Source organism: Amblyomma maculatum, chromosome 3, assembly GCF_055883805.1.
Source record: "Amblyomma maculatum isolate TAMU_Amacu chromosome 3, ASM5588380v1, whole genome shotgun sequence".
NCBI classification, from domain to species: Eukaryota; Metazoa; Arthropoda; class Arachnida; order Ixodida; family Ixodidae; genus Amblyomma; species Amblyomma maculatum.
The window spans coordinates 69,031,112-69,103,200 of NC_139346.1; the positions used below are offsets into that span (position 1 = coordinate 69,031,112).

A 72,089-nucleotide genomic window follows, 5' to 3' on the forward strand; every position below is an offset into this window, starting at 1 on the left:
TAAGAAAATAGAGGAAGGTAACAGTGAAAGGGGAAAGTTAAAAAGAAGAGCTGGAATGGAGGCTGCGGGGTAATTTTAACCGCCTAGGAATTTTTAATCTGCAATGATATCGCACAGAGCACCGACGGCTCTCAGTTTAGCCTCCATTGAAACACAGCCGCAGGCGGTCGAGATCGAACCCGGGTACTACGGCACAGCAGTCGGGCACCTTAACAACTGGGCCCTCACAACGGGCATCTCCTAGTACAGGTTTTGCAGTGGACTCCATTTTGCTGTCTCGACAAGCATGCAATTGTGAGCACAATGAGCAAGAAGTGTTTCGTTCCACGTTGCAAGACTGAATAGAAAGGCTCTACTGAGAAACTGTCTTTCTTTTTCGCACTGTAAGATGGAGAACGCTTGAACCTCTGGCGTCGAGCTATTTCAAAAAAAGAACGCGTCCTTCAAGCGAACGCCGCTCTTATTGACAAATAACTGGGAAAAAGAATTGATATCAGGAAAAGTATCTCGAGCAGGTTACTTCTCCGGTTGAACTGCTGAAGGTCTTTGCGCGACTATTTTGTTCGCATTGGAACTATCAAGGTAGCTGCTGAAAGAGTGCGATTTCAAATACGTCTTGACTGGAAAATTTAACAATGACGTGCTAGAGCACTTCTACGGGGCTATTCGATACTCCGGAGGTCAAAATGACAATCCGTCTATGGCCACATTTCTTCAACTATACTGTAATAGAAGAGACAACTGGGCTTTTTTATCAAAAGGGGGTTTTTCATCATGTCTTTCAATGTGCTATCACTCTATACTCTGATTAAGCCCCTTAAATTCGGAAATTGTCAAGTTAACAAGGTGGAATCTGCGCACAGTGTACCTGGGTTAACGTTGAACCACTAGAAATTGACTTTTGATGACAATGATAAGTCTGAAGAACACGTTCAGCTGCTGAAAAAGAAGCTAGATGGCCTGGTTGCTGTTGAGCCTGAGATTGACCATGTGTTCGACAAATTGTATGTAGTACCGGCAGCTGTCGCCTGCATAATTTATTTTTAGTTGGCTTGATATGGGGGGGGGGGGGGGGGCGCAGGTACTTGAACAGTACAATGTATACGAAGTGCTGTGGAGGGTTATTGGAAGAAAGTTCCCTTTATCAACAGTCTGAAAGCAGCCTTGTTCTTTGTAAAACTAGAGGAGGCCTCATGCACCCAAAGCGAAGAATGCTTGACTTGTTCCATGCAACTGAGATGGAATTTCAAAACCATGTAGCTCTGAGAAATGCCTATGCATTGAAGCTGCACAAAATGCTTGACAACTACAAGTTTCAGTTCCCCTGTTCCGGCTATAAAGAGGAAGCTATGGCAGCCGTTCTACACAATTATGTAGCCATGAGAATTATGCAATTTTGACATCGCCAAAAAGGTAATGTGAAAAAAAAAAGATGCATGAGCTGAGTAAGCTATCCAAGGTTGAGTAGGTAAAACCTTGGCTACTCTTTTGTTCAATAAATGGCGGGAGTCATGAATACCTTGTGCGTGAAATTCGTGCTGGTTTTCCTTTTTGTTTATGCATCAAAAATGTTTGTTCTAAACTTTATGTTCACTGCCAGTTCTGTGTACATGTCAAATAAATGGTAAGTCGCACAACACCTTCGTAGTTTAGCTGCCTATGTTTTTAGGTGACCTCAATTTATGCTATTAAATGCGTAGCTTTTTAAAAACCAGGCGAGATAATTTTTTTTCCACCGGCTTATCGTATACCTGCCAGCCTGGGCAGCTCGTCTGCAAACGGAATGCTTTTTCTTGCGTTGTGCATGGTTTTGCTTTCCCGTCTGGCTAAGGCAGGTTCGTCATTATCATTTTTTGTTTTCGCGTGGGTATCTGCTTTCACTCAGCATAAGAGTTTGAAACCTGAGCCCTTTGCGTGTAACGCCATCTGTCGAGGACAGCGCGATGTATGCACACTTTTTTTACGCCTGTGCAGCCTTCGCCCAGTCGCCTAGCTTGTTCTTCCACCGTGCTGTACACTAACATCTTGCGCACCTTACAGAAAAGGAAACGTGCAACTATAAAATTAACCGACGGTTTAGGAGAGATAACGTGCAATATCTGCCTGTAGCGCTACTCACTAAGACTAGCCTAAATATTCTAGTTGCATAACATTTTTGGACAAATACAGGAACTGAGGCAGTGCGTCGATCCTTTAAGCATTTCCATTTTAATGAGCTAACCGCACAGAAAACGAAAATGTTTCAAAGCTTTCAAAGATTCAAGGTCCCAAGCAGGGTGCTCACAGATTCCAGTTTAGAGCATGCAGTTAGAAAGCACCTGATAGCTATTAAAATGGTGGCCTGGAAAAACTTCGCATAAATAAAGGTTATTTCTACGCTACGCTAACAGAGCAGCGGTAATTTTTATAGTGTCGGTCACCTCAACCTATTAACGGGCCTGAGTGTACAAAGTATCCTTAGTGGGTCCATCAAGGCATCAAAAGTAAGGATTTATGCACCATCAGCATGTCTCTTCATTTTCCTGCCCTGCTTAACGCGTCCGAGCATGTCTTCTTAGCGGTATTCTAGTGTCCCGTAAATTAGACAATTGACCCCACTGACATATTAGGCATCGCGTCGGTAGGCTTTAAACACTGTCTGTCAGGTGACAAAAAGCCGTACTCTATGGGGACACTAAACCAGAATGAAGAAGGCGAATGCCACTTTGCTCCTCTTGACTCATTTCTCCCACAAATAATTTTGAACCTTCCCCGTGTTCATTCATTTTTTTTTATTTTACATGCCCACGGCCTCCGTCATAAATTCTGTGGAACTTGCAGCTTTGGATGTGTTATTCTTGGCCACAGCCGTGGTGAAAACGTGTTGAGAAATAGGATCTCAAGATGTACATATATTCTCGAGTCCACATGTTTCTTTTCATGGACAACGACAAGCAACGTGCCAAAATAAAAATTCAGTGTTGTCGATGCTCGATGTTGTTGTTTCTTTTTTTTTTTAATCCTTGACCATAGGGAAGCTGAAACCTTGAATTAACTCATTTTTTTTTTATAAAACGTAAAAGGGCATCCTTTCCTACTTCCAATGCTATATTCTGTGGGTGATTCCTCTACCCGAGGAAGACGCAAGACACACATGCAGCGGGCCATGAAACAAACATCTTTATCTCACTGAGGTAGGACTGAAGGCAGGCAGGTCCGTCACGGCAGATCCGAGGGGTCAGGGGGTCATGCCGTTGTCCGGTCGGGAGAACCGCCAGAGAGTGGATAGCAAGCGGGCCCAAAGAGAAAGCGAGACACCCACGCGCCTCATTTTATGGGGTCCGAGCGGGGACCGATGGGGGACTGGTTACTTATCGGCAGTTGAGGGAAGGGGATGCCGGGAAGCGGCGCGCCCTTGAAGTGTGGCTGGCGGGCTGCGCTGCCTCGTACGTGGAACAGGGCTTCACAATCCTAATGGCCTTAAGCCAGAAAACATACCGCCACTGCAAATGATTGAAAAGGGGTCACATCGTTCATAAGCGCCCTAGAGGTTTCACCGCGCTAACACATAGAACGAAAATACACACAGCACCACGAAGCGCGCTCCGTGGTGTTGTCTGTATTTTTGTTCTATGCGTTAGCGCTGTGAAACCACAATAAATAACCAACTAGGCCCGATTCTCACTATTTTAGCGCCATAGAGTTTAACGTTAAATATCGTACAGTATTCTTCGCGGTAGTCCGCTGAAGCCAATGTTTAATGTTCGACAAAGGCATTAGCGGTAGTCTGTAGAATATTACCTTGCGTCACTATTCTATTTCCTTCAGACAGACTAAACAAAGCGGCATAGTACAAGCTGTTTAAAACGACCCCCCCCCCCCCCCAAAAAAAAAAAAAAAAAAAAAAAAAAAAAAAAAAAAAAACTTGAGGCTTCATCAAGAACTACTTCTTCGAAGTCAGGTCTGTTAAAGGGAAAATATGCTGTTTAATGCACTTTCGGCTTACATATTCATGGCGTTCATTGAAACCACTTCGGCATAAATCTAAATGTAACGAAGTATTGTAGCAGGGATATAAGTTTCAGAATGCATTTGGTTAGTACTTTGAATATGTAATATACTTTTAGTAAATTCCTTTCTTCTTTATTCGTTCCAGTGTGGTTTCGTCGACAAAAGAAATTTCCCGAACCTTTCCGTCTACTACGAGCGCATAAAAAGTGAGCTTCATTATTTCGAAGATATATATGACCATATACTTAGTACCTTGAAATAAAGGCCACAGATCTTTCTTATATCGACCATTTAGCAACCTTGTTTGGATAAACAATTGACTCAATGAAGGCGCTTGCTTCTACTGAAAGTGACGATGTTCCCTATTTATGGGCCTCGGCCAGCCTAATTTTCAGCAGTCTGAGTAAAAGATACTGGAGAAACTGGGCTAGGATGGTAGACATTACGTGTCACTTTAGTAAACAATGCCAAAAGTTCGAAATAGATGAAATACCGTGACTGCACCAAAATTGGGACCGCCATTTAATTTAGCTGGCCACATGCGAAGTGTTCGACAGCACGCCGAGTTTCACTCGCTATCCGTTCAAAGATAGGGGTTGCGGCCGACGCTTCAACGATCGGTGAACATTATGTTGGGTACCGTAGTGGCAGCGCACAGTATAATTGGGCACTCTTTAACGCATATGGAGAGTGCATGTGCAAGAGTGATCTATGCTGGGTCCACTGCTCAAGGATGCAAGCTGAGAAGGGAACGTCATGCAATGCCCAAGGCAGACATTGGCAGTTAAACGCACGTGATGACTGGCTACGGCGATTCGCCAAGCTAGAGAGCTGAAGGGACGCCAAATGTGATTGGTATAACTTGTGTAAACTGTTTCTGAAGTAATAGTGCAACCTAATGTTCATTTACAGCTTTTCAAGCTGTTAATTCGAAAGCATTTCTTGCATCATGAATGGCGTCACTAGGAAGAGAGAGAAGGCTCTTTAATAAAAGCAAAGATTTTACCCAGCGTTAATGTTCGTTGGCATGCTACTTCGCATGGGTTGTCCTCATTAATAACAAAATGTATCGAACCCAGTTTCCTAAGCATTGGCTATCGAACGCAGCCTCAGTCGCTGCTATCGCTTTGATCTTGACTTGTATACGTGCTTTGTAAGCTTCTCGGCAACGAAATAGTCTTATCTTGTCGTTGATCGATGGTCTCGGCAGCCTGGCTATGACACCGCTGGGGTCTCTGTCTTTAGCTGGATGGCGTATGTGTACGGCCTTATTGCCTAGGTTAAATGAAGGAGCGGCGAAGATACTGGGCATGATGTGCTCTAGTGCCTGAGCATGACAATGAAGACGACAATGATGATGACGGTGTTTCCTACCCAGTGCGAGAAATGTTTGCTGCAGAACATCAGATTACGGGGTCCAGAATGTACTGCCACATTTCTTACTATTCCTGTAGCGCCGCCATGCGGTTAGACTGCATTGCTTCAAATTTAGCTTCGCCTTATTTACGCTGGTGGGCAATCTTCTTCTCTTGGGCTCGTTATAGGTTTCCCTTATAGGTGTCCGTGGAAGTCTGAGGCTACCTGGGCTGCTGCGACTCTGGTATTGCCCCATGTACGCTGATTTCGTATGCAGCTTTAGAGCCAGGTCTCCGAGCGTTGACACACTAGCCCACAAGACAAGCTCCCGCCTGTGATGCCTACACTCCGCGTTATCCGAGTTAAGCGGCCTGATAACCACTGCAATGACATGACATCTTCCAAGAGCAGGTAGACTACTTTGCATTCCTGAACTGTCCCGCCGTTTGTTCACACACTTCATTCACCACCTTCCTTCCACGGTGATAGGTTCGAAGAGGCTGTGATGGGTTGGCCAACTTCGGCCACGTGGCGAGCTTCAACTAGCGGGACGGTGAGCGCAAACTGGGGAACGTATACTCCGCATTGCAGGCTTCGACAAAAACCTATTACGGGAATAAAACCCTCGTTTACCACATGGGTAGCATTTCTTCTGGTGTTGTTAACGATATTTGGTACCAGCAAGAGAAAACAGAAGTACGAACTCTCTCTTCACTACAGGTATTAGCAGCCGGATGTTCATCACACACATTATACGACTTTTTAATCGAGCCGACCCAAGCATGCTCGAGGCCAAGAAGACACGCCACCTAATGCGGGGTGTAAGAGCAACTATTTGCCAACCTTGTCCTAGACCCTCCAAAAACTCGCTGAATGTACGAAACAGGAAGCATTCATGGAGCACTCCTTGCAAGAGCGAGGCGAGCAGTGCGACCGACTGTTCTCTCTAAAAGCCGCTCATCACTACACGCCTGCACCGCTTCCCGCTAAGTGGCTTCTAGAGATTGTGAGGTGCGTAGTGTAGGAAGAGTCCAGAAGCTCAACTTCGAACCTCCACATGCAAGCGTCTCTGCAGTAGCGGATGGGGTACGGGCGAAAATTCGGTGAGTGGTGCAGAGAGCACCAGTTGCCCCGAATCCAGAACCCTACGTATTGACTTACAGCGACGTGCTATGAAGGCCTACAGAGTTGCACAAGCCTTCACCTCGTAGCTACTATACCTCCTCTGCCGTACGCAGTCTCACTTGTGCCCACCGGGCCGCAAGAATTCAGGCTCGCCAGGCATAAAGTTCACGTGCGGCGAACGCGAAACAACCGGCCACTCAACTACCATTGTGTGGAGCCCGGCCACCTCCTGCCCCTACGGCCAAAAGTGCCTGAAAGGGTTTTCTTGCAAAGCACCTCTTTCGCTCTCTACAGTGACGACCTCAGGCTATCAAGCACTACCTGGCCGGTAACTAGCAGCGTCCTACCACAAAGCGACACCAGTATACCGATCTCCGTCACCTCCGAGATTCCCTCTTCCAGCAAGAGAAAAAAAATCGGAGTATAGCAATTTCCCGGGAGAAATTGGAGCCCATAAAATAACGGTGAGAAATGCGACCATAAAAAGATGAAATAACAAATTTATAAGCGTGTCTACCACAAAAGCAGCTGTAATCATATATTCGCCTCACTTGCTGCCGAATGAGAAGATGGTACTTTCTCGTAATTGTTAGGTTTAACAACCATGCTCAAAGAAATGCGGTACTGAGTCAGTCCATTGTCACCAGATAAACCAAGCGTCCTTCGCCACTCAGTCCTCTTGGGAAAGCAGCCGAGGCCTTTTCAGCGACACAGCTGCTCCTGCGAGGTTTGTATCCCGGCAAAAGGCGGTTCTGCAGGTGAATCTACAAAAGGCAGCTACACCGAAAATAAAAACGCGGAGTAACTTAAGCTCCACGAGCACGCTTCACAGAGCTAGAAGCGCAGATATCGCTTGTTTGTAGTGCAGTTTTGCTTTGCATGAATAGATAGCCGATTTTCAACCAAATTTGCATTGCAAGATATTCGATTTTGAATGTACATTTCTATGTCGTAATTAAATTGGTATTTGTTGATTAACTAACCATGATATAACCTGCATATTTGTTCTCGCTGTGAAAGTTCGGTAAGTCCAATTACCCAAGAAGTTAGGTTACTGACTTTGTTGATTTGTATTTTATAGTATGAACTGTGTTGCACGTCTTAACTTATTCCATTTTATCTGTGTTAAGTTTTAAAGGATCCCATGCAAGAATTGCGTATTCAAGCCGGGACACAGTCGTATGGGCACTAAGATTAACATTTCCAAGTACATGCCAACGTTTGCGTTTCAAATACAAAATCTTACGTGCAAATGATTTTTACATCCAAATTCCAAATCTGTTCATCTCATATTTTTTTTTCGCAAACTTTCCTGGAAAATCACGCAAAGCGTTTCTTCCAGAAACCGGAGAAGCTCTTGCTTTTAGTATTGTCTGTTTGCCCCTTGAAAAATCCTTCTCCCTCGTCGCCAACTGTCCTACTTCCTGGAGAGTCCTCGTGTTCTTGACGCCCTTGTCCCTGCATAAATTCACAACAAATGGCGAACAACTACCTATGCAGCCGCTGTAGATCACATCGGGCAGGTGGCCGTCCCTATATCTTAACAGCCCCAACAGCACGTGCCCAACGGGGTAAGGGCCGCCCCAGCCCTTATTCTTTTCAAGGATACCTCCTCCAGGCTAGTCAATTAAAAGTGCTAGTCAATTAAAAAGGGGCGGGGTAAGTGCACGATGTAATGTGTGGCACGTATACTTTTTCACAGAGAGGATTCCAGGATGGGGACAACGGAGTGAGCATCAAAAGGTAGCTCGGGGGGTGGGGGAATAATTAGTGTTTAGAATTTGGTGTGTGGGATTGTCAACATTTCTCTGCTCAGCATTCTCAGCATTATCTTGAATCCATGTATCTGAATGCGTCTCTACTTTTATTATGAGCATGGATCTCCTGGGTTACATGTAGTGTCTCTGCCACTCTTTTCATTTGCTTTACTGCGGCTAAGGAGTCTGTATAGATGTGGGCTTCTGTACTGGTCTCTATTTTATTATGGCTTTCACAGAATCGCGGATTGCATCAAGTTCATCACGTATGGGCACGCTTAAATATTTGCAATGTCTGACGCGTGCTATAGGCTAACTTTCTTACTCGTAAAAAAAGGCAAATATTTTTGTGTTCCAACTAATCACTACAAAACATGTTTTCATGATTTGTTATCATTTTCGATTTTGAAGACCATTCTTGTATAGTGTTTACACTAATTCAAAAAACCTAACATTCATAATTTGAAACGACTGAATAAATTAGATAATCATATGGAAATGAATTAAATGCATTTTATGGTTGAGATTTTCCCCAATGTCATTTAAGTAACATAACATGGGAGTGTACCGTATGGGCTGTATGTATCGCTGGGGAATTCCAGAAATTAGTGGCAACATTTCAGGTTCTGCGCCATGCATGTACTTCAATGAACTCATTTGGTCTGTCTGATAGGACTATATTCACAAAGTAATTTTCTTAGTAAGCTCAAAGCACAACCCGGTCAAATGCCTTTAACAAGTATAAGCATATAGTGCCGTACTAGATTTTATGGTCAATAGCATATACAAAATTATGAACTGTTGCAGTCAGCCGTGCTACTGGTGAAAAGCGTTGTCTGATGCCATGATTTAGAGTGAAGATATGAGATTTCCTGAATTAGAAACACATGCTTTTTGAAGAGATGTGCTCAGTGTTTTACAGGATGTGAAAGTTCAATGAAACTGGTCTGTAGCTTTTAAAGTCATCTTTTCATCCAGATGTATGGAGACCACTCTTGCACGTAACCAGTCTCCAGGCAGATAATAAGAAGATACTTGGCAATCCAGTCAGCATATCTATTTACAAATTTGTTAGGAATGCCATCTGAACCAGCCACTCTCTTTGACTTTAAATTTAGGAAAATTGAAATAATTTTCTCTGCGGACAGAAGACGAAATCCTTTTATCTTGAGGTCTTCCATACCTGAACGCTTTTCAACAATGAGTTAATTCAAGAGATAAGTCGGCGCGTGAGGTTGATCGACCACAGGATAAAAAATATATTACGCTAATTACATATTTTCCTGGCATAAGTAAACTCATATCCATTGTCAATAACATAATTATTTCTTCCGACGCTGGAAAGTGGCGCTAGAACAGCTGCGGATTGCTTTGTAAAAATTCTTAGTTTCTTACAGAAGTAATTTTTTTGCAACTCTTCTTCTAAGCATCATAGAAAAGAAAAATGTATCGGCCTGAATTTTTAGAAATTTGGGTCGCCTTCGATTTCTTAATCTTCACATCAGCTGAATACTTTCTCTATTTGCAAGAGGTTTTCTTTTCCTCTCAATTTTCTTTAAGACAAAGGTTTCCTCGCAATATATCATTAGGGTCTTAAATGCCCCCGACATGAATTCACGATTCACGCTCGTGTCTCCAACGAAACGGTAAATTGGCTTTTCTGAATAGTGAAGAATGCTGAAATATGCGCTCTCAAGAAAGATCTGCACACAAAATGTCTCTCTTCGCCTTATTCCCTGACGAAGAGTTTTATACAATGTTATACGAGCTTAGGATCACAGAGTACTTCGGACACACAAACATCATAATTAGGAACCCGGCTATTTAAGGATGCATGTTCAGCAATGACCCTGTGTTTAATCTGATGTGGGTGACTTCATAACTACTTACTTTTGATCACAATTAATGCAATATACAACAATACCTCGGCATGGTTATCTGCACATTTCATGTTATAATCATCGCAATGTATATTTGGGAGACATTTTTGCAGCTTTAATGACGTTTTGACTGTAGGAACTACAGTGGGAAACAGGGAAGCCTTTTACACTGCTCCAAGAATACAAGACACATTATAAAATACAAATTTGCATCAAGTTCATTCAGTAGCTTGGCTTCCCTGTATGACTAAAATTCCCAATTTCATCCCTGAAAATAACAGCGACGTCTCATACAATCGAGTCGCGATCTTTTCCCAAAGCTTTGTAAGTGTGTGGGAATACCTCGTTCTCTTGAATTTTCATGTGCAACCAGGTTTCTGTCAAGACTGCTGCATATATATGAATGGTATTGGATCAGCGTACTGTACTGATGGGTTACTTGACTCCCAAGGTAGGCAAAAAGCAGGCTGGAGACCAAGCAGTGGGTGACCATGGGATTTGCTTCAGGAATACCAGGGGGCCGTTATCAGTCGAGTTGGCAGAGCACAATAACTTAACAATCTTTAATACCTTGTTTAGCAAACAAGAACAGCAACAGAGCATGGAAAAGCCTAAAGGGGAGACTAAAAATAAAAGTGACTTCCTACTGTGGTCTAAACGTGGCTTCGTGCAGGACGTAGAGGTGGTCGGAAAGGTGAGATGCACTGACCCTAGGATAATAACGTTTCGAATTAGTCTAGATTTGAAAACCAAAGAAAAGAGAATTGTAAGCAAGAATCCATAAAAAAATTAGCGGTGAGAGGGAATGTAGAATGATTCACGATTCCGCTAAAAAATAGATACTATGCTTAAACGAAGGAAGACGGTCTTAGTGTAGACGTGACAAGCGATACCTTCATAGTTGTCATTACAGTGTACGCGGTAGAATTAAGCGGTAGGATAGGTAAAGAAGATACCCGTAAATTAGTAAAGCGGACGAAAAATTTGCTTATGAGAGCCAAAGTATAAAAACCTCTATCCGAACAAGAATTATAGAACTGGCAGAGATATTAGAGGCAATGAATAGGTGCAAAGTGTCCGACATAAGGGAATATACAATGGAGAAAATCGAGCATGCTCTGAATAAAGGTTATAGTTTTAAAACGGTGAAGAGGAAATTAGGCATAGGAACAAATGACATGTATGTGATCACTAATATTGACACGATAGTTAATGTAGCCGAGAAGTACTATGCTGACCTATACAGTAGACAAAGTATTTAGGACAGTAATGAGATTGGCAAGAGTGAAGGGCAATCACACGTTCCACCATTAACGAAATAACAGGCTGAGAAAGGTTTGGAAGCTATAAAAATACAAACTCAGGTAATCGGGTAACTACAGATTTCTTCAAGAACGGAAGGGGGAGGCGAGATATCGTGCTAGAAAATCTTTCCGCCCCGTATACGCCGTGCATGGTTTCGGAGGGGCACCGAAATCATGGAATAACACAGAAATTGCCCTAATTCAGCCATAGAGGGGAGATAAGGATTTAAAAAATTAGATCAGTCAGCTTACTACCCGTTACGTACAAAGAATTTACCATGTCAATCACAAATATAATCAGGACAACCTTACACTTCAATCAACCAAGAGATCAAGTAGGTTTTCGCTAAGGATACACTGCTATCGTTCATATCCCTACCATCAACCAGGTGATAGAAAAAAAGGTTGGAACATAGCCAGTCCTTATGCATATTATACATTGATTACAAAATAATTGTCAATGGCTTACTCATGCATACCAGGATATGCAAAGCGAAAGCAGTAGTAGCCATGGATGAGACCGAATCGTTTCTCTTTTCTGCTCTTGTGGCACTTCCTTCTCGACTGCCTTGCGTCGTTGCTTTGCAAGTCTCTCTTCTCGCTGTTCGGTAGTTCACATTGCCCGTTTAGCTCTCTTAGCTTCATCCTTCCTACGTGCCGCTTCTTCAAGGCGAGTGATGTCGGCAGGATGAATAGATTCAGGGTCTAGGCAAGCTCAGTGAGCGCTCGAAATAAGCATTGTTGCCTCATTCGTGGCTTAGCAAAACAGACTCGCCGCAATTCTCAACGTATATATACGCATTTACAAGCAAGGGCGGCCGCTCCACGGCTTACATAACCCATGCTCCGTAGCATCTGAAGACCGCCGCGCATGCGCAGTAGGCGCGCAGCTAAGTGGCGACGCCGGGGGCGGCACTCCATGCAGACTGGCGATATGTACCGGTACAAATGAAGTTTGCTCGACGTATGAAGAAGAAACTCTGCAGTGTAAAAGAAGAAGCAAAGCAGCAGCACAGGAATGGAGCTTTGACACTGTGCTTTGACCAGTCGTTGCCATCTAATGCAAAACACTTGGCTACCACGGTAATAAAGGGACACCTTGAAGATTATCTATTACAGTATCCACGACACGTAGCTATTTTCACAGATGCCTCACAACGAATGAAAAAGTAGCATTAGGGATTTACTCCGAAGCACTTGATTGGGGCTTTTCTGTACGGATCCCTGATTACACACCAATATTTACTGCTGAATTGCTTGCAATTGGTTTGGCCCTTCAAAACGTTCCCGGTAATGTTACTCACGTAATCCTACTCTCTGACTGCCTGTCAGTCTTAGCAGCATTAGAAAGTCCGAAAATGCGTCTTTTGAAACAAACCCTGATGTTTTTCCTTCCGATACATTCACAGGAAGTACGTTTTCAGTGGGTTCCGCGACACTGCGGCATCGCTTCTGATACAATGGCGGATTATTTAGCAAATTCATCTCTCAATGGGCCTGTTGCCGATATTGTACCCAATATTGTCTTGCTAAATATATGCCGTTTTGAACGGTTTCAAACATTAAACTCCTTGAGCCATGAGCCACTCCTTGCGACTACGGATTTTAACCATTTAAGTTCCATTGGAATGTCCGATGTTGTACCTCGAGGCAATATGAGGTTTCCATGACGCTCGTGCGTTGTAGAATTCCTTCCCTCAATCTTTATTTATGTCGCTCTGGATTCACGCCGTCGAATCTTTGTGCGTCATGTAATGACGTGGAAACAATTGAACACAACATCCTCTCCTGTCACAGGTATGCTACTCAGAGAAGAAATTATCTAGAAATACCTCTTACTCGCCTAGGATTGCCATTTACAGTTCCTGTCCTCCTCTCCTTTGGTGCAACCGTCAAAGGGTATGCCCTAAAACCGGTGTGTGACTTACTTCATAATTATATTATTGCTACTGGAAGATTTGTGTGTTAGTGCTGATCTGTCTGAATTGTATTTTTTCTTCTTATTATTATTTTTTCAAACTTAAAAAATTTCAAATTATTTCAGCAACACTAGCTCCTAATTATTAGGTTATCTATATCATACAGTCAAATCGACATTATCAAAAATATTATGTCACCTACAACGAATTCTGGCCAATCCCCCATTGTGGGTATGTGCCATTACAACGAGGGAGAAGAAGAAGAAGAATAAGAATGGAGCGCCGCCCGCTGCGTGCACCACGCGTGCGAAGAATCTGGCGGCGAGCCGTGCGCGCGCCGCTAGGCACACGGCTAAAGGTTCCGGTGTACGCGAAGCTCACTGCAGCTAACTTAGTTCAAAAGCATTTGATTGAGTCGAAAGCTCAGACGTGATGCCGGCATTGCAAAATCAGTGTGCACGAGCCGTATGCGAAAGTACTGGATGATATATATAGTGGCTGCACAGTTACCATAGTCATGCATAAAGAAAGTAACAAAATTCCCATTGAGAGGTGCTAGGCAAGAAGAAGCGATTTTTCCAGTACTATTCTCAGCTTAGTTAAAGTATTCAGACCTGAAATGGGAGCAGTTATGGATAAGGTTTGATGGAGAATACCTCAGTAATCTGCGATGCGCTGATGACATTGCCTTGCATAAGTGACTCAGGGGATGAACTGCAAATAATGATGGACGACCTAGACAGGAAAAGCAGAAAGGTAGGCCTGAAATCAATATGCAGGAGATTAAGGTAATGTCTAAAGCCTCGGGAAGCAACAGCAGTTGACAATAGATAGCGAAGCACTGGAAGTGGTAGACGAATATGCTTGTTTAAGACAGGCATAATAACCGAGGATCCGGACCATGCAAGGAAAATACTTATGAGAATAAGGTTTGCGACGAGGCGCATTTGCAAGTACTTGCAGATTATTACTAACCGGTGCCGGTATCGGTCAAGAGGAAACTATTTAACAGTTGCTCGTACCTCTACTCACCTAAGGGATAAAAAACAAAAACAAAACGAAGAGGCTAAAGAAAAGGGTTCTACTTAAGTTGAGGAGAAGACAGAGAACTATGGAACGGAAACGTTTAGGTGTAAGGTTTAACGGATAGGAAGTGTTTAGAGAGGGTCACAGTAATAACTTGAGTTAATTAAAGTCTATTGGAAGTAACGAAAAAAAATAGGAATGGGCAGGGCGTGTAGTGCGAAGAGAGAATATATCCGATGGTCGAAAAGGGTAACAAATTGGATCCCAAGGGAAGGAAAGCGTAGCAGGGGGCGGCAGCGAGTCATGTGTGCGTACGATGTTCAGTTCGCAAGGGTGAAATGTATGCGACTAGCCCAGGCCTTCGCCCTGAAGCGGGTGTAGATGATGATGATGGCTGGATCAGCAAATGCATTTCAATGTAACTTTTCAAGCTGTTACGCCATTCCAGTAAACTGTTTTATCACCAATCCTGATCTTATCGTACTCAAGCCCCACTTTCGATCCCCATCGTTTTCTTTCTTAGCTTTATCCCACATATATTTCGTTTTCGAAGTGTACTTGCAGAAAAATTATTTTAAACTGGCCTACGCATATCCTTCAGGTTTTGCAGTTCTTGAATATCCCAAAGTTTTCCTCCTAATCGAAAGACCTTCCGGTTAGGAGTATTTTTTTATTATCTTTCCTTGTTCCAGTCTGTGAATTATTTCCACGGGGCTCACTATGAAATCAAGGCGTTCATCCGAAACTTCAACCAGTACCTTGTTCTTACCATAGTCAGATTCGTATCATTAATCTGTTCTTCAAGGCCGAGCACAATTAGATTATTAAGTTGGTAGCAATTTTCTAGCTGTGTTATCTTTTCTTGCTGGCATTGTTCGTTACCCCGTCTACCTTCCAGCAATGCTTCATGTTTTCTTATTCTTTGTTCATGAATTTGTACTTTGTAGAGTGTAACTTCTAAAACTATAAATTTTATTATTTAGTCTAACTAGTAAGAAAACGAAATCTGCTTGGCTTGAATTCTATGCCTTCGATTGCCTTCTCTCCTAATAAATTTTCCATAGCATGGAAACGCTGCGAGCTTCAGAATTACGTTCAACATCGCCAGCCAAAATCAGTCGCCAAGATATCTATTGTAAAGTTTCCTTTATGCACTGGCAGGGGCATGGAAGAAGGGCGAGAAACCCGTTATCACCATTAAAGAATGTGTAAAATTCATTAACCTAAAAAAATTCAACCTAAGGCTTACATATTTTATTTCCCAGGCTTTCGCCGTGCCCACTGCACATGTCTTTATAAGTAACCAGCGTGCCGGATACTCATCCAGACAGCGGTAGTCGTAATCGTTCCGTACACATCGAATGTTTTCAGAAATGTACTTCAGAAGACAATGACGAGTGCATGTTCCAGATCAGTGTGGTATTAACTCTGCGTCTTTTCTTGAACATTTACCTTTCTATCTGAAGAATACTTACGTTAGAGGGAAAGAACGTCTTCAGCAGAAGTCGGGAGTATGTGTCGGTGCGCATGCGTTGATTTGTCTACGATAATGGATGGCCAGCGTACCTGCAGTGCATGACCATTGTTGAAATAGCCCACGTATGCGATCGTATTTTTAACTCGGTTGCGTCTTGCGAAAAGAACAATACTGACTGGAAAAAATGCGATATGCGGCTCCTACAGGTCCATTCGGAGGCTTTTGTCGCGCTCATTGTGGTCAACGTATCCTTTCTAAACGCAGCTAAAACATGAAGCAAGTTTGGCACTTACCTGAACCGTACACTATTTCTATCACTAAATGTATGAAATCGTCTCACAATTTGCAATGTGCCTCATAGTCTTCCTAAACTGCACCCCATTGTATTTGAACTGCATAATGCGCTAGAATACTGGGAAGTGTGCCGTCTTCGGCGCGGATAAATCGGGCGCGGTGTTCTCCTGAAGCGTTGAAAAACTTAAAAAGACCTTTGCCAGTCAGAGGAGTGCTGCTGCTCTGCTCGTAGCGCAGCGAAAACAGGCGCGGCGTCCGCTTCTCTACCTCGTTCCGTACGGTATTTTTTTCCTTTTTTGAGCCGTTTCACGGCGTTTTCCGGCGGTATCACGGTGCATTATGAATTGGGCGGAAATGCGTATAGACAACGCGATAAGAGAGACCGCACACGCTTGGTGGCAATCGGGGGGAACCGCAATTTTTTTTTTTGCCCTCGGCTGGTACAGCTCATCTACGTGAAGCAAATTCGATGATTTTAATGTTTTTTTTAACACCCCGGCCACTTTACTAAGGACGAACTAGAAAGGATGATTGAGAACTTTGAAAAGGGCAAAATCGTTGCTACAGCACATTTGATCACTGGACACTCGTATCCAGTATATTGCGTTATTACGTTTCGAGCAAGGCAAAATTAGCATAAAGGTCAGTCCTATATAGGTAATCCGAAATTTCGAAACCATGATCAGCTTTTCTGCCTATGCAATTCGTTTCTTTTAAGAAAATATGTTTATTAGTTCTCATGTTGCTGCAAAACGTTTGGCACAATTTCGCGTGAATTTTTTTCGAGGAGCGGATGTTTACGATTTGAATTAACTTTTTCATTTAAGTGCATTTTTCTTCTCACTTATACTGTCGCATCGCAGTCAGTATTTCAGATTTCAAAATAAGCTTTATATTTCTGTCTTTTGAATGGAACGCTGATAAAATAATGTCTGCAGAGCAGGATTACTAATATACCACAAGCATGCATCCTAACTAGAAAATTTCGTACATTGGTACAGGAATGATACTTTTCAGCAAGCAGAATTTGTGTCACAAATTTTGCTCCTTATCCTTTAAATGCGATTATATATCGGGTCCTTTTTACAGAGCCGACACCCTGGAAGCGGAATGCCTGAAGCAGCTGCTCTGTATTATAGCACGCGACACTACCATTTTGGTTCTGCCAGTCAATTTTCTGCGTTGGTTCCTGGGATGCTCCGGGGATTACAGCTAACCGTTTCTGGCGTGCCCGAAGAAGAAATAGACGAAAGAGATCTTTCGAGAATGCATTCAAATACAGATGCGGCCATACCCCGCCACATGAATACCATTATTAAGAGAGAGCTTCCAGCACCATAAAAGACAGCTTTATGAGAGCTTAAGTTGGCTGTTCGACGTGCCTGTCGGCAAACTTAGAGCAAAACGCGAAATTTTATAAGTCGAGGTTCAAAATAACAGTGCTGTACATAACTATGCGAGCAATCAAGATCCATCAATGTTTGCTGTAAATTTCACGCTTCTTTAACTGAAATTTAGCCGCATTTCATAGATCACACTGGTCGTGCTCCCTCCAGTAAAAACCGCGTACGTAGAGCACTTGTCAGCCAAGGATAGTATCCTTATTTAAGTCGTATATATTTATAGTCGGTGCGCATAAGTGACGGCGATTCTTTCATGAAGTGAGAAAAAAAAGGTAATATGACGGTGTCAAGACTAGATAGCATTATACGCTGTCTCATTCTTTTCGTTTTTTAGACAGCAGATGTCTTAGATACATTTACGTTATGTGACGTAAAAGGTACCATAAACAAATAAATGAACTATATAAGTTTACAGTATGTAGCAGCATTCTGACCTCGAACTGAACTGCTTAGAATTTGTCTAATAGGCCGGTTTTACATAATGAATAATGATCGTCGACATATGTCTCAACACAGAATAATTGCACAATTGAAACATAGAACTGACTGAAGCAAACGTATTTATTTTTTCTTCATTTCACGTCTCGGTCTATGACGGTTTTCATGTACCTTGGAAAATAACAATTTCTCACTCGCTTGCGAGCCGTTTATGCAGTGTTCAAGTTTCGCACCTCTGCAGAAAAAACGTTTTCCCAAAAACTCAGTTTTCTTTAGCCCCCCCCCCCCCCCCCCCCCTCCATTAGTATACCCCATTCGAAGCGGTATTCGTGAACACCAAGACTGCTCGGGCTATATTTCACACACCTACTTTCGCATTTTGTTTTTTACGTCTACTGGATTTTGAACCAGAATAATATGCATGACGACCTGCCTCAGGGTACTGCTATGTGTAAATTATCTTGTGGTGCATACACTTTACAACCAATTTGTGCATCTATAAATTCCTTGCAGGGTATTTCAAAAGTAGCAGTAAGAATTTCAGTGCCCATTATTCAAAACATTTATGTGAACGTTTTGATCTGCACGCGTCCCCCTGTGTAAGTAAGTTTATTATTAGCAAATAGCGTTTCACACTCATTACATGTCCGCGTAAGCCTGCATGCGGACAGGGCAGTACAATACATATGTCACTTATATACGCGAAAATATAGCGCAAACCTCCGCTTTACAAAACATTTTAAGACACTGCAAGCAGTGAAAAATTATAAAACACAAAATCCTTTGACACACTGGCAGAATTTGAAAAGATTATTCAACCTTTGTGCACACACTAAAGAAGAAGCATAGATTAACTGCTCAATAAAAAATTTCAAAGGCGAACATTGACGAAAAGAAAGTAAGCCTAGCATCTTACGCGCCCTACTAATTCCGAAGCATCCGATGGTCATTTCACGTTGTGCCTTCCTTCGCATTCCGGACCGCTGACGTCATACGGCGGTGATGACACGTGCCGGCAACAGTGACCTCCCGGCGGCATTCATCCGTCCTCCTCTCCACCAGCCGTCGGCAGCCCTGAAGAAAACCTCGTCTCACTTGCGCTCTTCTGCCCGCACGTAGTGGGTCGCAGAAAACCAGGTTCCCGCTCTCGGTTCCACCATGCCTATCGTCCTGTACAACCTCAATGGCAGTCCGCCCTGCGGCTTCATTCGTTCCCTTGCCAAGGAGATCGGAGTCGAGCTCAGCGTCAAGACTTTGGACTTCGCAAAGAAGGAACATCTTTCCGAAGACTTCCTCAAGGTCAGCGTGGCTTCTTTGCCGCAACTTTCGCCTTTCTGTCAATTTCCGTTCAAGCGCATGGACTTGCGAGTGAAGCTGCCATTTCTAACGCTAGTTATCAGGGCGAGCGAAAGAGGGTGTCCGCATACAATTGGGAATTGATCAAGCTGCGTTCTGGTGTAATTATGCCCAATGTGTATATTGACAAATAGTTGGCATCTTGCACATAGTCGTCTGTAGTATTATAGCATGTTTGCTTGCTATTGTTTAGCATGTCTAATTTTCTGGTTAGATATGCTTTATACGGTTGTAGCGATGAATTCTAATTTCACAAATCTTTATTCTTATATTCTTCTCGCCCCTACTACGGGCCCCCAGTATCTCTTCAAAAAAAAAATGAAAAAAAAAAACTTTGCTGTTGCCGCAGGCCAACAGCAGGCGCCACGCTTTTATGTGTAGTGCTCGTGGTGCGCTCTGGACATAAAGCGATACGAAATTTGAAAGCGATTAGTGAATTACAAAGAAAGTGCTTGCACTCCAGTGCTTTTTCATGTTGAACGGCAGGGACACAAGTACCGTTCCTACCGAATGAAAAAAGTTTATAAAATTTTAACTTTATCTTCACCCGCAGGACACTTAGTTCTATAACATGTCTGGTCACGTGTCTGCTTCTAATTTCGTTTTGCGGCAATATCAGCGTAGCCACGTGGTTGTTTTAGAATGACTTAATTTCAGTTTCTGCGGCGCTGGCCCCTGAAAAGAATAAGCTACCTGGTGGCCGGGGTTCTACTTGCCCTGTGTTCTCCAGCTGTGTGTCTATCTAGGGGGCGGTTTCCGGTATATACGCACGACATAAAAGGAAACACCCTCAAGTGTTTACCGACCGAGAGAAGGTGAACAGATAATGTAGATCCGGGACACCCCGATTTCGAGTGCAAGACCATCGCTTCGAAGACCGTTCCTAGCTGCAACTGCAATCTTTTATCTTTAGATGGCGGTGCATAGCTTCGACGTTTCACTTGGCCTTTGCCCTAAATAAATGCCACACGGACAAAGTGCGTGAGATAGACATAAGAAGGGCAGCACTGCTTCCAAGAAGTCAGTGCTTGGATATGATTTTTTCTTGCCTTTATGATAAGCTTAATCTGTACAGCATACTTTGTGTGGGGCCCCAGGTTTTTTCTGGAATGGCTTTTAGTGTAAAAATATTCTATGCTCAATTTCGTAATTTCTTACGCTGAAGTTGGTTGGTGATGTTTACTCTAGAGTAGTAACTAAAGAAACGGCTTCTACTTAAGGAGCCTAGTTACACCCTTAAACCTGAAGGGGCCTTGGTCTTGAGCCCATTAATCAACCTTATGTAACAGATATTATTTGCAAGTCTCCCTTATGGCATTCGCCTAAGCCTATTTAGGATATCAAGCCTCCATAAACCATACTATCATACGGACAAATAAATAACCTGAAAACTTTATGGCTGACATGCCGTTGAGAGCTGAACTTGCCGTTAAATTGTCTGTGCGTTGAAAAATAAACTAAAAGCGTTTCATTCGGTGACACCCCACTTCTACGTTCTTTTCAATGACAAATGTATGCTCGTTCAGCTGTCGTTCGTTCCTTCATTCACTTCAACGTTGACCTCGCACACGCAAGCGCCTCATTCGATTGCGTCCCACTCTTTCAGGCTAGCTTCTTTTATGTTTTGCTCGTTCTGGCAGGTGGTTTTCCTCATGCCGCCAGCTCCTTCCTGCTCGACTCGCGTGCCACGGTTCGCCGCGTGCATCCCTCGGCTGCTGGTCGCCCACCGCGTAAAACAATGATGTCGTAGAGCTACACCGGTGGTGCGTCTACTTGCCCACATTATGGCGGTCAGTGTTCGAATAAGTTGGCATTACGACTCATTTTCTCGCATTATTTCAAGAAAACGGGGGGAGGGGGGGAACAGTGTCTTCCGGTCCAATCTGTTACGTAAACCCCAAACTTTGCAGGTGGTAAAGAGGGGAGAGGAAGGTCGGAAAGAGGTTGGCTGTCATTAAGGTCGGAGGGAGCATTAGGCACAGGAAAATGAAGAGCTGCGAGTCAAGCTGAAAGTGCTGCTGTCAGCCGCAAAAGTTTGCGGGATTTCCAGCGCGTGGCAGAGCGAAGGAAAAGTGCATTGCCGCGCCATCTGCCACAGTTGAGCCCGACTAGGAGACAAAAGAAAATTGCGTCGGAAACAGGCTTTGCGCCCGCCTGTCCATTCCTCGTCATCAAGCATGCCTCATCGCTCGGCTCCCTGCAAAGCGCTTATCAGATTCACTGAAGCAGTCGAGGAGATGTGACTTACGCCGCCGGTATATTTTGGCAGGCGCATTTCGCACTACGCCTTATGCTAAGATGGTGACAGCGATTCAGCGGCAGCAACGAGCGTCAAATACGGATCCGGGGAAGCAAGCGCCGAGACATGCTTAATAGCGAAAGAAGGACAGGCGCGCGAAAAAAATGCTTCAGGCTCAATTTCCGTTAGCTTCGTCATTGGGCGCAATTACGGTAGCTGGCATAGTTTTCAGCCACACCGCCATGCGCTGGAGATCACGCAAAATTTTTGCTGCTGACAGTACGTGTGTTTGTTGCAGTGAACGTGACGCCAAGAGTAGCAAACTATACCTGTTTTGATGCACACACAGCTGCGCATAATTTGTAACGAACGTACGCGTCATAGACGTTGTCACGCGCACGTTTGCGGTCGTTAACAGCGATACTGATACAACTTACTCTTGAAGCCCATGTGTACACAAGCGTCAAGTTCGCAAAGTTAGCCAAGCACCTTCACGGGATTCAATGCCCTAGATAATGACCTAAGGCCGAAGCAGGCAGAACGGATTTCAAGGCAGTTTTTTTTCCATCTTTTTTCCATTTAATGAGATTTTTTTGTATGTATCGTGTAAGGTCACGGGTAAGGTATGATTAGCACGAACAAAATAAAGCCACATCGGCGATTCCGCTACAGTTTGTCTCTTGACGCATAGAGAAATCAGCGAACAGCTCTGTCGACGCTTCTGGCCCTGCCGTGGAGGCACCTAGCCAGGATTCGCGCACCAGGTGTTGCAATTGCAATACTTTTCTGTCCTTCCGGAGAGGACGTTCGGCTTGGCCGTCAAGACTATAGCATTTCACGTTCCGCCTCATGTGCGACCCGGTTCGCTCATTGTCGGCGGTTCTTCGCACACTGACGAGCACACCGAGTGTCGACTGCTGACCGCGGCGGATCCGACGATCGTGTGTTTGGCATCGCAATGGTTTTGTACATCTCGCGCGTACAGCTTGTCAATTCTTAAACAGTACCGCGCGAGCGTCGACTGCCCGGTGCAGCGGCGCCGAGCCGACGCAGAGCGGAAATCGGGAGAGGGAACGAGCTAGGGGGCGTAATCGTGGTGCTTGAGAGAGTGTCGTCTGCTTGCTGTTTTGCGCCATCGGACGCAACTTCTAGCGTTAGGTTTTATGCCCGTGTTCTTCGAGCGCTTGTTCTAACTGCTGTATGCTTGTGGCTTCGATTAGTGCTGACTTGTAAAGTTTCAAATATTGCTTGTCCCTGGTTCCATCTGCGGGTACTGTCTCGAGGAGGTTTCTTTTGGAAGTAATGAAAATGACGATATTTAACGTTCTCGAGAATAATTTGGACAAGGTAACGACTGCAGAGAATTATTGCGCATGCTAGACTTTTTATCGCAAATCTGTATACTTTCAAGATACTATTCGCACTATATGTATACATATTGCGGATGAAAACAAGCAGTGGAAGCTTCTCCGGACACTGATTGTGGCAGGGGTTGCTTCGTAATATTCAGGACAGCCTAGCATACGAGTCTCACTGCAGCAGCAGGAATTGTGGGCATGCCCTTGCCCTCGCTTGCCTTGTCATTTCCTGCGTTTTCCGGCGCAGCAGCGCCGGGCAGTCAGCGCTTGAGCGGTACAGTTAAATAATCGACAGGCTACCCCCCTTTCAGCCGCAAGCACGGGGTAGCCAGGGACGTCTAAAGAGCCCGCTTGCTACGTTGTAGCCGTGGGCACTATCAATATATCAACGTTGGGTTTCTCAAAGCATGGCACAAGTGTTGCAGTGCTACTGCTGTCACATGGCTTGTGACCATCATTAAAAGGCACAACCACATAGTCCCGAATGACTGAAAAGAGGCAGATGGCTGAATTTAAGCGAATATTGCACCGGCTTTGCTACAGTGCTTTTACGTCTCCTACGGATGTGACTTGTCTTGTGCGTGTATGCTAATCATATCTAGATTTGAATTGAGGAGGAGCCCTGCCACATATGTGGCCTCTTCCTCTTTTAACTAAGGCTGCTGCACCTTTCCTTCGAAGACGTTAATTTATACCTTAACGACGCTCCGAAGCAATGACTTCAGTTTGGTCGTTGTCATTTTGTACACCGTGTCCGAATGTAGCTTTCTGCACCCGAGTCTCCTTAGTTACTGCTGTTCTACCCTGATGCCCTTGGAAAAACACGTCTTTACAGAAAGCGCACGGGGCGTTCACTGCCTGTCAGCATGAGTTTGACGAAATTGTTAATTTCCGTTTATTGGTGTTTTGTATAAAGGTAAATAAAAGCTACGTATATTGACGTTAAATGCACCTCAGCGTTTATTCTTTCATGCGTTCAACCTCACCTAGTTTCTGCATTTTCAAAGGAAACACTCTGACGGCCATGCAAGTTGTACCACTCGAAAAAAAAAAACTAAATTTCATTACCATTCTAATAGAAGCTTTGTTTTTGAATGACGCTCCAGCGAAGGGGTGAAATTTCAAATTAAAAGTCCGGCTTTCGTCATTCCATCAGTCAGCCTATACATCGTAATAGATCTGCCATACCCTGCTTCTCCAATAGCGCTGAAGCGTGTACTGCGTACTGCATTACCTTTAACATTACCAGGATATTCAGCTGTTTTCCGTGCTTTGTTTTTGTCTAGATTATTTTCATAATTTTGATTTTTCTCCAATGCAGGTCAACCCGTTCCACAAGGTGCCCACAATCGACGATGATGGCTTCATTGTATATGAGAGGTACGCGTAAATGCATTTTTATTTGCGGCTACTGTGCATCAACGCAGGTCAGTCCAACGCTTTCGCCGGTAATCACTGAGACTAGGCCAGCGTCTAGCATTGGTCTATTGCGATGCGAAGTGGGTTCACGTTTTCTTTAACTTGCTGTATTTATTAAGGCATTTATCTTTATTTATCAGGCGGTTCATGAGACTGATAATTTAGCTCGGCCGGTCAACACATCGCTAAGAAAAGGTTTTTTGTTTTCGTCTATCAAGGTAGCCATCCTATACCTGGGGTGAAGATACATCATTCCAAACTTCATGTTGCAGAATGCTCCTACTGTAAATGGATTGAGTCATTGATTACCAACCGCCGCTATTTTGTAAGCATCCAATGAAATAAGTCGAGCATATTCCAATTGAAGTTGCAAGTGCCACCGAGTTCTGTTCTTATCTTCATAACTTCTCTGGTCACAGAACCGGGAACAAAACTAAATCTGTTCACAGATGATTGCATATTTCCCGCCACAGTTAGATCCACTGACTAACAACTTGTGTAGGAGCAATGACTGCTGTTACAAATGGAAAATGTCGATAAACACTCATATCTGGTTGCATCACCGCATCACACAAACTTCACCTATTGGTCTTTAAATATGCAGGCACTGCAAAGTAACGCTCTTCGCCGAGTAACAGTTTAAGTATTTGCAAGTTATTATGTTCTGAAACGTAAATCGCCCAATATTGGAAATATGGTAGATGTCCGATATTCGAGAAAAAGCTAATCCCTTACAAGATCTTGGTGTGCCTGTGATCTTTGGAACCCACGCGTTCAGTATTTGATATCAGACTTAGAACTAATATAAAGACGTGAGCTTAGATTTATTTTCAACAGGGGTCTATTTCGCCTCTCTGACAAAACATATTTACCCATTTTTCAGTTAAGGCGAAATCAGAAACGCTTATTTTTTTTTTTGTTTCATCCTAAACAACCTAACCCTGATTGACAAGCAACAGCATATAAAGCTATCCACATTCCGAATAACGCGCAATAAGAATTGCAAGCATGTAAAAATATTGTCTTCAAAAAACTGCATAAAGTATTACTGCTGTGTTGAAACAGCGTAAGAATAAAAAAAATGCCCAGCATAATTGTATTTGCAAAGGGGCGCGCGTAATCATCCTCTCTTTGATCTGAATTTCTGAGTTAGCGTTTATGGGTATTCTGGTCATGTAATGGTGTTCCGTTTGATTATGACTGTATTATATTAGTTCACTGTTAAGTGTGCACTTTTGATGCAACCAACCGGTTCCTAGCTTAGTCCTGAATAGTAGTTGCTAGTATCGTAAATAAATAAATGACTTTTGAAACGGCCTTGTAGTTGTTGCAGTATGCACTGTTCCACGCAGCTGGAGTAGAGCAGGACCTGGATTGCATACAGTTTTAAGGACAAACGAAAAGAATGAAAATGTGAGATGTGAATCAGAAGCTAAGACTGTGATTGACAAGCTCAGAGATATCGCCTTCCACGGAGTCGAAACGGGCGCCAGTGTAGGCCGCTGCATGAGTCAGTGCTCTCTGCTTATTTACGTATTTGTGTTGTCTGTGCGTATTTTGTTTCTCTAATTGTATTCGCGGTGCAACTGAATGTTAGCATTTCTTCAGTCAAAATGAGAGATGATTCGCTAGACGCGTAGCTGTTTGGTTTGTGGTTTTTTAATGCCCCAAAGTGACTCAGGCTATGACAGACGCCGTAGGGGAGGGCATCTGGGGTTCTTTAACTTGTGCTGACATCGCAAAGCACACGGCCATTGAAAAGCGGCAGGGATTCAATCCCGCATCCTTGAACACAGCAGTCGAGTGCCCTAACCACTACACCACAACGCCGGGGTAGACGTGTAGCTGTCTAGGCGCTCATTTCTCAGAACTATTTCTGCTGATGTTTACGTTAGCTACGGCACATCGAAGCTGGAAGCTTGCTGTTATAGGGAGGGTATCGAACAAAACTAAATACCGCGTGGCTATAATATTATCACGACTCAAGTCACAGGGAGCCGTGAAGGTACACGTAGCCGAGGACCCGAGAATAAGGTCGGCTTCTAATTCCGATCAGAGTCCAGCACCAGCGTGCTCTCGTGCCAACAACCGCTTCGCCGTCGTCAGCACCAAACACTGCTGTCACGCGGCGCTAGGCACGTGGCAATATCTACATCTGCTCTAAGTAATGCGAATAAGGAATAAGTAGCCAAGTACGCTTTCTAAATTGCACGCTTGATCCTGATTGCTTCTATACCCATGTAATTTCTTAATTTATTTAAAACTTTCTGTCCTCGTACTTCCTATGCAGGCAGCTGGGCACGTATTATATTTGCGGATCATTGGTCCCGTGTAATCACTTCTCAATGCACTTTTCAGCGTAATAAATTCTCGACAAATAATGCAATTGCGCGAGCCACAGTTTATATATTTACACAATGCCGTTGACCTTGATTTTAGTCCAAAAACGGGGGGCAGAAAAATATAAACTTCAATCAATGCAAGGGCAGGCAACCACCGGTCAACACCAAATCCCATATACAGCAAAGAGCGGATCGCAAAATACATGACATTTTCGATGAAGATATCATGATTTAGCACAAGGTGGTGACCTAGAAGACGGTTTCTCGCTTTTTTTTTTCTCTCGTGCCCTTTCCCATGGTCACTCTAACATGTAAAATGAGCTGCCATTGGAACTTCAGACTTTAGGGCAGTTGCCTTTTTATGAAATATAATACTGGATCTAGTTAGGTCATTGAGGTATTCTAAAAGCAAGCTTTGCACTATGGGAGCTGCCACCTGTTGCAAAAATGTGAACATAGCCACGAGCGTGTCTCCTGCGGCTTAGAGTTGTTTCAAGACTTCACTGGCATTACTATCAATACCTTCTTTTCCTGTGGGCTTCCTGTTACGACGACGAAGGTCGCTGAACTCATGAATACCCCACTCGAATACAATTCGGTGGCAGCCTTGAGGGTGGTTGCAAGGTACGCTATCAGTTTCCTAAGCTAGAGCCTTGCACGACGACAGCCGTTGCGGACGACACAGAGGCTCTTGTGTCGCAAGTGGCCGCCTAGCGATCATCACTGAGCCTCACACTTCCCGGACGCGTATATAATTTCGGCGGTGTCTGCTTGCTGTGGCAACCAGTCACATGCACGTGTACTATAGAGATCGCTTTCAGGCTTCCTGCTACCAGCACGTAAACGCAGGCGGAAATGGCATTTTATTTAACGTAGTGCTGGTATCGGTAACACCTGTACTTTCTTCCATTTTCTCGCGTGCCTTGTCAGTGAACGTAATAATCTTGTATTCACCGCTTCCAAAATTAAGCCCGTCATACAGTCTTGTCCATTCGCTGCTCGGAACTGCTTCTTTGTTTTAATATTACATTAGCAATTGGATGTTGTTCGGGGTAAAACACCTCAAGTTCTTTCACAACATTCCATGACTATAGTCTATTGAGCGTGGCATCATAACCATATGACCTCGCGAAGGTGTTTCAAAGCTCGAAGCCCGTCATCGGTTAGGATGATATCACTGCACACTTCCTCAGTCTTCGATGGAGTCGCTACGTAATTTCACCACCACCATTAATTAGTTCCCTTGAAGAAAGAAAATCAGTCAATTTCTCTGCGTTTCCTTTTTTAACACAGAACCTGCACTGAAAAAAAAAAAACCGCTCGAACGAGGAATTAATCGCGGTCCTTCTGTTTGTGGGACGAACGCATACGTTAACACTAATGCAGGACGTCTCATAAGCGCGATGTTTAGAGGCTACGCATAGCGACAGCCACCCTCCGTGGTGGCTCAGTGGTTAGAGCGCTCATCTAGTTAGCTAAGAGACTCATGTTCTATTACGGGTCTGGTAACCGCTTTTTGATACAGATCAACAAGGCACGCATGTATTGTGCAGTCCCAATACGCGCCAAGCGGTGGAAAGTACGGAGTCATCCACTGCGGCCGCTCTGATAGCCTGAATCGGTTTGGGATATTCTTATCTCTCTTACTAAGCTACAACAGGGTGTAAATTAAATGGTCTTAAAAATCGCAGCGAGTTTTATAAACAAAGCTTATAGCGCCAACAATAATTAAGGAAGCGAAAACAATTACCATTTGCCTTAATGGCATGATGCATAACTTGCCTTTGATTCTCTTGTGCACTTCATTCTACACGTAACATAGATGACCGGTAGTCTACAAGGGTCACATATCAGATTTTAAGGAAATGCTGATGTAGCATTTAGTCGTATGTAGTACAGTTTATAGAAAACAGTGAGGAAGTTCGAGGTTAAGCATTAGCCGCAGTTACAGCGAGATGGGTCTCCTCAGAAGTCAGTAGGAGAATCCAGCAGCGCTGTAGCAATGCTAGACGTTCACCAACTCGCCAAGTTGTAAGTTCGGCTCGGGAATCAGTCTTCTGCAGGGAACGTAACAGTAAGTGCTTACAACAGAGATGCCTAACTAGACTTACTAAAAGATTCAATTTCATTTTTTTTTAAACCAGAACTTGTCCGGGCAGTCCTGTAATGCTTCCTTAAAGCTCATGACTCTCTCCCCACTCTGCTTCTAACGTGACAAATATAAATGCAGCAACGCCATCGCCTACTACCTGCTTCGCAAGTATGCGCCGGAGTCCGACCTCTACCCCAACTGTTTGAGGGGCCGCACCCGCATCGACCAGGTGCTCGCCGCAGCTTCCAGCAACATTCAGGCGAACCTCGGCGCCTTTTTCGTAAGTGCACTTTCAATGTTTTCTTTCCTTGATGTCCTTTAGCGTCAGGACATGAGTTTCTCTTAGCAACTATTTCAAGAACCACACTGCAACTGCGGCAGTAATGGCTCCCGGGCCGTTTTGACACGATAACATTAAAGGCTCTGTTCTCAGTGGAGTTCAGTTCAGTTTTATTACTTAAAGGCCCCATTTCTAGGCGCTGTTACAAAAGGGTGGGAATATATTTGAAATGCGAACGAACCGCTATGATACTTAACATTGAAAATCGGTTAAACGCGCTTGAATAATAGACGGCGAAATGATGGCAACAATCTTACCGGGGAGGCCGTTCCATACTGTATACCTGCTTGAAGAGCAAGGCAGAAAAAGTATTAGCGTGCGAATTGCACTCCAGAAAATACAGCATCGGCGTAGTCTTGTGAACGGACATCCCGGGCAGAGGAAAGATGGCAGCTCACACGGTAGAACACTGATTGGTCTGTCTTGTACGATGTCGCTTGACCATAACACATGGTCAATTTTGCCGGAGCTGCCAAATCGGGCTTTTTTTCAGGTGGGAGGGTGAGAGGAATCAGCCTCCAGGACCCATTAGTTTGGAGGCAGTCATGCTGCCCTAGGTCACGCAGACAACTTTCGGCGGTATTGTGGTAGCCTACAGCTTACAACTTTATGCTTCAGAGTATATGATAAATAACATGTATATACATTAAGGGAATAAATATTACGTGAGTAACAAACTTCATGTAGGCGAGCTAAATTTTACAAGGAAACCACTAAAGGGAGCCGTTGAGGAGCCGTTGACACTTTTGCTTCATACCCCTCAAGTGTCCCCTCTTTTTAGTGTATGCCCAGCGCATGGAAGTGAATGAGCATACAAGAACAGAAAGTATTGTACGAGGCACAAGTGATGCTGTTCAATCCAAATGTATGGCTAGCTATAATCTCAGTCGCGTTTAGCACAAGGGGTGAGCTTGCTCACGAAGTCCTCTCCGTAACACAAGTGAACGTATACAAACGGCTACACAACTTGCTACGCAGCCCCTGGTGCAGTACAACTTCAAAGCATTCCGCAGCAATTGTCAACCAGATTCGCCAGGAACCTTCTCATTACTCTCATCTGTTCACTTAAACATCATGAGGTATAAGGCAAAACAGGAAACAGTCAGTGCATAATCCTACCTCCAATGAACATTAAAGGGACTTTGATAAAAGCTCCATGTAATCATTGTTCTGAGAGAATGTCTCTCGCGTGGCATTTCGTCGCTTATTCAGTTGTGTCTGGTTGCAATATACAAAATATATCCAGGAGAAATTGTTTTAAAATTTTTGCCACTGGCCAATGCAGTCTCAGCGACGTCCTTACAGAAAGGGTGGTCCGTCACATTGTAGAAGTCAGTGGCGGTGTGACCGTGCCGCTTTTATCCTCACATAAAGTTGTTATCCGAGTCCATATTTTACTTTAAATCAGCTGATTCGTCGAATTTGTATTTCTTTTGCTATTTATTTTCTACCGAAGAAAGCCTCGGTCCTCCTACGATAATAGTAGAGTCGGGGTTTGAACACTCCGAACGATGGCAGACATGAGATAAGATACCAGTAGAAAATAGGCAAATGGCGCATGGAAACGCTTCTGCAGTGACTTGCTCAAGTCATGTACACGTCTCTTTACCTCCGAGGCTAATGTGCGGAGCAGTGTCTTACGGGCTTTGTTGCTACAGCTGCAGATATTACTGGCGGCCATAGCATTTTAGACTGTTGTTTGAAAACCGAAACCCCTGTCAATGGTACGCAGCCCAAACAATTCTCTTGAGTCCAGCAGCATGCCTCATTTTTCAGATCATCAGCAACCATACCCTGTCGAAGTGGGAGCACCTCTTCTACCCAATGCTCCGAAGCTTTGCATTGGCAGATATGCTAAGAAGGCCGCTACTCAGTATATAACTAAACTTCATTGGACTACATACTTCCTATGGTGCTGTACGTATATATTTAGTGACCAAATAGGGAGTATTGTTCTCGCTGCTGATCCCCACACCCAAAAAACTAAGAACAAAATTTGTTGAGGCCGAGCCTGGATCCGCATTTAAGTGTATGATGCGACAGAGTTGATTGCGCTCTTCGGCAGCTCTAATTGCGGACTCTTGTTCTCGTACATTCCCCGTATAGGGCACCGACGAATGCAAACGTTCCTGCTTTGCCTATGGCTGCAATGTATGTCTCACTGCCCTTTTTCGTTAGTTAAGGTTTCTTTTAATCTGCCTCTAGTTTAACCACTAGCCTAGTCTTATGTAAATACTCTGACTTAGCCCCTTTCTCTACATAACCATGCGTAAAAAAATACCACTATGAAAAAAGTGCATACGTGAACTAGGGGATGTCTGACCATCCTATATCCTCTTTTCAGCTCAATTCATTTTCTCTATAGAGTCCCGTGACCAAATTACGTTTGAGGTGTGCTATGACCTAGCGATAAGATAGTTACTCGATGTTGTAATCACTGTATTCAAGAGCGCCGCTTCTAGTATGACGTCAAAGTTTTAACAAACCGAATTTCCTCTATACTCCATCGACGCAGGCGACGCCATGTTTTCCAATGAACCAGAAGCTGGACGCTGCAAGTTTAATCATGTCTGCGCATAATGAATACCTGAGCCTTGCATCTGAGTTTTAAAGCTTTCAGATATTGAATTATTCTTAATCTGGCAAGTAGAATTTTCTGTCGCTTTTAGAAGCTGAAAGCAAAGGAGCGAGAATAACCGGCATTAGAAAGCGTACATTTCGCTGTCAAATCGACCCGTGCGAGTCATACGCCCGCTCGTTACACTCGCCGTCGCAGAGTGTGTACATTGCCATCCGTCCTACACCTGGTCGAGATAATCATCTCTTGTTTCGGGCCTATACCATTCTTATATGGTTCGAAATTATGACTGTGTGGAACAAAATATTTGAAACGTGCTTTCGTATCCTAAACGTTTGTCCTCTGCGTGCTCTGTTAAACTTTATAGAAGTTCTTGCTCTTTACCAATTTAATTTATAAACCGCGCCGGGGTGGCGCAGTGGTTACGCGCTCGACTACTGTTCCCAAGGACGCGGGATCGAATCTTGGCCTCGGCGGCCGCTTTTCAGTGGCGGCGAAAAGCAAGGGGTCCGTGTGCTGTGCGATGTCAATGCACGTTAAAGAACCCCAGGTGGTCAAATTCCCGGAGCTCTCCACTACGGAGTCTCTAATAGCCTGAGTCACTTTGGGACGTTAAACCCCCAACCCAACCCAATTTATTTCATAGTAATTGATATATTCCATAATAACGTCTGCCTGCTTAGCAGAGTTAGTGTTTGGCATCAAAGTACTGAGCTGTAAGAGTGCAGCTCGGTTATGAATTTTTTGTTACATAATTCTTCGCAGAATGTTTTTATTTCTCTTTTAGAATTTCCTGCAACAACTAGCCGATCTAAGAAGCTATATTTAGACGCCAGATGTAATCATCTTTTGCTTCATATTCGAAAACGCGGACGAAATCACGCGTTTATTTTGATTACCTTTCTTCCCATGGGCTGCTTCAGAGTTTTTACGACCATTGTCACTTCGGACACAAAATCAAGAAGTCAATTCGTTCGCTCACTGCCTTATCGGCGTTTACACGCAGCGGCCGCGTTTCTTCAACCACACCAAGCCGACGGATGAAGAGGTAAGCGCCTTCGAGCAGAACGTGTGCAAGGGGCTAGAAAACCTCATCGGCGACAAAAAGTTTGCTGTCGGCGACAAGATCACCCTTGCCGACCTCTGCCTCATCGGCCACGTCACCCTCGTTATTGAGGTGAGTTATTGGTTCAGCTCTTCTGTTCTTTCAGGTCGCATAGTAGAACCCACAGAAGCACTGCCTGGTTGGCAACAGGTCGCCGGAACAAATGTATCTAAAGGCAAAATAATAATTGAGAATAGTCGCATAATAAGTATTATTGAAACGTATAGTATGGCTTGCTACGATATGATAACGCACTGCATCCTATGGCAAAGCGTGCTATGATATTGTTTAGAGTATTAATAATTATAACAGTAACCAAAAGTAGAGGTACACAGGCAACTCGGTAGACTGTAGAACAAAGGCTGCACTAGCAACCGTTTATTTATGAGGTTAAGAGGCACTCATTCACATCACCATTGCACAATCACTAGCATAATTGACCACTGCCTTGGATCAAATGTATTTCTTTCCTAAGACTGCATTGAACATTTTTGTTCTATAGGTATATCGGAGTGCCCTTTATATCAGTTTAGAAAAGCTTAGCTAGTAATCAATGCAAACCCGGAAATGGCAAAAATTACGAGGAGTTTACTCTTCTGCATAGAAGTACGTGATGGTTCCTTTTAGCCGCCTCTTCACGCCACGAATTTGAGAACGAAATATTCACTACTTAATGTACAATCCAGACTTTCGCTCCGCTCCATCTCAAAGACCTTGAAACAGGACTAAAATTAAACCATGCGCACACCCAACACTAACAATGTATGGATGGATGATCATATGTGAAAAAGGGAAGGCGCAGTGTCTGCCACGTTTTTGGGTGGAACCGTGAACTCCACCATTGGGAAGAGAGGAAGGACGGAGTGAAAAAAAGGAACCTGTAATCACGGGCTATTTTATAATTTTTACCACTTAAGCCTTGTGAAACGAAGTATAATAAAACTTTCGCTCGTTATAAAATGTTTAGGTAGGGCAAACATTCGCCTCTGGTTAGCATGTAGTCGCTAGCCACAGATTAGGAAGTGTTTAGCATCTTTAGGCCCCGCCGCAGTGGTACAGTCGTTAAGATGCCCGACTACTCTGCTGTAGTACCCAGGTTCGATACCGACCGCCGGTGGCCGTGTTTCGATGGAGGCTAAACGAAGCCTCAGTTCGCAGGGCGAGCCAGCGTTTCGACAAGTAGACTTGTCTTCGTCTGGACAGAGCGATCATCACTGGCGGATGCCGAAAAACGATTTTGCTTCCGAAGAAAAAAAAGCTGGGGAGGGGGAGGGTGGTTTAAAGAAGGTTAAGGAGTGAAAAAAAAAATGTTGCTTCAGTATGTATTTCTCGACCATGGAACCATTGATCTTGTGGCCTGCAAAAGAAATAAAAACTGCAGTACAAGGAAGAACTACACTGTGTGTGTGTGTGTGTGGGGGGGGGGGGGTGATTAGTTAGCACCTAATACAGGTTCGGTGCAGAGCCACCTTTCTTGAAAAGAGACAAGAATTCCAAAGGGTCCTGATAACGAGTATGTCTGCGGGGAAAAAAATTCTGAAAAGCTTTCCCCAAAGGGGCCATAAAGACAAAGAAACAGAATAACAGGAGAGTGAACCACACCTGCATTGCAAAAAAAGTTCAGGGGCGAACTAAAGTAGGAAGTGATAAGGGAACATGTTCAATGAAACGCCTGCAGCTTAAGCTATTGCGTGCTGTGAATAAACTAGTATTAACGCTACATATGGGACTGTTTTCCCAAATATATATATATGGTGCAGAGGGAATATAATTAGGGATTCCAACGTTCCTTTCGAGATATTATTTCCTGCTGGTTCTAAGGTGCTAAATTTATGTACTAGATACAGTGCCTCTCTATATAATAGATATGCCTCTCTATGTAAATAGCAGCGAGATATAAATTTACCTATCCAAGGAAACTCGTCATTGTATTACTGATAGAGAATGAGATCGCTGCAGATAGCAAACTGGGTCGAATTTGCCCTTCCAGTGCAGAAAGCGGTGATGGGAGTCGATGCTCGATAGTACCGGAATTATGGGCAGCATTCGTGAAGCTAGCTCGTGAAATACTCGAAGCCTTTTTGCTTGCAAAGAAAGGGGAGGAATGTTGCAGTCGCAGTCGAGTTGCACTTATAAGAAAGGAAGTTGTCTTCATGGAAGTTAGTTTTATTTTTCCATGGCCTGGTAAGAAAAAGCCACGTTTGCTTTCAAAGAATGATATTCAGTGCCGCTGAGTGCCTTGGTTTATTCTGCACTGCCGGTGTCCTAGTCGTTTGTTTTTTTTTCTCCGCTAATATTTAAATGGCTGCCCTTTCTGTGATCGCTTGATACGGCGAATATTTTCTGCATTGAGATTCAGCAATGGATGCTTTCAGATAGCCCTCAAAGGTAAACAGTGAACTTGCATGATTCCAAGTACAAAAGCAATAAATTTGATTTTTTTTAGAGGCGGTTGAGTATGCTGGTAGTTTTTTAATTGTTTCATATGTGACTGTCCAGTATTTCATTTTTAACTTTATCTGCTAAATATTGTTCTCGCTAGCCAAGCTTGTTAAATTATTGTTGGTTGTTGATCCTGTCTACTTCACTGTTCCTGTGTGCGTCTTTGTTTGTCCCGGGCTCTTTTACTAAATGTGCACAAAATAGCCTCGCAACGTATTTTACAATGTTTTGATGGATCGTATGAGGTTGGACGTTCCTGAGCAATACGGGCCATGAAGGATTGTGCAGTGGGAGACTTCTGATTATTTTATTCTTCTGAAGTTTTTTAACATCCCACAGGAAACAGTGCATGAGTTTTTACTAGCATCAAAAAACGGCTGTTCGTTGAGAATACACCCCCTTGCTGCGCTCAACACTGGCCGCTCTAATCACTGAGCACTGCGGGGAACGGAGATGCGGGCTGGCATACTGCCAGTATCTTGCTTAGGGTGAAGGAAAGTGGAATAATATGGAAGGTGGTCTGGTTGTATTGAATTTATTTCCTAAAAATAGCCCCGTTATCTGTCCACAGAGCGTGGTACATTCACCCTCAAAGCCCCGCCTTAATAGACAGAAAACTGTTTGGACAACACTGGCATGACATAAAAAAATATTTCAGATTTTACCAAGAAATGTATAACGATACGTAGTTTTTGAAAATATATGCATATGAGAAAATAATTTTGCCTCAAGATTGAACCGGCTTTTAGCAATGAAATTTTTGTTGCACATGGTTGGGGACTGCTTTATACACATGCGCCCCTGACCGTGAGCTCTGTTCTTGAAACTGTCTGAATGTTGTTTTGCTTATACGATTGCATTCATGACACTGTGACGGAAGGTACACCATCTCACTTATTTAACCCGAATGCACGAGCGTCGACCACCGAGTCGATAAGCGTCGTACGACGAACACAGCGGTGAAATGAGCGAGAATACGAGCGTGCGCGCAATGAGCACTCCGGTGCAGCTGTCCTCTGCCAGGCTGTTACGGGAACCGGATCCAACCTCACCTGCTTTTTTGTGAGTTATCGCTTTTCCTTCGGTTTTCTGGATGTCGCTGGGAAAAGATTAGAAAAAGCTAAGTGGTACCGCCTGCTTTCCTGTATGAGAGGAAGGTGTGAACTGATAAGCAAAGCAATTCCATCAGACCCGTCGCAAAAAGAAACGGGAGGTTGATACGCATGTTGTATAATCAGGGGCGCATATCGCATTACATCCAGCGCTAGTGCTACCACCTGACCGCTTATTTATAACATGGTGGAAGCGTTCAGAAAAGAAAAAGTATGACGATAACCGGGCACAAAAGAAGCAGAGGTGAGGTCCTGTTTCCAGAGCAGCCTGGCAGAGGACAGCTGCACCGGAGTGGAGATTGCGCGCACGCGCGCATTCTCGCTCATTGCTCCGCTGCGCTCCGTCATAAGGCGCTTATCGACTCGATGGTCGAAGCTCGGGCGGTCGGGTTAAAAAAGTGCGAGGGTGTACATGCATATACGTCACAAGGTGTACTGAGAAAATTAAACATTCGCATCCTCTCCTAGATTGTATCTCAGCTTGTGTCTAACCTTGCAGCATAACGTCATGTGTGAATTGCAACAGAGAACATTCAAACAAGACATCACATTTCTATAGCTCTTACCTAATAGACTGTAAATAAGAAATGACTTTCTTTTTATGTAGTCATGAAAGATTACGAATTCATGGCTACTTGCATCTCCAGAGCAAGTAGCTCTCTAAAATTCGGATTTACTATTTCGAACCAAGGAGAAAATTTGAACGTGGGCAAAGAAATCTCTTTCACTGTAAGTGGCCCGTTAGCCGTACACCCCTGGAAGTAAAAATGAAATTCTAATTTGGCCGCACCTGTAATGAAGCAATGGCTTTTGATGTCGCTCAACCACCGTTTGTCGCAAACAGAGAGGCCGACTTGAGGAGAAAAGGGGTGAAACGAATCACTGCACTTTCGACTGCATGCTAGGGGCGATATATAGACACAATCGATAGCGTTTGTTCATTGCGATGGTTTAGAGGCTGTGTGACCGCCTCATACCGCTCAGCAGGCGGCAACAACAAATTATAGTGCGGTAGCATTTAGGGAGAAGTTAAAGCCACAAATTAGCGCAACCAAGTAGCGATGCTACTTAGGTTTATTATTAATAAACAATAATCAGGTCTACCAATTAATACCATTGGTTAGCAACAACGAAAAATGTTTATATGGCAGTGCGCACTTTAATTGCTGCTCTCAGTGTTTACCATTCCTTCGGTTGTGATGATGAGTGCCACGTAGCCATGAACTGGGTCTGTTTTCACTTGACTTTAGTTTTGCTCGCATTGTCCAAAAATTTGATTCTTGCTCAAAATACTAGCTTCCGGCGCCTGGCACACTTCTTTCACGGTGATCGGTATGTATTTATCCAACCCAACTTTAACGATGATGTTGTGCCGTTTGAGAACGTTTCTCCAGTTAAGGCGATTTTTTTGCAACCCGCTGCTATAGTGGCGTTGACTGTCATCATTGGCCAATGTTATCTACTGTGCCAGAGCTTTAACAAGATAAATTGTATGAATTAGGTGTACTGTGGGGCTCTTTCTCTGTGGTTTAATTCATACCACGCCCAGTGCAGAGTACGGCTTAGTCAAGTTCAACTGCAGATAATTTTCACTTAAACCACGGGTGATTTGTGCATTGTAGTGCCGCCAAACTATTGGGTGTTTTTTTTTTTTTCATTTCTTGATTTTCAGTCGCAAAGCCTGCTTTTATTACCTACGCTGCAAGGTGAAAGCCTGGTGTAGATTTGCTCGTATACGTCCTACGTGATTACAAAACTCCGGCGCTTCGTTGCATCCGATTGATTTCTTTCAAGCTCGCTTGAAGTGATAAATCGGAGGAGTATATAGTGCTTCTTTCTTCGCATAAGTTTGGTAGTAGTTCATTCACGATTTATGAATGCATATTTGTTTTATTTAGTGCTTGTAAACTTACATCAAATATCATCTTCCTGTGAAATAAGCGAACGTGCATCATCTCATGATTCTTTTTTTTTTTTTGCAGTTTGGTTACGTCGACAAAGCCAAGTATCCGAAGCTAAGCGGGTACTACGAGCTCGTCAAATCCGAGCTGCCTTACTTCGATGAGGTATACGGGCCTGCCGTGTCTGCACTAAAGGAGGCTTTGGCTAAGCTTAAGTAGTTTCATAATTACAGTTCTCCCCTTCCTGCAGCATCCTGCACAAAGAATAAAATATAAGAAGCCAAAGCAATAAAGATACTTGTTCCATCTACAACCAGTAATTGAAAGCCTATGTTCTGTTGGTATAAACGGTCTTTACTTATTCTAACAAATTCTAATGATCGCTTAGTAATATTTAAGCAAACCCAGTGCTCTGTTAATGCTGACTAGCGAAGAAGTGCGCCTACTACTCACTGTTGCACTGCGCGGTGTCCTTGCTACGACGTTTTGACTTTTTTTTTCTTCAACGCTGAAGACCATCCGAATGGAAACGAGCAATCCAATAGACCTCTTTCAGAAATTCGTCGTTGTTGCGTTTATCATTATGGCAGACTGAGGAAGGAAGTGGCTCACCAGTGACGTTGATTCGAAGCAGTTGTGGCACACACATTATGCATCTAAATTCTTGCCGGGAATGCCCTGTAATGCCGGCGTACCCAGCGATTGAAAAAACGGCACTCAAAGCAGTTGCAGTGCCTCTTGATGCTCGATATAATATTCGGTGAATGTGAGTTAACTGATTGCAATGAAACGTTAGGAACACAACAATATTCTCTAAGTCGCGAGAGACATTTAGTTGGTGTCACCACTCGATCTGCATATATGGCTCATTCACCTTTCATGCCACGCCTTCCGAGGTATTGACTCTCTGTTCCTGGAATGTTACACCAGTTCTCACTGGCATGCGTTAAACAAGCCTTGGTGTATTATATGCGTGCCTATAATACATACAGTATGACCACATAAAGAAGGTATACGTTAATAACCGATGAACACAGCAGACTTTGACAGCAACCTGTGTGGCAGCAGAGAGCTGCAGGAAGGTAAGCAGGCACCTATATCTTAACCACATCCCCAATCCACTCTACATGAGTGCACATCAACCCACAAAGTAACCGCTCAATCAGTCCGAGTATTCTCTTAACCTGGTGACCAAAAATGTCGCATGCGATCTACTCACCCCTCGCGCTTCTGGGCCCACCCGGTTCACAAGAAACACAGAGTAGAAATTCTTCCCTTAAAAGTTTGCGGGGGCCAAAAAAATCACAGAACTGCACACATAGTGCTGAATTGGGGACATTGAACGCGCAGCTGCCTTAAAGTCGAATGGTTGTTATATGCTTTTATTTATTCACGCGTTATTCCTCCAGGTGTTAGTCGTTCGTCATAATTTGAAGCTACTAGATGCGCACGAAGCATCCCCTGCTCAAACGCGCCATTCCTTGATAATCCAGCAGTCGGTCTGGCTCAGGCAGCCAGGCTCAGGCACTGAAAACATTACGGCGACACAGCTCCCTTCAACGAGGCCAAGCTAGAGGCCGTGCAGCTGTGTCACTGGAGAGCAGCTATAACAACGGGAAGGAGTCGAAAAAGATAAGTCTTACAGACCAACACCTATCTGTGACGTAAGCACGATGCGGTGGCGCTTCATTCGCCAGGCTGGGCCGACCGGGGTGAAAAGTAGGGTTAGCGCCCTTAGGAATACGTGGAGCCGTAAGATTTGAAAGTAGTTGTCTCATTTCACAGGGCACGTATGTCTTTATTAGCACAGAGCAATCGTGAAAGTATGAAATCTCATTACCGAGGCGAAGTGTCTTTAAAATACCGCGAAACGTAGGAGTGAGCGAGTTGGGAGGGCGACGTATAAAAGCACATGCAAACACAACTTACGCAACATTTTTCTCTGTTCAGCAGCGTTGTACCCTTCTAATTTTTTGGTGAATGCCTTGTATCACGCCCCGACATCATGTTGCATGGGACACTAAATTCCATTGCAAGTACTGCAAGTCTGGCGACTTGCGAGACCGTTCACGGTACAATAAACTGACCGCGCACAGTTGCACACGACCATGCACCACCGGCGCTGTCGCTAGCAGCAGCTCCGGAACTGGAGGCGGCCGGGGTGGGTATCGCCAGACCAGTTTTCCTCATGATGCAGACTCTGCGGCAAACCAGGACACTTCCTACACATCCTTCTTACATGCCCCACATTTCCTCATCCCCCATCACCGAACGTCGCAGAGTCCTACTGGAAGTCTCTCATGAAGAGCACTTCAAGTCAAGACCAACCGAAGATTATCTCCAGTGCTATGAGGAGGATTGCTCTTCAAGGACTTTCTTTTGCCTTATAAGGGTGTCTGCCGTGTAGTAAGGGAGCACCCAAGTGCCATGCAAGGGGCTTCGCTCCCACTGTTTGTTCAATGGCAATAAAATGTTTCTACCACCACCACCTCTCGTCTGCTGCAATGCGCGAATCTCGTTCGCTTCACATTGTTATATGGCATTTGACAACTTCTTTTTAAATGTAATTCTGCCTAGGATTTATCACTTGAGAGACAGTATTATCAAGCTAATTTACCCCATGCGGCAGCATATCAGACTGTGAACCAAAGTGCGCGATTTGCAACATGAGCATTTTGGGGGTGTCCGGATGCACAACATAGATTATTCGGGGAGTTTTAAACGTAGGCCCCCTCCCCAATAACGCAGCATACTTCAAAGCGCTGGCCAATGTTTATTGATCGGCCACCGCAATTTTGATGCCCTGCGAAAACAGAAAAATGTTGCAGTAAGTTGTTGTGTTTACTTATGCTTTTATGGGTCGCCCTCCCAACTCACACCCCCGTACGCTTCGCGACGTTTTAAAAATACTTCGACTCCGTAATGACTCAATACACTATACCAATACAGTACCAACAAGCCCAAAAAACCACGCTCCGTAATGACATTTCAAACTTTCAAGATCTGTTCTAGGATGTTCAAGGTTACTCTGGACCGAATAAGGGCACCAGAGGTGCCCTGTGAAATGAGAACACTGCTTAGAAATCTTTCGGTTCTATGTATTCCTAAGAGCGCTAAACCTACTTTTCACTCCCCAGTTGTTTGTAAACACTGTGTTGGTCTATAGGACGGCCACGATGCTTGGTCAAAGGAATACTCAGGCATGCATAATGCAATTTTGCGCACATGGAATTCCATTTCTATCAATAATATGAAACACTTCCTTTCTGGACGCATGTTTTCCCGTGGAGTTTTTGGAGCTGTTTCTTCTCTTAGCTGTCACACACAAAACAGAAAAGTTGCAGAACGAAATCACTGAGATGAATCACTTATGAATGATCACTTAAATGAATGAAAGACGAGCTATTCTCCCACAACATTTCATTCGTACCGATTAGGGAGATTAGCCATTAAACACTGCTAGTCTCCTTTTAATTATAGACCCAACTCTATTTTGGGCATGTGCAATCATACTTTAGTAGAAACTGCAATTGCTGCGAACGGATGCTGTCTGCCGGGAAACGTTATAACCCCGTTTATCATCGGAAAAAATAGGTTATTTTCGAGATTCGGCAGAAAATGGCAGTGCGCGCATATTATGCACTCCTCGCATGCCGATGCGGCTTCCTTTCCCAGCCGCATGCAGGCAGCTACACTGCAAACCACGCCTCTCCTATTGCTGGCGGTGACTATATGATGTTTTGGGGAAGGGATATTGGTCGCGTATTATATTGGCCATCTTTGTGGTATCCCTGTTGGCAACCAGGGAGTGGAGGAGAGGGATTTAGGGGAAGGGGTGGAAGGGAGGGAGCTGGCTAATTTCGCCCTGTATTGCCGTTCGCCGAAAACTGCAGCAACGGAAGTGCCAGGTGCATCACTCAAAAATAAATCGTAACCTTACGTTTCTGTTTTAGTATGAAACAAATTAAGGAAACCGAAATGAATTATTATTAAAATACTTTTATCGATTAAAATTACTTACTTTAAAAAGCGTAATACATCGGTCGCGTCTGTCGCGCCATCTTTGCGGCATTGAATAAGTGAACTTGAAAAATTTCCGTGGCTTAAATCCGTTAAAAAAAAGTTTAAAGCATGTTAAAAGAACGCAACCTAAAGGTAACATACACTCACTAAAGACAAGAATTGATTACGGTGTAGGTAATTTTATAGTGTAATCGTTGTCATAGCGTCACATTCTGGCTGCGTTCGCGGCTGGTTTTGCTGCTGTTAAAAGCTTGGTAATATGCAAATTAACGGGGAAGAAACACCAGAAAATATGGTCGTAATGTTTTTATGTTTAAAATAAAAATAAATAAAATAAAAATTGTACCTACAGGAATCGAACACATGGCTTTAAATCAGGTACATAGTGTGCATCACAGAAGTAACGGGTAGTGCGATCTTTAAATGCGCTCTTATTCGTTTTGATTCAACGTGTTAAAGATGGCGCGACGGATGCAACTGGCATGGTCAGGGGATTACTGCAAGCAATATTAACCCAGAAAACTATTTTACTGCGTATGCATTTTAGTTTATGCACTTCAAAGCATACTAAAAAAAACGTAGCTTTATTGGCTAACTTTTTGTAGTGTTTTATTTTTAGTGACGCCACCTGGCACTTCCACTGCTGCAGTTTATGGCAATACGCGACGTCGCCTTCTGTCACACGTGGCGCTTTAGGCCCATGATTGTTCTTAGCAGTGCTTGCGTCGCTAGGCAAATTTGTGACAGGCGAGCGCGTTTTACAAGTACAAAGAACAGCAATAATAAGGACTGAGAAAATCGCGGCGCTCGATAACCTTGACAGCTATTTCACAATTCATATACGTAGGAATGTCGACAAGCGCATAGGAGCACAGAAGACAGCAGGCAAAATAAAATTAAACACAATTTTTTTTTTCCACGTCAGTGGGACACCAATTATTTAGAGGATGGCTCTTGTGAAGACCGATGATAAACTGCTATTTCGGCATCGTTAAGCTGCTTCCTAATCATCTGCGTTTATAGTCTGGTCTACGTTTTTCTCATCTGTTCATCTAAATCTTTATTTATACAATTGTCTTTGACGGTTTGAGAAATTAATCGTTAACCAGAAGTTGGGTTTACCAGCTATTCCTGTTATCAGCGTTGTTTTCATTAAGATTTTTGTCACTTTCACATTTCTCTTCTCAGAAAATTCCAAAGCCACATATGCATTAGCTGGCTAATATTTTCGGTTAACGCATACTTTATAAACATTACCGCAAAACGAGAATTGAATCGCTTCCGTTTGCAGCAAACGCTTCTTCGATATAGGCAAAACAAAGTGCCCTGTGTAAAGTGTGCGATGTCATTGCACGTGAAAGAGCCTCACTTGGTCGAAGTTTCCGGCGTCCTGCACTTAGGCGCCCCACATAGGGTGAGAGTATTTTTTTTTACTTCATAAGAAAGTAAATAGAACCAGTTTCATTTACAACCTGAAAGCCTATGTTCCGTCTGTCTCAAACTTGTTTTTTTTAACACATTTTAACGCACGGTTAGCAATATTTAAACAAACGTAGGGCGCTGTTTGTGCTGCCTAGTGAAGAAGTGTACCTACTACTCACTGTTGTGCCGCGCGTTGTTCTTGCGACGATTTTTTAGTTGTTTTTTTTTTTAACCTGAAGGCCACCAGAATGGAAACGAGCAATCCGATAGACCTCTATGGGAAATTCATCGACGTTGCGTTTATCATTATAGCAGACGGAGGAAGGAAATCGCACACCAATGAAGTTGATTCTAATCACTTGTGGTACACACCTTATGCGTCCAAGTTTTGGCCCTGAATGCCCTGTAATCCCGGCGACAGTGGTTCGAAAAACAACAGCACTCAAATGAGCAGCAGTGCCTCTTGTGCTATGCTTGATATAATGTCTGGTGAATGTGCATTAACCTATTGCACTGAAAAATTAGAAAGACAACAGTAGTCTTTATACGTCGCGAGAGACATTTAGTTAGTGTCACCACTCGATTTTATGCCACGCCTTCAGAGGTGTCGACGGTTTGATCTCGGAATGACACACCAGTTCTCGCTGGCATGCGGAAAACAAGCCTTGGTGTATTATATGCGTGCCTATAATACATATGTGTGATTACATAAATGCGGTATAAGTTAATAACCGATGAATACAGCAGACTTTGACAGCAACCTGTGTGGCAGCAGAGAGCTGCAGGAAGGTAAGCAAGCACCTATACCTTAACCACGTTCCCAATACATTGCCTACTTGGGTGCACATCAACCCATAGAGTAACCGCTCACCCCTTCCGAGTATTCCTTTAACCTGGTGATCAAAAATGCAGCTCGCCTCCGATCTACTAATCCCTCGCGCTTCTGAGCCCACCCAGGTCACATAAATTCAATGAGCGTAGACGACCTTGCCTTAAACGTTGGAGGACTAAAAAATCTGACAGAGCTGCACTGAAACGTGCTGAGTTGGGGACATTAAACGCGCAGCTGCCTTAAAGTGTAATGGTTTACATATTGTTTAAATTATTCACGCGTCCCGCATTATTTGAAACTACCAGATGCACACAAAGCATCCCCGGTTCAATCGCGCCATTTTTTTGATAATCCAGCAGTTGGAGTGGCTCAGGTAGCCCGCTGGGGCTCTGAGACTATTACCGCGACACTGCTGCCTACAACAAAGCCAAGCGGGAGGCAGTGAGTGCAGCTGCGTCACCGGAGAGCAGCTACACCAACGAGGAGCAGCCTCAAAAGCAGTGTTGTAGGACGGCCCCGATGCGTGGCCAAAAGATATACTGCGGAATGTGTAACGCAGTTTCGGGCGCAATGAATCCAGTTGTTGTCAATATTACGTGGCTTTTCATTTCTGTACGCATGCTTTCCTATGGCGTTTTTAGAGACGTTTGTTCTCTTCACGGTCGGACGAAAAAAGAAAACAAATGGCAGACCGAAGCGATCAATCACTTAAAGGAGTGAACGAGTTATTCCCCTACATTACAATCGTACCGAATAGGAATATTAGCCGTTAACTTGTTTAGGCACGGTGGTCAACGTTGCTGACCATATATGGATGGATGGATGAAATATAGGAGCGTCCCCTTTGTAACTTGTTGGTAGCAGTAGCTGTCATGCTCATTTTTCTCCCTATATCTTAATTATTGTTTTACATGGGTAACTATACCATCATTCTATTTATTAAATTTTTGTTTCTACATTACTAACTTTATGTCACTATTCTTCTTTTAAGCCACCAATCTTGCAGTCATTTTTTGCTAGATTTCACCGCCGGTTTAATCACCCAGCCACTGGTATCTCTAAACCACAGAGCTTCAGGAACAGTGACTGCGCCTGCATCCACTTCCGGATGGACACCATTACAATCGAGTATAATATGGTCAATTGTTTCACTGGAGTTACCACATGCAGCACATGAGTCATCTTTATTGTTAAATTTCTTTTTGTAGCTGCGTGTTCTAAGGCACCCTAATCTAGCTTCAAAAAATAGGGCACTGCCTCTTGAGTTATCAAAGAAAGCTTCCTTCCTGATCTGCCTTTTCAACTTTCGGTATAATTCCACACTCTGTTTCTTTTCCATCGAATTTATCCAATTTTTACCTTCTGTGTCTTTCACCTATTGCTTAACGCTCTTTATTTCTCCGTCCTTGTGACTAGCATACTTATTAGTTAGTTCCTTAATTCTTTTCCTCCATTGTGAGTCAATGCTTTTTAAGTATAGGTATTTAAATACTTTAGCTGCCCATCTGTTACTGTCCAAGTTTCTCAGGCGTTCCTCATATAATATTTTACTCTGAGCTTCCCGTACTTGGAAAGATGCCCAGCCGATATCTCCCTGTACCGCCTCATTTGTGGTTTTGCCGTGGGCATCTAGTGCTAATCGTCCAACGGCTCTCTGATTTATTTCTAATGTCGACTGTACCTCTGATTTTAGGCACAAACCCGCATTTCCGAAAGTAAGTCCAGGCACCATAATTCCTTTCCAAATACCCCTCAAAACCTCATACCTGTTGTATCCCCACAATGCCTAATGCTTCAGTATCCTGGCATTTCTTCGCCCTTAGGCCTTAAGTGATTGCTCATGCTTTCCATTGTATGCCAATTCTTCGTTTACCCATACCCCCAGATATTTATATTCTGCTACTCTCGGTATTTCAAGGCCTTGTATTTTAAGAACCTGATCGGTTGAGCCGTTGCAAATCATCAGACCCGACTTAACTGCGCTAAAACTGAAGCTTAGAGCGTCCCCTTCGTCTCTCCGATACTTAACTAGAGTTTGCAATTCTTCCAGACTGTCAGCTAGCAGCACAATATCATCTGCATACATCAAACCGGGGAGGAGCTGCTCTACCGCCTTTCCACATAATCTATATGACAGGTTAAAACCCAGGTTACTTTCTTGTATCCTCCGTTCCAAGTTTATCACATAAAGCATGAAGAGCAGCGGTGATAGAGGACAGCTTTGTCTTAATGCTTTGCATAGTTTCACATCTTCCGTACTTCTTATCCCTTCCCATGTAATTTCTACTTTGCTATACCGGTATATTTCCTGTAGGAGCGCTATTATCTCATAGCCGATACCTTCTTCTTTTAATATGTTCCACAGGAGTTTCCTGTTTACGTTGTCGTTCTTCTACTTGTTTTCTCTTTTCGTCTGATGGTGAAGAGATAAAACGTCTCTAAAAACGCCATAGGAGAGCATGCGTCCAGAAATGAAAATCCACGCAATATTGACAAAAATTGGATTCATTGCGCCCGAAACTGCGTTACACATGCCGCAGTATTTCTTTTGGCCACGCATCGCGGCCGTCCTACAACACTGCTTTTGCGGCTGCTCCTCGTTGGTGTAGCTGCTCTCCGGTAAAGCAGCTGCACTGACTGCCTCCCGCTTGGCCTCGTTGTAGGCAGCTGTGTCGCAGTAATAGTCTCAGTGCCCCAGCCGGCTACCTGAGCGACACCAACTGCTGGATTATCAAGAAATGGCGCGATTGAACCGGGGATGCTTTATGTGCATCTGGTTGTTTCAAATGATGCGGAACGACTAATACCTTGAGGAACGCATGAATAAATTAAAGGATATATCAACCATTACATTTTAAGGCAGCTGCGCGTTTAATGTCCCCAATTCAGCACTTTTGTGTGCAGTCGCGTGATTTTTTTTAGCCGCTGCCAACCTTTAAGGCAATAATTTCTACGTTCATTGTGTTTCTTGTGAACCGGGTGGGCTCAGAGGCGCGAGGAGTGACTAGATCGGAAGCGAGCGACATTTTTGGTCACCAGGTTAAAGAATACTCGAAAGGGGTGAACGGTTATTCTATGGGTTGATGTGCACCGACGTAGAGAGTTGATTGGGGACGTGGTTAAGATATAGGTACTTGCTTACCTTCCTGCAGCTCTCTGCTGCCACACAGGTTGCTGTCAAAGTCGGCTGTGTTCATCGTTTATTGACGTATACCGGATGGATTGATGGAATATAGGAGCGTCCCGTTGAAACGGGGTGGTAGCAGTAGCTATCATGCTCATTTTTCTCCCTATATCTTAATCATTGATTTAGAATGGTTAACTAAACCATCATTCTATTTATTAAATTTTGTTCCTACATTACTAACATTATGTCACTTCTCTGCTTTTAAGCCACCAATCTTCCAGTCGTTTTTTGCTAGTTTCCACCGCCGGTTTATTCACCCGGCCACAGTTATCTATAAACCCCAGAGCTTCAGGAACAGTGATTGCGCCTGCACCAACTTCCGGATGGATACCATTACATTCGAGTATAATATGGGCAATTGTTTCAATGGAGTTTCCACATACAGCACATGCGTCATCTCCATTGTTAAATTTCTTTTTGTAACTGGGTGTTCTAAGGCACCCTGATTTAGCTTCAAAAAGTAGGGCACTGCCTCTTGAGTTATCAACGAAGTCTTCCTGCCTGATCTGCATTTTCCACTTTCGGTATAATTCCACACTCTGTTTCTTTTCCATCGAATTTATCCAATTTTTACCTTCTGTGCTTTTCACCTGCTGCTAAATGCTCTTTATTTCTCCGTCCTTGTTACTGGCATACTTACTAGTTAGTTTCCTAGTTCTTTTCCTCCATTGTGAGTCAACGCTTTTTAGGTACAGGTATTTAAATACTTTAGCTGCCCATCTGTTACTGTCCAATTTCCTCAGGCGTTCCTCATATAATATTTTACTCTGAGCTTCCCGCACATCGAAAGATGCCCAGCCCATATCTCCCTGTACCGCCTCATTTGTAGTTTTGCCGTGGGCACCTAGTGCTAATCGTCCAACGGATCTCTAATTTGTTTCTAATGTCGACGGTACCTCTGATTTTAGGCACAAAACCGCATTTCCGAAAGTAAGTACGGGCACCATAATTCCTTTCAAAATGCCCCTCAAAACCTCATACCTATTGTATCCCCACAATGCCTTATGCTTCATTATCCCGGCATTCCTTCGTCCTTTGGCCTTAAGTGATTGCTCATGCTTTCCAATGTATGCCAATCCATCGTTTACCCATACCCCCAGATATTTATATTCTGCTACTCTAGGTATTTCATGGCCTTGTATTTTAAGACCCTGATCAGTTGAGCCGTTGAAAATCATCACACCCGACTTAACTGCGCTGAAACTGAAGCCTAGAGCGTCCCCTTCGTCTCCGCAATACTTAACTAGAGTTTGCAATTCTTCCAGACTCTCAGCTAGTAGCACAATATCGTCTGCATACATCAAACCGGGGAGGCGCCGCTCTACCGCCTTTCCACCTAATCTATATGACAGGTTAAAATCTAGGTTACTGTCTTGCATCCTCCGTTCCAGGTTTATCATATACAGCATGAACAGCACCGGTGATAGAGGACAGCCTTGTCTTAATCCTTTGCATACTCTGACATCCTCCGTACTTCTTATCCCTTCCCACGTAATTTCTACTTTGTTATCCTGGTATATTTCCAGTAGGAACTCATAACCGATACCTTCTTCTTTTAATATGCTCCACGGGAGTTCCCTGCTTACGTTGTCGTACGCCCCGTTTATGTCCAGGAAGGCCAAATACAAAGGTCTATTTTCCACTCTAGATATTTCGATGCACTGGGTAAGCACGAACAGGCTATCATCTAAACGCCTACCATTTCTAAAGCCGTTCTGAAGTTCTCCGAGTATCTTGTTACTTTCAACCCATGCTTGCACCTTTTATTTCACTGCCTGCATGGCTAACCTGTACATAACAGATGTTATGGTAATCGGCCTGTAGAATTTTATGTGCATCCTGTCTCCTTTCCCTTTATAAATCAAATTCATTTTACTCTGCCGGCAGCTGTCTGGAATTCGCTTATTCGTTATGACTGTTTCCAGAGCTTTTAACAACGTTTCCTTACTTTTTGGACCGAGTTCATTAATCAGCTTGATCGGAATTCCATCTATTCCTGTAGATGTGTTTTTAGGAATATTTTTTTCTGCCTTTTTCCAGTTTAGATTGGCCAGTTCTAAGCTGCTTTGTATTCTGCTACCTTGTGTTGCTTCCTGATTTGCGGATTTTACCCTATCGTCGCTCTTAAATCACTCGGCTATAACTGATGTAATGTATTTCACTGCGTTATCTCCCTTTAAACAATTTCCCTCGTTATCTTGAGTCCGATCCTGCTTTCTTTGATTCTTCTTCCCTAGCCAGCTTATATGGTTCCAGAATTTTCTTGCTCCGCCTCTAGAGGTATCGTGTATCAGCCATCCAGCGGTCGGTGGACTGTCTTATTTTGCTTTGGACGAGGGCCTGCACCTGAAGTTTCTTTTGTCGATATGATTCCCATTTTTGGTCGATTTCCTCCTGAGATACCTGTGCTTTCTTTGCCATTCGGTGTTCCCTTGAAGCAGCCCGTCATTGTTGAATAGCTTCCCTGATTTCCTTATTCCACCAGCTCCGTGGCTTCCTCTTTCCATTCCAGCGGTTTGCTACTTTAACCTCCTGAATTTTCCTCCTTATGAGTAGTTCTACCTGTTCATAATCCCAGTCTTCCATGGGGCTTTTCTCTATTGCTTCCTCTATGTCTGCTGCTATCTGCGCTATTTGATCGTCGTTTAATTTTGCGTTTACGTTTTGTCTAAGTTCCATTTCTCTCTTCATCAAGGGCCCCATCTGCAGACTAATACGTTTATGATCACTTCCCAGACTACACTCCCTTTCTTCGTCTATTTCCATTTTTGTGACCTTGCTATAGATTCCCTGCGACATTAGACAATAGTCAATGGTCGTCTGCCTGTTGCGGAATTCCCACGTGATTGGGCCTTCACATGTTGTTTCTCTATTTACTATAACTAGATCGTGTCGCTCACAGAAATCTAGCATTAGCTTGCCGTTACAATCCGTGTATCCATCCAGATCGTCGATGTGGCCGTTCATGTCCCCCAGTAGAATAATACTGGCCCCGTTTCCAAACTGGCTTATATCGTCACTGAGACATTCAACAAGATCCCTGTTTTCTTGCCTGCATTGATGTCCTGTTCCTAAATAAACTACCCCTAGCCATGTCCTTGTGCCGGCAATTGTTCCTGAAACCCAGATATGCTCTTTAGAAGATGATTTAATTCTTTGCCAATTTGTTCCCTGGTGTATCAACATACCTACCCCTCCACCCTTTTTTTCCATTCTCGTTCTGTTGCACCCTTCCCAGACGTAGCCTTCTATAAAAGGCGGATCTTCTAGATCCCTGAGATGAGTCTCGCAAAGAGCGTACAAACCTATTTTGTCATCCTTCAACTGCTGTTTTGCATTTTGTTTTGCAGTGCCACATGGGGTTCAGGGCAAAAATTAAATGCTGACTTTTTTTTTTCTTTAGTGTTCTCTGAGCACCCGCAAGATGGTGGGAGGTGTCTGTAAGAATGTTAGTGTTGTGAAACACGCGCCTTTGTACCCGCCATATCAATTCCGGTGATGGGCCCCAAAATGTTTCGCAAGCGTAAAGGTAAGGTACTTTATATAGAACCTTTTTTTTTAGTGCAATATGTAGTGCATGAGCACATGTTTCTTCTCGCGAGGCAAGGAGACTTTGCAGCAAATAAGCGCCATGTGGTAATGTTGTATCCCGGTGGTCAGCATCGTTGACCGCCATTAATTAACGGCGTTATAGGTAGAACACTATATATTATCATTCAAATTCACGATGAATGTAAATTTCGCGTTCAAACCTGCTTTCAGACGTCGACTATGAGGATATTCCATTTCCAAAATATTCCGCAAGACACGCGGAGATAAACAGAGCGATAAATGTGTGCCATAAAGATCTCTTCTAGCATGGTGGTCAGCGCCACCTACCACCTCATATGTTTTCAAGTGCAATAAGCAATTTTTTTCTACCTTCTGGAATATTGTTTTTGTAATCATTTTTTACCATTTGTGCAATAAAACAAAAAATTTAATGAAAAAAAAAACGTGTGCTTGAAAGAGTTCAAAACTGCCAGTCGGCGATTAATCAAGTGTCATCCGACTCCATTGTGCGAACTTGCAATCATAATTGAGTGGAAGGAAGGAAAACTTCATTTTGCCATATATTACATTGCCGGTTTTTGGGGCGTCTTCAGAGGTGTCTCCTTGTTGCATTCCCAGGAGTCTTCTCCATCGAACTCGTCCACTTTTACCCAATGGTCGGTTGCCCTCAGTCCAGGGCTCCACTGGCCACTGCAGCCTGTTGAGCTCGCTGCACCAGACCTTGCTGGTCTTCTCAGCGGTCGCTGGAAAGCAGAGTCTCCCATTGCTCTGCATTCGGGTTTCGAATTGTGGGGACCACGTCAATGTTTTGACAGGCTTATGTGATATGGTATAGTGTGGGTTTTTCGTCGGACCATGGACATCTGTCTGCGTATATGGTAAGGTGCATTTTGTTTAGTATGTGTAGGTTTGGGTATGAACCCGTCTGTAATTGTCTCGCAATGGCAGCCTTCTCTCTGTTGAGAGAACTGTGCGGTGGAGGATATCGCATTCTTCTGCCTCTATAGTTTTCTAGTATGGCCGAGTACACCTTGGGTGCTGGCAAAGGTTTCGTAGACTTGTCAGATGCTCGGAAAGTAGTGTATGCTCAAGCTATCCTGTCGGCCTCCTGGTTTCCTGCCTCCCCTATGTGCCCCGGTGCCCACATAATTTTGTTCGTGGCCTTTTCTTCGTGGTTTTTAATTTTGTAGCTCGCTTCGAGGAGTATACAGTGCGCGTGACGACCTATCCTACCATTCATGTAATTTCGACAGGCTGTTTGAGAGGCCGTGAGTATCGTCACCAACCACCCAGTTCTATAGCCCTTCGCCACCGCTAGAGCAACGGCTACTTCCTCGGCCTCTGCTACCGCGCAGTGTCGCATAAAGCGCTAGTTACTTTGCGTAGAGACTGAACGGCAACGACTACAAGCTGATGCGATCTGCCGAGAAACATTAATACCTATTTTTGTAAGCGTAAAAGAAGATGGGCCTTCCGAGCTTCGGTAATTTGCAAAGAAAATTGCCGTACGCGTATTTTAAGCTCCCATTGTATGCCGATGTTGTCGATGTTTTTTCTAGTATCTGCCTGAATGAGGAAGTTTCTGACAGCTGAGCGCGTTTTACGATTGAGAAGAACAGCTCGAACCAGGGCTGAGAAAATTGCGGAGCTCGATATCCTTGACGGCCACTTCGAAAATCATCCACACAGGAATCTCGACAGGCACACATGGAGCGGAGAAGACAGCAGGCGAAAGAAAATTATACGCTGTCATTTATTCCACGTCAATGGGACATCGTTTTTAGAGGATGACTTCTGTAAACGTAGAGAATAAAATTAATGCCATATCGATATAGTTATTGGCTTCCTAACGGTGTGCGTTTCGACTGAGCTACACCCGTCTTTTTTTATTTATTTCCTGTTCATGAAGTTCACAGTGGGGCAAAGTCAAAATACAATATCACGAAGAGCTCTAGCAAAAGTAAGGTTTCACAAAGTTTCACAAACGCTTTTGGTTAGCCAGTTCGCTCAAAACTGGCACCTATTCAGGTTTTTCCCTTTGGGTATTATAGATGACGATCAAGTAGTTCACAGTTTCAATGAAATACTCCCTTGCGGAGCGAGCATTCTCGTCGGCGTGTCTCACAACCATTCTCGTTTTGCATACGCTGTGGGGGCAAAGCAACATGAATAAGTCGTGTGGTACACTCTCTTGATTAGGGACCACCAGGAATTGCAAACCCTTTTTTAAAGTCCTGTGCTAGATATCCCACAGAAAAACTGCATCAAAGGAGTCAAGAAAAATATGGTCAATGGTTTTCGGCTTATAGCAAAAAAAGCAGGGCAGCGACCAAGGAAAAAGTACCTTTTTCCCTCAACCACGATTTAACAGGTAATATACCACTGTGTTAGAGAAAGAAAAACCTTTTTGCTGACGACCGTAGTGGCATCTTTTTAACCCTTTTTAGACATCCCTACCTTCCCGTCCAAAATGTAATTATCGATACAACGGCACTGGCATCATTACATCAAGCAGGTCCCTATACGGTTGCTTTTTGGTTAAAGCGCTTAGGTAATATATCGGGAATCTCGCTTTAAAAATGTTAAAGGAAGCCACAACCTCGCGCAAAAAACACTCAGTCTTCTGCGTTTGAAATTACTAGATGACACCGAAAATTTGGGTAAGTCTTGGCGAAATCTAATTTGAAAAACCGTATCAATAAAAGGGTCGGTTTGGTTATGTAAGGGCACAAACCTGGAGAATATTTGTCGTAAAACCAAATTGGCCAATCCAAGTCCTCCACTTTTTACCGAGCGAAACAATTTTGTACGGCTTGTTCTCTCCCAAACCGAACCCCATACGAAAACCGCTAGCAATCTGTGAAATTTCTGGCCGCCAACCCTTGACATGGACAGTGCTTGCAACACATACCAGACTTTCGTAACAATTAACAAATTGCATACAGTTGAACGCGCAAACATTGATAAATAAATGTCACCCCACTTTGTTGTTTTCGACTAGACACGTTCACTTGCAGGATTCCGGTAATCTTTACTACCCTTGTAGTGTTTCAGTGGTACTTTAAGGTACCTCGAAAGAATAACAGACCAAGAAACATTTTCGAAAAGAGAAGGTGCGTTGCACCAAGCTCCATGCCACAGTCCCAAGCATTTGCTCCAGTTGACTACGCAGGCTATTTGCTTCCAAAATTGAGTAGCATCTTTGATTACTTCTGAAACGCTGTCTTGATCCTGACAAAAAACGGCTATGTTGTCAGCATATGACAATATCTTTGCTTTCCTTTCCATGCGTCTAGATCCTCAGATCTGTTCATTTTTAATCACCTAAAGCAAAAAGGTTCTATATATATATGGCAAATAACAGAGGAAAAAGCGGACATCCTTGTCTTACGGAGGATCTCATCGGAAAGCTTTCTGTGACTTCCTTATTTACAATAATGCTAGTGAAACAATTAGCATAATCCTTTTGAACTCCCCTATTAAGACTGAGCGTATACATTTACATGCTCCAGTATAAAAAATAAAATATCGTGGCTAACCCGGTCAAAAGCTTCCGCCAGGCCTAGTTGTAACATTGCAACGCGATCTTCAAACACATCACAGCATTCCAACATGCTTCTAGCTACGTGAATGTTTGTAAAAATTATTCGCCCTTTTATTCCACATGGTTGATGTAGCTCTACACTATCTTTAATTAAGTTCTGCAACCGTTTCGCTGGCACCTTCATAATGATTATGTAATCCACATCGGCAAATGTTATAGGCCGATATGAGTTCCCTGAGAGCAATTTGACGGGGTCATAGCTCTTTGGTATGAGCAGCACTTGCATCCTTCTAAATGACGGTAGCATTTCTTCTTTATCATATGCTTCGCTCAAAAATCGATGCAATGCCTGTGCAACTTCACCCTTAAAAGCTTTATAAAAAGCTGCTCCCAATTTATTAGTAACAGGCTATTTTCCAATGGTCAGGTCATCTATAGAAATTTCTACCTCTCGCATGCTGACGGGCTTCTCCAACTTTGCTTTCACAGTGTCATGGAGGCTTGGCAACAGTGTCAAAAAATATTTTTCAAATCCTTCCTCCACTAGCCTTGCGTTCCCTAGCAAGGAGCGAAATTTTTCTACGAACGCTCGTTGTATCTTGTGGGCAGATATGGCAAAATTATTTTTGAAAAGGAATTAAATTACATTACTAATTACTTTGTTGAAAATCGCAGAAAAGTAGTTAAACTACATTACTCATGACTGCTACCAAACAGTAATAAAATTACATTACAATTACTTTTAAATTACTTTCTAGTTTCTATCCATGCAAACACTTAGTAAAACTAGTAAACAAAAGAACAACTTCTTCAGAAGCGATGCACATACATTCTTTCGTCTTCCCGCCAAATTCCGTCCCAGAGAGCTATTCCTTTCCTCTTTCCTACAGCCCTTTCCTTTACAAAAACAAGACAACAGCAAACAAAAAAAGATACCTACAACCCTAGCAGAAGCATGGTCGTACGATCGTGAAATGATCGGCGAACCGAGGGTCTTGCTGGCCCGCAGAGCGGTCTCCGCCGTTTGGAGGGCTCGAAGAAACTAGTGTAAGGTGTTTATTGGAGCACCAAGACCGTAAGCAACGTCCGCAAACCAAAGCGATGGGGGTAGCGTTCGAATCAACAGTGCAGTGCCAACAAGGCTCCGGCTCCACTTCGTCTACCTCTTCGGGTTGGCGCGCGAGCTGCTGGCAATCGGGATCACTACAAGACCCCCCGCGGAAAAGGGGCCATCCTGGCGACTCATGGTGAGGAAAGGGTAGGGGGATCATAATACGGCTTGAGGCGGTCGACATGTACAGTTTCTCGGCCGCGGCGGCGATCATCTGGAGATGGGTTCAAGGGCTCTACTACGTAATTGACGGGAGAAGATTGTTCGAGAATGCGGTAATGTCCATGATAGCGCGATAGGAGTTTGGATGAGAGGCCGGGTGCAGAGGAAGACACCCAGAGCCAAACGAGGGCACCTGAGGTATATGAAGGCGCTGGATTTGTAGGGTCCCGGTTATGCTTTTGTTGAGCCTGGTTTTCCGTTTTGAAGGAGCGCGCCAATTGTCGGCATTTTTCGGCGAATGTGTGCGCTTCAGACAGTAGAGTGGGCTCTCAAGCGTCGGGGTGGTAGGGCAGGATAGTATCCATGGTGGACGTGGGTTCACGACCATATAAAAGAAAGAAGGGGGAGAACCCAGTCGTAGTCTGCGTAGCCGTATTGTAGGCGTACGTTACGAAAGGCAGCACTTAGTCCCAATTAGAGTGAGCGCTATCAACGTACATGGCTAGCATGTCACTAAGAGTGCGATGAAATCGCTCAGTCATGCCGTTCATTCGGGGGTGATACGCTGTGGTGCTCCGGTGAATTATCTGGCACTGTTTGAGAAGGGCTTCGACATGTCGGTGTCGGAAAGAAACGCACGTCCACGGTCACTGATTAACTCTTTCGGTGCGCCGTGACGAAGAACGAGGCGATGCACAATGAACGAAGCAACATCCCGTGCAGTGGCAGAGTGCACGTAACGGGTTAGGTGGTCAACGGCTACGATGACCCAGCGGTTGTTAGCCGACGTGGTCGGAAGCGGGCCATACAGATCGATACCGACACGGTTAAAAGGGCGGCTGGGGCAAGGCAATGGCTGCAACGGAGCGGCTGGCTGAGGGGATGGATTCTTGCGACGTTGGCAGGCGGTACAGGATCGGATGTACTGACGAATGAAGCGGTACATGCCGCGCCAGTAATATCTCATACGCAGTCGAGAATAGGTTTTCATGACACCTGCATGGCCGCATTGGGGATCGGCGTGGAAAGAGGCGCAGATTTCAGCACGGAGATGTCGCGGAATCACGAGAAGCCACTTTCGCCCTGTAGGATGGTAATTGCGGCGGTATAAAAGTCCATCGCGAGTGGCGAAGTGGTGGGCCTGACGACGAAGTGCACGTGACGGAGACAGCTCTGCGGGCGTAGACATGAATGTTAAGAGGGAGGATATCCATGGATCCTTCTGCTGCTCAGATTTCATGTTGGTAATGTTAAGCGGCGACATATCGTAGGCACAAACGAAGCCAGCCGTCGAGTCGTTAGAAAGCGGTGAACGGGAAAGGGCATCAGCGTCGGTGTACTTGCGTCCAGATCGATAGATGACGTGGATATCGTAATCCTGAAGGCGTAATGCCCAGCAGGCGAGGCGGCCGGAGGGGTCTTTGAGGGAGGATAGCTAACAGAGCGCGTGGTGGTCGGTAACAACGTAGAATGGGCGACCGTAAATATAAGGACGAAACTTGGTAATGGCCCATATGATGGCCAGATACTCCTTTTTGGTCACAAAATAGTTCGATTCCGCTTTCGTGAGGGTACGACTAGCATACGCGACGACATACTCGGAATATCCAGGTTTCCGTTGAGCAAGAACAGCGCCCAGACCTAAGCCACTTGCATCAGTGTGTATTTCGGTCGAGCAGGCAGGGTCAAAATGGCGGAGTATAGGGGGAGAGACCAGTACACGGCGTAGTGTACTGAACGCAGCATCACAGACTGGTGACCAAGAGGAGAGGTTCGGGCCTCCGGCGAGCAATTGCGTTAAAGGGGCGATGATACTGGCGAAGTTGCGGATAAAACGGCGGAAATACGAACATAGACCGATAAAACTGCGAAGTTCTTTCAAGGTTGTGGGCTTGGGGAAGTCTGCGACAGCACGAAGTTTGGCAGGATCCGGTAGAACGCCATCCTTGGATATGACATGACCAAGTATTGTGAGCTTGGTAGCGGCAAACTGACATTTCTTCAAGTTGAGGTGTAGGCCGACTCCAGTAAGGCACGTAAGGACACGCTGAAGGCGCAGAAGGTGGGAAGGGAAATCTTTCCAGAAAACGACAATGTCATCTAGAGAACAAAGACAAGTTTCCCATTTGAGCCCACTGAGAATGTTATCCATCATTCTCTTGAAGGTGGCGGGGGCGTTGCACAGTCCGAACGGCATCACATTGAATTCTTACAAGCAATCGGGAGTGATGAATTCTGTTTTCGGGCGGTCAGCGGAAGCCATCGGTACTTGCCAATAGCCAGAGCGCAAATCTAGCGACGAAAAGAACTCCGCTCCTTGCAAACAATCTAGCGAGTCGTCAATTCGTGGTAGTGGGTAAACATCTTTGCGGGTTATCTTATTCAGACGCTGGTAGTCCACACAGAAGCGGATCGTGCCATCTTTCTTCGTCACCAACCCTACGGGGGAGGCCCAAGGGCTATGAGATGGTCGTATGATGCCCCGTTGAAGCATATCGGCGACATTGTCACGAATGACGCGGCGCTCAGTGGGCGACACGCGATATGGTCGCTGCGGCAGGGGAGCATGAGGATCAGTGTCGATTGCATGAGAAACGGTCAAGGCGCGGCCCAAGGAAGGCTGGGACACGTCAAAAGATGCACCGAAGCGCTGAAGGAGGGCGACTATTTGGTCCCGTTGGGCGGACGGAAGGTCGGTCGCGATAGCTCGATGAAGGGCGTCGACAGGAAGCTCATCACTCGTAGCAGCACAAGACGTCAGGGCAGCGACGTGAGGAAAAACTTCAGGTTCGGAGAAAATCTAAGTGCGATCAGGGTCCAGCTCTTCAATGTAGCCAAGGCACTCCCCGCGAAGAACAGCCGTTGGGCAGGGAAAAGGGTTGGAAGCATAGATGACACAGCTGCCATCAGAAATCGTTAGAACGGCGAAAGGAAGAAGGAGGCGCTTATGGTGGGCGGATGCGAGTTTGGGCGTAAAGAGAACAGGACTAGGGAGGGCAGATGTCGAAATAAGGGGAACGAGAACAGAAGAAAAGGGAGGAATGTCGGTGTCTGCAGCTACAAGGAGTTTAGCAGGGCGCACAGGCGGGTCACACAGAGAAACATTACACACAGGGGAAAGCTCCACTTCAACAAGGGCACAATCAATCACAGCACTGTGAGTCGACAGAAAGTCGAAGCCGAGGATGATGTCTGGGAGCAGTCGTAAAGCACCACCATCTCGACGAGATACGTAATGTCTTTGATGCAAACTCGTACCGTGTACGCTGCCACAGGGGTTATGCGCTCTGAACTGGCCGTACGAAGCGAAAAGGCAGAAAGCGGCGTCGTGACCTTGCGAATTTTGCGGCGAAGGGCATCACTAATTACGGAAACGGCAGCACCTGTACCCACTAGCGCAAGAACAGGAAAACCTTCTACGAACACTTCAATGACGTTGGCGGGAGAAGGCGGAGGACTTAACGAGTTCGTCAAACGCGCAGTTCTTGCCTCCGGAACTGCGGCATTTTGTTTTCCCCTTGAGTAGGGCCCTGTCGCCGGAGCATTGGCGAAATGGAACGTCGGCGAGGCGAAGGCGAACGGCGTGTCGAGTACTCAGCCCGAGGTAGAGACGATCCAGAGGAGACGCTGCTCAAGGGCGGCTCGGGATCGTAGTGGTACTGACGGACTGTGTTCTCAGGATGAAGCGGGCGCTGACGGCAAAGGCGAGCGACGTGACCCGGGAGCTCGCAAGCATAGCAAATTGGGCGATTGTCGGCGGTTCGCCATGGGTTCGTAATGCGGCGTCGCGGTCGAGGGATTGGAGACTGAGGGGCCATGAAACGAGGTGGAGCATAAAATGTAGGGCCGTTCTGGTGAGCCGATGTAGGAAGCGGACCGCGCGTTCCAGCGATTACTTGAGCGTAAGTGAGTGGGGCTTGCACAGGAGCGATGGGAACACTAGAAGGCAGCGCTTCGGCGACTTTCTCCTCGATAACTTGTCGGATAGCCGGCGAGATGGATGGCGCGTTGGCCGGCGCGAATTGCGAAGTGCAGACGGTCGGCTGAACTGGATGGAGGAGGGACAGCTGGCGTGCAACTTCTTCGCGGATGAAGTCTTGGAGATTCTGCATAAATTGAGACTGTTCCGCAGATGGCGTAGCCAGTGCCAAGCCAGCAATGCCGGCAGGTGCGGCAGTCCGCCCTGTAGAAGCGCGTTGCTTTCGTAGCTCTTCAAACCTCTGGCACAGTGTTATAATGTCGGATACGGAAGTAGGGTCCCTGGCCGACATCATATAGTACGCATCATCAGTGAGACCTTTTAGAACATGTGTGACTCTTCGGGCTCGGGCATGGACGGATTGACCCTCTTGCAGAGGTCAACCACGTCCTCAATGTAGCTGGTAAACGTTTCCTCGGGAAGTTGAAGCCGTGCATGGAGGCGTTGTTCGGCGCGGAGTTTACGTACCGCAGGACGGCCGAAGACATCCGCGAAGTTCTTCTTGAAGACAGACCACGTCGGAAGATCGGCTTCGTGGTTTCGAAACCACAGATTCGCCACGTCCGTGAGGTAAAAGAGGACGTTGCTCAGTTTTATGGAATCGTCCTAGCGGTTGTAAGTGCCGACGCGCTCGAAAAGGCCAGCCAGTCGTCAACGTCACGGTCGTCGGTACCACTGAAGAAAGGTGGGTCACGGGGGCGTTGTGCCCCGGGACACAAGATGGTGGCAGGAGTGGCAGGGATGGGAGCCGATGGTTGGCTGGGAGCGTCCTGCATGGTTGTGACCGAAGGCGGTAGCGTGCGGTTCCGAAGTTCCAGGGTGAAATTTGCGTGGAGGACTGGGGCGACGACCGAGACACCTCCACAAATGTAAGGTGTTTATTGGAGCACCAAGCCCGTAAGCAGCGTCCGCAAACCAAGGCGACGGGGGTAGCGTTCGAATCAACAGTGCAGTGCCAACAATGCTCCGGCTCCACTTCGTCTACCTCTTCGGGTTGGCGCGCGAGCTGATGGCGAAAGGGATTACTACACTAGGTTATTCATTCCTTCCGCAGTCCCAAGAATCGGCGTCGGCACCCTGTGCTCACTGCTCAGCAATGCTCAAGCCAAGGTGGCTCACGCCATGTACCCTTCCGCATATCTTTCTCAAGCGCAGTCCCCCCTCGTCACTTGGTGACGAGAGTAACGAGGCACCACTTTACCCTAGCCGACGTAACAGGGAGTGCCACTGCGCCGCGCTCCCAACTAGTTTTCAACAAGACTTCTTGCACCATCGCTCCCTTCGGCATTCCCCTGACGCCTTGTATCGGGCTGCTTGGAGAATAGTTGCCTTGGGATAGCCGCACTAAGTGACCCTGATACACACGAGGTCTCAGACGCACTGTTCTGCTCAATTCCGTCTCCTTTTTGCCGATCCGTTACGCTGGCTTCGCTTGCCGCACGTCGTTCCTGCTTTCGCGGCACTCTACTTTGTTTTGTATTGAAGGAGTAGTGGAGCACTTTAGTAAAAGTAATTTCGAAAGCAACTAATTACGTTTGCTGCGCAATTACTACCAAAAAGTAATTCATTACATTACAAATTACCAGAAAAAGTAATTACATTACACTAATTTTATTACTGTAATTCAATTACTGCCATGTCGGAACTTCACAGGAATACATATTGCTGTATCAGTATAAAATAGCCGAAGCCAATCACGCCTAGTATAAAAGTGCAATCCACTCTCGCGCTGTGCGATTAACATCGCCATATTCATGGAGTTCCTCCTGCGCCTCTCCTTCATTTAAGCCAGGTAAATACTCCATAAACATACGCGATCTGGCCGAGTGGGACAAGGTTCATTAGCGTAACGTCGGGCGAATACACCACACCGCGTGACAGAACTAGCAATGCTTTCGATAGCACCTACGCACACTTAAGTTCACCCCTAGGATGTTTGTTCCATCTTCTCTGTGCTATAAGTATGAGGGGTTTAGGCTGAGAATGTTACAAGCTACTGTTGGGGTTGGCTCTTCAGACAAATAATTGGCCACTTTTAGGGAAGGATGCAAAGCAGCAAGCACGCTCCAACTGTGTTTACATGTAACATTGGCACAGTACTTCTTTCAGTAACTGTTAACGAATCAATCCCTTATTAAAAATTGGCTCAACTTCGTGGATTCCCTCAAACTTTCGAGTTCCTGGTATATTCGCTCTGGCAAGACTATTTAATTGGCCAGGCTTCTTGGTCAGCTTAGCTAGCCGATTGACCACACAGAGCAGGCAGTTTTGGGTTCGAACCCCGCCGCAGGCAAAATTTCTTTTCAACTGTAAAGTTTTCATTAAATCCGACTTGGGTGCGAGTTCCACCACTGTAGCGAACGTAGCTAGCCCCTAGAGAAGCAAGCCGGATCACGTGAAGCGTATCTTCGCAAACGAAAGAGGCGCTCGATTCAATTTGCGCGCTTTAAAGGTAAAAGTCCCTTTTTTTTTCGTTCGTTCTACTTGTTGTCGAGTGGCAACACTGCAAATTTTGATCCTGTGCCATCCCAGTTGCTCGTTGACTTTATACAGGCTACTGTCAGGTCCGTTACTGCTCTACAGCACTGTGCCTGACCCATACGAAAAAATCTGTCTTAGCCTCCCATTTTACCCGAAGAATAAAGTGACATAATCTTTGATGATATGCTATGAATGAGAAAGGATTCTAGCTGCCATTCTCGCGTTCGCAGCAAGCATTTGTGCGCTTAATTTCGTCTACCGTGTCCTCAATAAGGGGTTCGGAGAGTGAGTTGTTGGATGGGAAATTATGCCGGTTTGCTTCCTTGCTCTGGTTTGCCACTGCTAGAATGTTTCGTCTCAAAGCCAGAAGATCTGAAATTTTTCTTCACTAGAGGCGTTGACGCCCGACAAAGTTTTCCTGAAACGAAATAAAACACCCAGCTTCCACAGGCCAAGGTATACGTAGATGAGTCAAATTATGCAGTTTCCTTAGTACTGAAGTAGTAATTTGAAATAATTGAGACACAGAAATACACGTGAGCAAGGACATTACACGCGATCTGCTGATGCAAGGGAAAAACACTTTACGCGAGAGAACAAACATCCGCCAGAGGCCCGAGTTGTACAGTGATCACTGTCAACAGTCACAATCAATGCGCGAAATTATAAAGCGTGGGATACAGCTCTGCACATTTGCCTAAAATATTTTTCCGCGTCATTCCCATGGTTCATTTTGCCAGTTCCAGCACGCGTTCACGATTGCAGTCGAAAGAGCCACTTCTGCCGGCACTATACCAAGGCGCTCCACATATGCGAGGCACATAAAAGCTCTACTATTCTAGCAGAAAGATCGCACTACCGAGATTGAATGACCTCTTACCAAGACAGCTTGTGCAGCAGCTCCAGTTCGTTCTATAACAACGATGTGCACTGTGCATCATTGGTGCTTTAGTTAATACTTGCCGTGTGAAGCATCGGCAGCTCGCTGACTTACCGACTTCTTGCCGAGCTTTCCTGCCGACTAGGTTAGTCAAGTACCTTAAAATAGACTTACGCAGGCCAAGACCGAAGCTTATATTGAACAAATAAAGAATACAGGATTGCACTTAGCTTTGCTTGAGAGCTTAATGGCGAAACCCTGTCCTCCTCCTTCGCTTTTTCCTCTTTTGTCTACCTCTTCTTTTGTTCCTCTATCTTACGTGTTTGTGTACTCGTTATAAATTCAATACTTTTCTTTCTTTGGGTTTAGTTGTGAGAACCTATTGCGACGTCCTTACCGTGGAAATTATGTTGACGTCAGGACCTATTACAACGTCTCAAGAGTCTCGCCGACATATCTCGGCGGGTACATCTCGCAGAATCTAGCGGAGAGATCTCGCAAACACGATATATTCACCCTAAGGCTAGAAAGGCTTTCGCTTAATTAACTCGAATATTAACGTGCGCTACACTACTTACGAAAGCATCACAACGCAGTTTACCGCACGTTATTACATTTAGTACATCGCACGTACGCTATCGAGAGGTGACGCCATGTTATGGCTTCGGCCCAGTTAGTCTTGCTTTACAGCCATAATGCTGCGTTTTGGTGGACGTTAATAGGTAATTATCCCCTTTTAAATCTAAATAAATATGCTTTTTTTCGTTGCTCTCCTTAATTAGTCACCCTTATATAACTAAGTAAGTGCGCTGATTTTCGTTGCGCTCTACAGTTATTAACCCATTTAAAACTAAATGAAAGCGCTCATTTTCATTGCCGTCTACAATCACTGTTTTGTTCTAAGTAACGACTGCAAGTGATTTCCTGGACATGACGGAAACTCTTTTTATAAAAGTGCGCATTTTTTTCTATTATCTGCACTTTATGCAATGAATAAAGACAATTTGTTTCGGCGATACAATGCCTAAAAGCCAAACATTGGCAGGGCTTGCGTCATCCTAGTCAGGAGAACCGACCTGAAGGAGCTCAGTGCAGCGACAGAAAATTGTGGTCCTTAGCAATGCTTTTACATGTCGTTTGCCTTTTCTGGCAATAGCTCCGGGCATTCGATGCTCGCATGGTGCTACTGAAAATCTAGAACGCTGTATGAAGACAATTTCTGTTATTCATAATCAACGGTCACGCAGAAGCCGCGTAGGTGTATCAGAGAACAAAGAAGGAGATATGCGCGGGAGGCTGAAGGAAGAAACAGGAAAGAATCGGACAACAAGCAGCCGCAAACATCGTCATCGAGGAAGGAGCGCAAGACTAGTGCAGCGAAAGCGGTAGTGGCAGCGAAAGGACGGGGCATAACCTCTACGCTACTTTTTGCATTTTTGCAGTCTTTTGCGGTGAGATGACTGGTGTATCCCATCCTGCATATCGTGTTGCGGCGCCTTGCTATCAGCATATTGCTCAGCTACCGGTCCCATGAAGATCCGCGCACGGCTGCAACTGTTCGCATCGCCCTTCGCTGAGGATTCAACGCCCCCCTTGTCAGCGGAAGAATTCTTGCCGGAACTTTCTTGTAATGGTGTGCTAGGAGGATCATTCACTCTGGCAGCGGTAGCGAAAGGACGTGGCCTAACCTCTACGATACTTTTTGCATTTTTTGCAGGTAGACACTTTTTTGAATTCAGTGACCTCTCACTACTCCTGTTTCCTCTCTGTTATCTCACTGTCTAATGAGTCACAGCTTAGAACACTTCATAATGACGCGTTGTTATGTATGTCGTGGAACTTGCGTGATGACGGAAACTTCATTGTTTGAAGTGAATTCGAAATCCGCTTTCATGGCTCTGCGTGTTCAAAAATGAGTGAAGGGACATTTCTGGAAATGCGCAAACCTAAAATGAAGTCGTGGAAATGTGAAACGTGCAGAGTCGGTGGCGCGAAAGGTAGCGGCTCTGCTGCGAACCAGATGGAGGATGCTGACCTTAAGGTCATTGTTATAGAAATGAACAGAAAGCTTACTTCCCTTCTTCCAGTGAATGAGAAAATTGACAGTATAGAAGAGTCTGTTAACATGGACAGTCGGTTTGAGGAGTTCCGGAGGCGTCTTGACACACAAGACAAAGAAATTAAACGCATCAAAGGAATGGTTGACAAATTTGAAATTGACAGGGCAACGAAAGAAATTGACCAAGTAACTTGAAGTTGACGATCTCGAATGGCGCAGCAGACACCTTAACATTGAAATTCATGGTGTTCCTGAAACAGCTGAGGAAGATGTGCTCGAAAAGGTGAATCAAATTGCTGCAAAGCTATAGACTGAAGAACTTGATGAGACCGATGTTACAGCCTTTCACCGCCAGCCTGCAAAGGAAGGAAAGGGGCCAGGAGTTATTGTTCGCTTCGTGCAGTAGTGTACGCGAGATTCCTGGCTCCAAAAACCAAAAAAGGAAAATGTTGCCAAAAATAGAGAAGGACATGTACATCACTGAAAACTTGACTAAGAACTCTAGGACCATCTTTGCGGCTGCGAAAACGTTGGCAAAGGAGGCGGGCTATAATTTCGTATGGCACGCTAATGGTAAAGTGCTAGACCGCAGAAAGAGTGGAGATTAAGCAGATGTAATCAGGAGCCTGAGTGATTTGTCAGCTTTGAGCGGATAAACTGTTCTACAAATTACCCTTTCAGACAACCCGAACAATGGATGGTGCCAACAGCATGCCTAAACTCCGGGCAAGAACGTTTGCAATTCACACTCCCTTCCCTTCTAAACGCTTATACATCTGCACATTTTGACTTATTCACGTGTACTCATAAGGTATTGCGTAGGATGTATATAGAAGGTAGCTCCGAACAATTTTCATCCTGTGTTGTGCCAAAATAAGTCTTTGCTTCTGTGTCTTATATTTTATGTATGAGAGTGTAATATGTAATAACAATCTTTTTATCGCTGTGTTTACTCAGTACGCTTGAAGCGCTCTTGCGATGTATAGCATTACACTTTTGTTCTTTTTTTCGTTTATACGACACCAGAAGTTGAGTCTTGTTTGTCTTCTGCTGTTGCCTGTAAAATGGGGGCTGCGGCTTTGTCAAGCTATATTTTTACAGCTTTTTCTGCAGCTCCTCTGTCAATATATCTTTGAGCCAGAAATAAAATTTATTTATTTATTTATTTACTTTGCAAGAGTAGACCAAACATGGCTCATCTAGGGGACATTACAGTAACATAATTGCTAAAATATTTTTACACTAAAAACAGTCGTTTTCTTCGCTGTTTTCATTTAAATGTTCACTCCATAGCAAAAAGGGTTGAGGAACTTGAAAGTTTGTTTAGTGAGTTACGAAACCCTTTCGATACAGTAATGTTTACGGAAACAAGGCAAACACGCAGTTTTCATCTTTTTCACATGCCCACGATGAAAACGTTTAGCGTAGTTAGGTCGCCTCGTAGGGGAGGTGGCGTGTAGCTACTGGTGAAGGAATCCTTGCAGGCGAATTTATTGGATGAATTCACCTGTGTCAAAAAATGATTATAAGATGGTTTGTGTAAAATGACAAATTGCATTCTTAGCTGCCTGCTACCGTCCTCCAGATGGAAGCATATCATAGTTTTATAGCTTCATGGACCATTTCTAAGCGTTTATAAATGAACATAAATTTAATGTTATCATCGGTAGTGACTTTAACATTGACTTCGGTAGTAACAGCGTAGCAAAACTTTATTTTGAAAACCTTTTTGCCTGCAAAGACTGCAGAAACTGCATTGAGTGACCAACTCGAGTGACATTCTCCTCGCAAACCATTATTGATTTGTTTATAAGCAATTATGGCACTTCTTCGGTAAAGAGCCGTGTTCTTAACATTGCGAACGCTCATACACCTATAACATATCATGTGACTCAAACCGCCTTGGATGCTTTTCGAGTAGAAATCTGCCAGATCTGTAATTGGAATACTGTTCTAGCTGAAACCAACCCAGAAATCTCCCACAAGACTTTCTTGTAACAATTTGCGCATATTTATAAAAACACTTTGTCCAGAAGCATAGTCCGAGTATTAAAGGGGCTCGTAAGCCATGGTATACTCGAGCGCATCTTAAAAACAATTATAGAAAAGATTCCCTTTTTAAGAAATTTATACGGACCAAAAATGAAACTTACCTTCGCACCTTTAAAATCTTTCGCAATGCGTTAACTAAAGAGCTGAAGAAGGCGAGGGGTATGTAATATATGCGAATTTTCTTATTTTGTTCAGGCACAGATGTCTTCTAGAATAAATTAAATTCACTAATGGGACGAAATTCAGGAATTGAAGCAGTTAAGGAAATTATCCACCAGGATCAAACAATTACTAGGCAGGCTATGGTTGATACCTTTAATGATTATTTTGTTCATAGAGATTTTAACGTTGTATCGCAGGTTGCTTATAATGTATCAAGTCAAGCAAATACATATTCATTCTTCTTAGAATCCACAGATGCAAACGAAGGGCAGTCTATATCTTTAAGCATCAAGAACTCTCACGATTGTGATGCGAACGGTGTACAGATAAGGCCGATTAAATATGTTATTGATATAATAAGCCCCGTGTGCTTGCCTATAACTACAATTGTTCCATATCTTTGGGTATATTCCCGTCAGAAATGCAAATAGCACGTGTAATATCTGTCTATAAGAAAGGTTCGAGGCATAAAGTCAACAACCATAGGCCTATATCAATCCTCCCCGCGTTTTCTAAAGGCGTGGAAAAAATAATTTGTAACCGTTTATATTCATTTTCTAATAAACATAGCATTATAACAACATGCAACTACGATCCCAGAAGAACCGATCTACAGAATTGGCACTTCTGTATGAAAAAAATAATATATGTTTCACTATTTCGAGATAAAACAAGTCGTTGCAGGTGTATTTGTTGACTCCACTCAGGAATTTGATTATATTTTTTATAGGATTCTCTTCGAAAAATTAGAGCTATATGGCATCCGTGGGCTTACCCTTACTTTGGTGAAACGCTATCTTTCACATAGGTGTAAGTTTGTTTCTGTTAACACTTTGATGTCGGGCAAGAAGCAAATCATATCCGGCGTCGAACAACGTAGCATTTTGGACCCTCTGCTTTTCATTGTGAACGTAAATAACCTGGTTAGTATAGCGTCAGAAACTAAATTCATTCTTTATGCTGATGACACAAATATACTTACTGCCTCTCTAAATGTCAATGACGCAATTGTAAAAGCAAATGATGTCCTGCGAGGGTTAGATATATGGACGAGAAATAACCACCTAGAGGGTTATGCTACAAAAACAAAGGCAATATTTTTTCAATATAGAGGTAAACAGGTGGCCATGAATACTGACCTAATATTTAAATCTTCGAAGATAGAAATAATGCCATGCGTTAAAGCTCTTGGAGTACATTTTTCCGAACACCTGCAGTGGGATGGCCATGTAAATTCTGTGCTGACAGACTAAGCAGTACGGTAGAGACAGTAAATCGAAACAGATGTTTTTTTTTACCTGAGAGTGTGAAGTTAATCATATACAGGTCACTGTTCGTATTCTACTCAAATTATTCATTTCTAGTATGGGGCACAACCACAAAGGATAATCTAAACAAGTTATTAACAGCACAAAAGAAATTTCCACGCACTATTGTTAACGTACCATACCTGCAATATACCGCTCAGCTTTTTAGAGTTCAATATACTTAGAGTTAGTGAGCTATATAGGTTTGACAGACTAAGCAGTACGGTAGGGACAGTAAATCGAAACAGATGTTTTTTTACCTGAGAGTGTGAAGTTAATCATATACAGGTCACTGTTCGTATTCTACTCAAATTATTCATTTCTAGTATGGGGCACAACCACAAAGGGTAATCTAAACAAGTTATTAACAGCACAAAGGAAATTTCCACGCACTATTGTTAACGTACCATACCTGCAATATACCGCTCAGCTTTTCAGAGTTCAATATACTTAGAGTTAGTGAGCTATATAGGTTTAGGTTATCTTGAGAATATATTAGTCAAAAGCGCGGAAGCAATACCCTTATCGAAATTTCCAGACTATGCTTAGCCTATCCAGTATACACCACCAGGTCTGCCCCATTTTGGAAAATATTTACCTGCCCGACTAATTACGGTCGACAAATGCTGCGTGATCTGTTACCAGGGGTACTAAAAGACTATATAAATTAATGTACTGACATTTCTAAACTGACCCTTTCTGATCTCATTGCCATGCTCATCCGCTGAAACTTACTGAATCGTACTTGGAAATCCTGTGATAGGCGCTCAATTGGTGCAGTGTTATGTAGTTTACTTTATTAAGCTGCATGTTTGTAACACTTGCTATGGTTCCATTTTTACTGCTGTATATTTTGCTTTGTACTGACTGGCGGTCTTGAATTTTATTGAAATGAACGGCCCAGTTACTTTCCAAAATGCAGCCGAGATTTTTGTGGACAACTTCATGGCTCTATTAGAATTTTATTTATGTGCCACGACTCTCCTATTTGAGAACCAAGTTTTTGTTCAAAAGAATGGAATATGTATTGGTTCATGTGTGGCACTGGCGCTGTCTAACATTTTTTTTTTTTTTTTTTTTTGAGGGTATTGACAAAACCCTGTCAGGTGCTTTTCATGGGAGCACAGTTTTCAAGGCCTTTAGGTATGTCGACGACTTTTTAATTTTTCTAAGGAAACGCTCACCCTTGACCTACCCGCAGATCGCGGAGGAAATTTTAACTGCTTTTAAACACCACACAACTTGTATGGATTTTACCTATGAACTCCCCAAGGGAAACAGTTTGCAGTTTTTAGATATTGACATTAGCATTACTGACGAAGGTGCTTGCTGGATCTATTGTTCTCGTGCCCGTAAGGAATTATTGCCGTTCGATTCTACACATTCGAAAACAGTCAAGCGTGCCATCGGCACAGTGTGCCTCGAATCTTCACTCAAAAAATCATGTTGTCACAAATAGCAGCAAAGCTTCGACGTACAGAACCTTAAGCTTAAACAAGCTGGTTTTCCTTCTTCGGTTTTAAGTTCCGTCACCTAGACGCTACTCAAAAAGGATAAAAAAAGGAAAGAGACACAAGGACGAAGGCAAAGCAGCAGGAAATAAAGTTAAGCCGGTGGTAATTCCTTATTGACATAAAGTTGCCCACAATTTGAAGCATGTGGCCGTAAAGTACAGAGCTCGCGTCGTCTTTTCTGCCTCCAGGAAACACGAATCATTATGTAGAAAGATCAATTCTGGAAGCAATAGCAAGAAAGTATGTGAAAATAAACATGCTAACCCTTTTGTGGAATGGGCTGTGGGGGTAGTGTATACCATCCCGCTGCCTTGTGGAAAGATTTACATTAGACAACCGGGCCGGTGCATTGATGAGCGTTTGAGAGAGCACAAACTATCGCTTAAGAACGGAACAGGCTCGAATCTACCACTTGACTACAAGGAATGCCGGAAAGAAGATAAAAAGAATTGCGATGCCAGACTTGAAGATACAAGAATCATCCGCAAAAGCAAAGACACAGTTGCACGCGAACTGATTGAGGCCCAAAAAATCATAAAGAGTGGGAGTGCCTGCGTTAGCACACCCTCAATCATGATATGCAAAAAAAGAGTGCAAGTTTTTAGATATGTTTAAGATACCATTGTTCACGCATGTCCTTTCTGGTGCCTTATTTGTGAACGCACGCGCATTTTTTTCTCTCTTTGTTCTCCTTTTTCCTTCCCCTGCCCTGTAATGGATATATAAGCAGCTGTTTTTTCAGCTTCAATAAATTTTTGCAAGTAGCGCATGTCCGGTCGTTTCTTCCTCTGTGTGGCGTAAATTGTGTGGCGCTGAAAATATTAGTAGCCATGCACCAATATGCCCCACAAAGTGTTTTACTGAAGTTACTTTTAGGGTAAGTTCACGTATTTTCAACATTTTTTTTGCATTTATGTTCCATCTTGAAGGTAAGCACCCATACGTGATTCATATCTGACACGCCTCCAAGGCTATAACCTCGAGGAGCATATACAAACGAGCTAGCGCATCCCGAAAGTCTTCGGCGTACGTGATGCGGCCGACTTTTTACATCGGCGTGCAAGAAAATTGTGTTCCTGATAGCAGCTGCAGCAAAACCACTTGGTAATCCTGCTTCGTTGAAACCAAATACCTATTTCCGCGGCCAAGCAGGATTGCTGACACGGCTGCGTTGGAGCACATAAAAATACGTCCGTTCGCCTCTGCGGCCGCAAATAGAATCTATACCCCACGTAGGTTCTTTGGTACAAAGCTGATTCGAGGGGTCGCTGCCGAACGCGCTGCAGTGCATGCTGCTTGGTGACCTGTGTTTGGGATGTGTACAGATGTCAAAGCAGTATTATTTTTAACTTTTTAAATAATTAAAAGAACAAACAATTTAACAAAAAGTCATGAAACGAGTACACGGTGTTAGAGGCGCTATTGTGGCTACTCTTTAGGCGAACCTTAAACGTCCTCTTATTCTTAAAACGACTGCATGTAGAGACATTCCAAGTAAAAATGCCTTCAATTGTTCTAGAAAAAACACAACGGCCTATATTAGTTAGTTCATATGAAATTTTTATTAAA

General features: G+C 44.2%; 1 protein-coding gene across 1 annotated transcript; it reads left to right on the forward strand.

The window, feature by feature from the left end:
• Positions 1–19,013: 19,013 nt before the first annotated feature.
• Positions 19,014–38,814, forward strand: LOC146194926 (glutathione S-transferase 4-like). The gene is made up of 5 exons (XM_084597588.1): positions 19,014–19,268; positions 24,244–24,302; positions 28,914–29,055; positions 32,700–32,870; positions 38,335–38,814. The coding sequence occupies exons 1-5, from the start codon at positions 19,128–19,130 to the stop codon at positions 38,470–38,472; spliced, it is 651 nt and encodes a 216-aa protein (XP_084453714.1). The 5' UTR covers positions 19,014–19,127; the 3' UTR covers positions 38,473–38,814.
• The last annotated feature ends 33,275 nt before the right edge of the window (positions 38,815–72,089 follow it).

Bases quoted from the DNA above. Each gene is read 5' to 3' on its own strand.
- LOC146194926 (XM_084597588.1), top strand. From the start codon at position 19,128: ATGCCTATCGTCCTGTACAACCTCAATGGCAGTCCGCCCTGCGGCTTC. The intron at 29,056-32,699 runs GTAAGTGCACTT...GTTTACACGCAG, and splicing joins CGAACCTCGGCGCCTTTTTC to CGGCCGCGTTTCTTCAACCA. The intron at 32,871-38,334 runs GTGAGTTATTGG...TTTTTTTTGCAG, and splicing joins ACGTCACCCTCGTTATTGAG to TTTGGTTACGTCGACAAAGC.